This window comes from Ostrinia nubilalis, chromosome 24 (assembly GCF_963855985.1).
Source record: "Ostrinia nubilalis chromosome 24, ilOstNubi1.1, whole genome shotgun sequence".
Lineage (NCBI taxonomy): Eukaryota > Metazoa > Arthropoda > Insecta > Lepidoptera > Crambidae > Ostrinia > Ostrinia nubilalis.
In genome coordinates this window covers 9,665,258-9,726,205 of record NC_087111.1, presented here as the reverse complement: position 1 = coordinate 9,726,205, position 60,948 = coordinate 9,665,258, and the positions used below count along the sequence as shown (strand labels likewise).

Here is a 60,948-nt window from a genome sequence, read left to right as displayed (position 1 = left end):
TGTGATATATCATTGGAAAGAAGAGAAGGTAGAGATATTTTAAAGACCATTGGCAATCCATTATCACCATTAGTTTTTTTTTAAATCGAATTCGAACTTGAATTTTTTATCGTGGTTTGTACTTTTGTTGAACTTTGGCGGCTCGTAACTAGTTATTCAATCATTATCTGGATCTGAAATTAATTTTATTTGACTAAAGGTTTATTCGATATTAGTATCAAATAATCAAATCGGTTAAAATCATGCGAGAAAAAAAAATTAAGCAGTTTTTAGGTCAAATTTCGGAAAAATCTGAAAAAAGTATAAAAATTGACATATCTCCTAAACTATAAAACATTAGTCATAGAATGTAAGGTTCAATAATTAGCAAATGACCTCCTTTATACGCGTATAAGCTATGGCGGGTTCAGTTCCAGTCACCCTGTATAAGAGTGACATAATCCGCTCGACTAAAGATTTGGTCGAACCAACGTGATCAGCCTGCGTGTGCGATGGCGATGGCGATCAATGGGTTTAGTCCAATCAATTATAACCACGATAGCCGAACGGTGAAGGGGTCGGACAGGCCGACTCGTGTCGTGATCCGGGGAACGCGGGTTCGGTCCTCGCCATCGCACGACTATTGTGGTGAGCTCACTCGTGACACAAAGCATATTTAGCTTAGTACGAGGGGCTGACGGGAGTATTAGTAATTTGTGTAATAACAAATTCTAATTAATAATCTTTTAAAAAAAATCGCCTTGCAGTGAACACCAGCTGCACCCGTTGGTTTGGCCGAACCTTTAAAACTCAATGCTGGATAGCGTGATAAAGCTCTCCATGGCTAATCTTGGTATTTCTTTACGAGAACGAATCGGAAATGAGGAGATCCGTAAACGAACTAAAGTCGCTGACGTAGCCCGACGGATTAGCAAGCTGAAGTGACAATGGGCAGGGCACATAGTACGCAGAACTGACGGCCGATGAGGCAGCAAGGTTCAGGAATGGAGGCCACGTACCCTAAGTGCAGCGTGGAACGTTCATTGTGGAATGATGACATCATAAAGGTACAAACCTTTTTCGTTATGCAAATCCTTGGGAGAGGCCTTTGTCCAGCAGTGGACGTCATTTGGCTGAAACGAACGAACAACTTAGGAATGGTGTAGCTTTCTATTGATTACCTACTTAAAGAGTTTCAAAATCGTTTGAGTACTTCCAATAGTTTCCTTTAAATAAGCATTCGACTTTATTTCTTCCTATATTTATTTATTTGCGAACGTCCACCCACAAGGTGGACCGAAGACATCATAAAAGTAACAGGAAGGCGCTGGATGCAGGCCGCTACCAACCGGGCAGCATGGAAAGCATTGGGGGAGGCCTATGTTCAGCAGTGGACGTCCTATGGCTGAGATGATGATGATGATGATATTTATTTATTTATTTATCTACTAGTTAGCGGCCGCCCGCGACTTCGTACTTCGCGTGGATCCCGTTTTACCCCCTTCATCTATCTTACGCGGTTTAGATTTTTTCATACAAATGTTTTTTCCCGCTAACTCCCGTTCCCGTGGGAATTTTGCAATATCCTGTTCTAACTAAGCTTTAAGTTTACTAAGGTACCTGCATGCCAAATTTCAAGCGTCTAACTTAAGCGGTTTAGATTTTTCATACAAATGTTTCTTCCCGCTAACTCTCGTTCCCGTAGGAATTTTGCAATATCCTGTTGTAACTAAGCTTTAAGTTTACTAAGGTACCTGCATGCCAAATTTCAAGCGTCTAACTTAAGCGGTTTAGATTTTTCATACAAAAGGATTTTCCCGCTAATTCCCGTTCCCGTGGGAATTCCTAAGTATACTATAACCTGCCCAGGAGTATGAAGAATAATTGTACAAAGTTTCGTTAAAATCCGTCGAGTAGTTTTTGTTTCTATAAGGAACATACAGACAGACAGACAGACAGACAGACAAAAATTTTACTGATTGCATTTTTGGCATCAGTATCGATCACTAATCACCCCCTGATAGTTATTTTGAAATTATATTTCATGTACAGAATTGACCTCTCTACAGATTTATTATAAGTATAGATAAGTTGATTTTGACTCTTTCTTTAGTAAATTGCATCTTATTAAATAAAAAAAATACTATCTTCTTAATTAAGTTTTAAGAAAAAAATGTGTACGCTGTAACGTGAACGACTTCATAAAATTGTTTTTGCCTACAATGGACTACGTAATAGAATACTAATCAATCTATAAATTATACTAATGTCACTCACTTTGTCTAGGTAGGTATATTTATAAAGATCATCTATCTAATAAACTAATATTATAAAGCTGAAGAGTTTGTTTGTTTGGTTGAACGTGCTAATGTCAGGAGCTACTGGTCCATTTGAAAAAATATTTTTGTGTTATACCTACACTGTGAAATTTTAGTTTGTTTTCCCGCGGCAGATCGGGCGAGATATTTTTGAAAAAAAAAATGTTCTCAACTAATAAAAAAAAACCATCAACCTACATGAAAGCGTAAGAAACGATAGTTTTTTTTTACAAATTGTGACGTATTGCCTGCCTCACGAAATCAATGTTTAAAGTAAAAGAACCTCAGTAATACCATAATACCTACAGCATAAACTGAATCGCACACGCTCCGTATAGGCTAATTTTTTATTTGAAATAAAAAAAAACTTCGTACTTCGATAGTCAACGATAGATGACGATAGAACTTTTAACTTAGGTATTGCAGAATATTTTTGCGGTTCGTCCTGTATTCCATGTGTTTGGATTACACGTGTAATCCATAAAATTTGGCCTATATTTACCTACCGTTGTAATTAAAATGTAAAAATTTAAGTTATGTAAATTTTAACACGCTCACTGCGGCACGCTTTTTTAAGAATTTTCATTTTTCGGAACCTTATAACTTCTGAACGGGCAACTTTGGGCGCGCGCTGTTAGTATAAGATTATAGTCAACAAGCCATAGATCAAGGCTCAAGTAGTTTCAAAGCAAAATCTGTCAAGGCTTAGTCGAAATCGACAACTTTATGTTTCATTCCATACAACGAAAATGAAAAATATTTTTTTCCAGCCAAACTATTGGTTTTAGAGAAAAACGTTTAATAATATTTATTCATCAGAATACCATACCCTATCGATAGGTATTTTTTTTAAACAGAAATTGTGAAAAAAAAATCGCTGATTTTATTCTTTTAATTTTATTAAAATGTGTTTTTAGCAGTAATTTAAGGTTAATTTACTATTTAATTTAATTTTATTTTCGTTAAATCTTTAAAGATATTCCAAAAAAAAGTCACTTTTACTTACTTTTTTTTAATTTTTCAGAACCTCATAACTTGTGAACGGGCAACTTTGGGCGCGCGCTGATAGTGTAGGATTATAGTCAACTAGCCATAGAACAAGGCTCAAGTAGTTTCAAAGCAAGATCTGTCAAGGCTTAGTTGAAATCGACCACTTTATGTTTCATTCCATACAACGAAAATGGAAAATATTTTTTTCCAGTCAAACTATTGGTTTTAGAGAAAAACTTGTGCAGCATTTATTCATCAGAATAACGTAACCTATCGATAGGTAATTTTTTCAAATGGAAATCGGGTTTAAAGGACCTGATACGTTTTTTTACAAATATTTACCGTGTTTGACGAAAAGTCCAAATACATCCATCCCACACCAGCATTTAGCGAGCATTATTTGCGCCGCACAGAAAACTACATAGATGCACGTGAAGTCGATTCGACCCGATAACGCAGTGAACGTGTTAACTTGCATAATGCGTCATTCTGAAAATTGTATGTACATATCGAAAACCCATGTCGAAAACTATACATACATCGAATGACCTTGTTTGTGGCGAAAGTGTGGATATACGATTTTATGGTTTATACCAGTATGGCCCAGTTTAATCGTGCCTAAACAAGTCATGGTACCGAATTACACCGGTCAACAAAAAAAGATTTTTTTTTTTTGCGCGTGGATTTTACTTATTATATTCTGATTATATAAGTAAATTTATATGAAAGAAGTGCGATTACAAATTGAAAATATTTGCTTTTTAACAAGTTATAGCTATTTGAATTTTCCATCTTCATAGTAGAATGTCTAAGATGCACGTCACATTCTCATTGGGACACATTAAATTTATAAAAGCAAATTCAGAACAATTTTTTGTTGTTATTCTTATTTCTAGGTATCAAAGCAATAAAAATAAGCTATGTATAACCCGTGCGCAAAAATACTGTAAACAGTTGTTATTTATTTATTTATTGTATGTTTACAGACAAGTCCAAAACACACAAGCTATATATCCATAGAGTGACTGGTTGTCCAAGGAAAAGTCGAAGGAACCCGATCACATGGTAGGTCACCAAGCGCTGGACCGGCAAAGTGAAATCGGCAGTGGGAGACGGCGTATGTGACTGCACCAGACAGTTTGCCAACAGAGAGAGATGGCGGGAGATCGTGCGAAAAGTTGTGTCCGCCTCTACAACCGATGTGAACAACGCCTCAACGTGACCATGACTGCTCTGTCAAGAGCGAAACTAATAAGAAGAAGAAGAGAATACTATTGCGGAAAACATTAGCATCACAAAGGCTATACTGAGTCCACCATGGTCCAGTGTAGTGTCATTAAGTGCCACTTGTGGTCTAAACTGAATAAATATTTTTGATTTTGATTTTTGATTTTGTACTCGCGGCGCCTATCCGTCAGAAATGGAAGCACATCGCCAGGAGAGCTACCCTCGGAGATGACATCACCCCACCATGTAGGTACCTCGTCAGCGCAACCACTACTATCCTGACAAGTGTCCGACTAAGAAAAAAAATTGGTACTATGAGTATAAGTAAAAATACAATATAAAAATTAATTTATATTGCAACTCCTGTGTAGCCAAGATCTACTACACAATAGATTAATTAAAATTAGATTAGATACAATACAATACAATATAGACTACAAAATGCACATAATATGAGGTACCTTTAGTTTCAGCCGGTGCAGCTGGTGAAGCTCTTCTATAGCTTATCATCATCATCATCATCATCTCAGCTGTAGGACGTCCACTGCTGAACATTGGGGGAGGCCTCCCCCAATAGTGCTTTTCATGTTGCCCAGTTGGTAGCGACCTGCGTCCAGCGCCTTCCTGCTACCTTTATAATGTCGTCGGTCCACCGGTTCTACAGCTTATATTATAATCTATTCTTCTTGCTAAATTAGTCTTTAGAAAATATTTTACACTAGCTCTATTTACTTTAGTGCTTTAGCTACTGGCTGGCGAGTGCGACTTCCTACAGTTACGAATAGACCTACCGAATGGAACTTAAAAGCTCTTACAAAGCTTTAAATCACAAAAGCTCGCCGTAGCGCAGGTATGGTTGATTTGACGCACACTGGCCATAAAAAACCTTACGTCAAGCACAAGTCAAAAATGACGTTACTCGAGAAACATGCGAAATTCCTATCGTTGAACAATCGTCAATAAAATAAATAAAGTAATAAATAATTTTAATAGTAAAATATAAAAATATGTCTACTTTGGACTCGCCGATTCCGCTTTCCGATATAGAGTCGGTGCTGGCTTGGGTGGATACTTTCAAGCTGTCAAGACCGACTAAAAAGATTAACAGGGATTTTTCTGATGCTGGTAAGTGACTCTTTATTCTAAGGCCATAAACAGAAAGAAAGCTGGAAGGGGGCGTCCATTAATTACGTGAGACAATTTTGGCTATTTTTTAACCCCCCCGCCCCCCTTGGTGAGATTTCACGAGATTTTGCCAGACCCCCTCCCCCACCCCCTAATCTCACGTGAGATTTTCCAAAATGCCTATTTGCAATGTAATGAGATAATCCATGCTTCGAAAATATTAGATTTTATAAAAAAAACCCGACCTGCGAAAAAAGTTTACTTTTAGTACAATTTTTAACTATTAGTTTACATTTTTTTAATATTTAAGCTTTGGTAGCAAACTGCGGATCTAAAAACTGGGCCTGTGCTCACAAATGCAGACGGAGGATTTACTCTGTTTGTTGTGGAAAAAAAATACGTGATATATTTCTTGACACCCCCCCTCTCCCCCACATGAGATTAAGTGAGGTTTTTCTGGACCCCTCCCCCCCCCCCCCCCAAAAGTCTCACGTAATTAATGGACGCCCTCAAACTTATAAGCGCTTACCAGCGCTTGTCAGCGCTGGTCCGTTCGTTCACAAAGGAAGCAAGTTGAATGGCATTTTATGTGGCAGCGTCCAGCGCTGACCAGCGCGTGTTGAAACTTGTTGGCGCCGTTCAGTGCTTATCGGCGCGCGTTCATATTTTCCTGCGCGGGTTACCAGCGCTGACAAGCACTGGTAAGCGCTTATAAGTTTCCAGTTTTATTTCTGTAGGTAGGTATACGGCCTAATACTAGCTATGAACGCGACTTCGTACGCGTGAAAATAGTTAAAATAATATTTCCCGTATAGCATTTTTCTTTACTGCTCCGCTCATATTGGCTGTAAGGTGATGTTATATAGCCTAAAGCCTAAAGATTTTTTCAAATCAGACCAGTAGTTCCTGAGATTAGCGCGTTCAACCAAACAAACTCTTCAGCTTTATAATATTTGTATAGATGTATCTATAGATGTTGTGCCTTTAGACCAGAAGTGCCCAATCTTTTTGGATTTATAGACCACTTGCTATGTTTCTCGTGTTTGGATGGTCGCACTTAAGTTTGCTGGAAACAGGCCTCTCCCAAGGATTTCCAGGTAAGTCCCAGAGAGCCCATTCTCCAGCAGTGGGCGTCATTTGGCTGATATAACGACATAAGTTTGACAATCACTTCGAAGACTGTAAGTAAATGCGTATTATTTCAATACTCAATCATTTACCTACCGCATGATTTAAAATATGTTTCACGCATAAATAAAGCTAAATAAATAATATGCTAATAAAATCAAGGCCACTACCGAGTATTTGGGGGACATTATTTTAATTTATTTATCGCTTAAAGAAGACCACTTGGGCCTTAAAATTATTGAATGACTTTGTGCCTGTTTAAAAAAATAACCTTAGATTTTAAATAATAGAGCCCTTTAATGCAAAATAAGACGTATAACTTGCCGTGTTACACTTACGGGACTATCAGCACCTCTTACGCCCGTATTCACAAACATTACTATGAGGTCTCACAGTGCGCGTGTACGCACAGGGTGACACACGAACCAATGACAGAGCTCTCTTCAACGCTGTGCGTTCAATTTGCTGTTTCGCTTAAGCAAGCATCGTTTGTGAATGCGGGCGTTATTCCCACCATTGCAATTCTTGTATGGTCAGGATCTACAGCTTAATTACCAATGAAACCCAAAGAACTAAATAATTAAAAAACAAGAATTATAGTGTAGGCTTTTGAATTTCAAAAACAAACGCAGTCGACACCTTGGGCTGAAGGCACATGGTAATCCATGTGTTGTTTTTAGAAATAAATACAACTCATGGATGGCCATGTCTGTGTTGTTTTTCATTGGATAGGAAAAGTGAAGACCAATTAATATGGCGACTTATGCAATGGTGATAAGTGCTGTTTTCCTGCAATAATATAGTCTAATCTAATGTAATATTATGCTGTATTTTGATGGGCTAGTTTATGGTAGGCTTGCTCATCCCAAAGCGATAACATTGTAAAGCAGGTACCTACATTTTCTAGATAACAACACAAACAATGTTTTTAGAACTAGGTACAGTATAAAGAAAAGAGATAATAAAATAAAAATAAAATAAAATTAATATACTTAGACATTTTACACTGCGCTTCTAGTCCCAAACTAAGCAAAGCTTGTACTATGGGTACTAGACAACGGATATAAACATACTTAAATACTTTTTTTTGGAAATACATGTCATACTTATTATACATAGAAAACACCCAGTCCAATACAAACAAATATGTTCATGCACACAAATGTTTGTACTGTGCGGGAATCGAACCCGCTACCTCCGGAATAGTAGTCTGTTTCGAACCACTACACCAAATGGCCGACAGTTACCTTACCTTACCTAGTGAATGAAAAATAAAATAGGCACACAAAGTCATTTCAGGTGTTGCAGGCATTGGAAACATTTTTTTAAACAGGTTTTCTTAATCTGATTCGTTACTATACCTACTGAAATGCCACTTCACTTACTAGCTATACTGTGCCCGCGACTTTATACGCGTGAAAATTGTTAAAATAATATTTCCCGTTTTTGCAACGTTTTTCTTTACTGCTCCGCTCCGGGACAAACTTGACCTTTCCTGGTTGGATTTTATTGGCAATCAAGCTGTAGATCCTACACGGGAGTTACAGCGGTGGGAATGAGAGGTAGGAATAGTCCCGTATTTCTAAATTCTTCTGAGACAGACCGTAATTCAAAAAGCAGAAGATAATACAAAACTTTTGTCCACAGTTCTCCTCGCTGAAATACTGTGTGTGCATTATCCGAAACTGGTGGAGATGCACAACTATCCCCCTAGGAACAGTCATGCCCTGAAGCTGAATAACTGGATGACCCTCAACAGGAAGGTGCTGAAGAAACTAAAGCTGAATCTGTGCTGCAACACCATGGAACAACTGGCGAACTGTGCGCCGGGGGTGATAGAACGAGTGCTGCTTATGGGTAAATGGTTTTTGATATGTAAAATCTTGAGCTAAAGGGTTTTCCGGACTGGATGTCTGCGGTTTGCGGTCAAGTCACAATAAATATATCCCGCATTAAGTATGAACAACATTGTCGGCCAAGGCACCGGTCAGCGGTCCGGGCAATAAAATCTGGGCCCCGATTACGCTAAAAATTTTCATCTTCAAAATGCCCGGACGTCAGCTGTTTTGACAAATCCGTATCGCAGAATCGAAGAAATCGAAAAAGCGCGTCTGTATTGGAGACGTTAAGAATTAACGTAATCGGGGCACTGTCAGTGGTCGTAACATGCAATCTGTCAACGGCGGCGTAGTGCGAGTTTACATAAAATGTAATTCGATATCGAGTGCGTCAAAAAAAAATCTATGAAGATTTAGTTCTTGAATGTATCTGCTAGGGACGCTGTACAATCCGTCATACATTTAATGAAATTGTTTACGCACTCGATATCGAATAATTTTGATGTAAACTGGCACTACGCCTACAGATCACATCAATACAAAATGTACAGAGAATCAGAGACCGACAATGTTGTTCATAGATGATGCGGGCTGTGTTCACTTTAACCAAATCGCTGTCCGCACAAAGCATTTAGTGTAGCAAATCCTTTTATACCTCAAAACCTAGTTTGATTATAGTAGATGTAGATCTCGATGGGTGCCTGGAATAAAGCCGCAATAGCCATAGCAGCAGTTTTCCGATTAAGTGATTTTAGTAAACTGCGGGTCCCTATACACCTTTTGAATTTTTTTCAGAATTTTATCTTTGAAACTGCCTGATTTACCAAAAGCACTATGGATATTGAATCGTTATTCCCATTCATCATTTAAAATTTGTTGACCGGAATAATCGTGCCATACAATGTTAAAACTTTTATTTAAATCTTCTACAAGCAAACGGCTATTACTGTATCCTTCAGATCAGCGCCCGAGGCTGCAATACACTATTGCTGTTTGATTACTTGCACACTTTTTACCGGAATAAAACCACAATGGACTCTTACGGAACCGACATTCAATGTATGAAGCGGCAATATGTATTTCTACCTTTTTTAAAGTATATTCTAAGCATTATAACCTTATGCACATTAAATGTTACTCCAGAAAAAATAACGCATCGTTTGATATACAAACCGTTTTGATACGCCTCGTAGTTTAGAATTATTCAAAATTGACACTAAATCTCTTCTCCTGTAAAATTGTGTTTTGTCGATTGTGGCTTTACTATTCCCGGCACCCATCGATCTATTCTTGAATGTGAATCAAGGATCGTTTAATTGTAATTATTTGTTCAAAGTTCGAGACAAAATTCGTCGAGACGAAGAACTAAACAAGAGTGTGAAGGATGCCGAACAGAATGTCTCCAGTGGTGGCAGCTACTATGAAGCCTGCGGCGATGATGGTAAATATAAATCATTCTATAGCTCTTGATGATTTAAATTTTTTGGAGTAGAGCAGACTATTTTATAGAGACAACGACTATCTAGTCGCAGTTTTAGCAGTACCTCTAGCATGAACAACTTTCGTATTCGAATCGTTTGTGTATTCGATAAAATTCGATACTCAGCCTTCGAATTGAAAGATAACGTGACAATGTTGATTGTCTAAATTAGTTTCGTTCTATAATTTCTCATATTGAGTTCAATTTACGTCATTTTCAGAGGGGCTCTGTTTAAGTTTTCACCTTTTGATGGCGATTCGAATACGAAAACGATTCGAAGTCGAAAGTTTTTCGTGCTAGAGGCACAGTAATAACTGCGTATCTATGCAGTTGCTGCTGTCGTAGTTTTAGTATCTGTAGCAGAAACTGCGTATCCTATTCTAGCACGGTTACAATTTTATTTTATTTTCTAAGATCCTATTATAAACTCAAGGAAATTGACTGCTTGAAAGAAATATAAATTCAGAAGTAGCAGAAGTCACCTCGTTTCACAAAAATTGTAATAATGCGTCGTTGTATCAAGAGCATGTGAATTAATACGTTTGGAGTACGAAGGACATTACAGAATCTCCATTTCAGCCTTTTGCAATCTAGAGTCTCTCTTTCATAAAGCTATTCATGCTAAATATTTATCTTCTTCTGGCTAAACTGCTATCTATTTATACAGGGTGTGGTTTTGTAAAACAATACTCATCACAGGGTTGGTTGGTAGTACACATGAAAGTAATTACAAGAAAAATATAAACAAAATGTTAACTATTATTTTATTAGTAAAAAACCTTGTTCAAACGTCTCCTGAAACTTTCGAAATGGAGCTTGTTACCGCCCGCACTACCCCCGCGTACCCCGCTACACCACCGAGCACATGCGGCCGCCGCCCCGGGAGAGAGGGGGGATTGACCGATAGCTTGCGCGTCTAATAATACCATTAAAGGTAGGTATTATTTTGTTTTTGACATCAGTGTCGTCTATACTACCACCCATGCAGTGTTGGCAAAAAGTTAATCTGATTAATGATTAAAAATTAATGATTAAAATCATAATCATTTTTTTTTGATTATGATTAATTAATCATTAATCAAAAATTTTGATTAAGATTAATTATTAATCATAATCATTAATCGTTAATTTGATTATTTGATTAACTATCTACTATTTTCATAAGAAAAGGGTTGGGGGTGTATGAAAAGGTACCCGCGACTTATAAAATGTCTAGCAAAGGGGGGATCTGGAGTTGTACTGTAGTTTTCCCAAAAAACTGCGTCAATTTTCACTACTCAAAACACTTATCGCACTAGTTTTGTTTCTCACAATTCCTTCTATTCTTCCGGTATCCTCCAGCAAAATTGGGTCAAGAAAGAAGTTAAGCGGGCTGGCTGGCAATAGGGGAGAAGTAAAAGGTAGGGGCAAGCGTGGGCAATTCAACAGAAAGGTGGGGTTGCTAAACTAGGAGGTTTTGCGTGTTTGGAATGTGCAGGAGTGTTCGTACCAGAAGTTTCGGGGGGAGGGCCACGCGTGGGCAATTCAATAGAAGGGTGGGGTTGCTAAACTAGGAGGTTTTGCGTGTTGGGGAGGTGCTGGAGAGTTCGTACCAGAAGTTTCGGGGGGAGGGCCACGCGTGGGCAATTCAATAGAAGGGTGGGGTTGCTAAGCTAGGAGGTTTTGCGTGTTGGGGAGGTGCAGGAGAGTTCGTACCAGAAGTTCGGGGGGAGGCCCACTCGTGGGCAATTCAATAGAAGGGTGGGGTTGCTAAGCTAGGAGGTTTTGCGTGTTGGGGAGGTGCAGGAGACTTCGTACCAGAAGTTTCGGGGGAAGGGCCACGCGTGGGCAATTCAATAGAAGGGTGGGGTTGCTAAACTAGGAGGTTTTGCGTGTTGGGGAGGTGCAGGAGACTTCGTACCAGAAGTTTCAGGGGAGGCTAGGGGTGGGGGGCAGGTGGTGGGAGTGTGGGGTTGCAAGTAAGTGCTGGAACGGTAGGGGAAGTGGACTGATGTCCTCCTACGGGAGGTCGGAAGACTGCACCGGAAGTTTCAGCGAGGGAAGGGGGTGGGGGGCAGTCTAGGTTACATTATATTTGTCTAGGTATGACCTGTCATAGAATTGTAGAATAAAACCAAACATCTAATATTAGAATTCAATGTTTTAACATTGTTTTCGATAGAACATTTAAGAAGTTAATCAAGTTAATCAAATTAATGATTATTGATTAATGATTAACAAATTAATCATGATTATGATTACTTTTTTAATCATGATTATTTTAATCAGGATTAATTTAATCATGATTAAAATTAATCAAATTAATTAATTGATTAGTGCCAACACTGCACCCATGAGATGGGCGTTGTTTTACAAAACCAACCCCTGTATACCGGTCCAATGGTGTTGAGGGGATATTAACCTCATAAAGGTTCGGCCAAACCAATGCGATCACACGCGATCAACCGGCGTGCAGCGATGGCGACCAGACTTAAATGCATTGATTAAATGGTTACTTCTCGTTCTCCATCAGAAAACGTATTGGTGGTGCCGGTGAAGACGAGGGTCAACGGTGTACTGGAGACGGTTCAGCAGAAGGTGGTCAGCTACGACTCGTACCTCTCGCTGAAGGAGGAGCTGAAGGATGCCAAGGACTCCTCAGAGGTGCTGAAGCAAAAGGTACGTCCATGTTTAATGGGCATGATTATTTTAACATTCTAAGGGCTAATTTTTCAATCGTCGAATAACTTTTAACTGAAGAATAATTTTAGCACATTGAAAGTTTTAGTTTGGGAAATATTGCAAAATGAGAAGGTTAATGAGTTTGAAATTGTTATTAAAATGGCGATCGCTAAGCGGTGAGTGCTATCACTGCTAAAATATGTATGAAAAACGCCACTTTTGGAGTTTACAAATGTGTCCTCGCCGAAAACAGGCGAAAATTTTCGGCAGTTGCAATAGCAATCGCCATTTTGTTACAATTTCTATTTTCGGCCAAACAAACCCAATGCCACCCCTCCCATAGCGCTTCCATATTTTATATCTTAGACACTAATGCCCGTTTTCACAATCAATCCCTAATTTTTAAGTAACCCCTATGAAAACAAAATTTCTGTTGTGTTACCATAGGGGTCACTTAAAAATTAGGGATTGATGGTGAAAACGGGCATGATTCAGTTTTACTCATAAGTGGGTAATTGGTATTTTATTAGTTCAGTTGTTTAAATACTATTTCAGGGCCAGTTTAATTGCCATGCTTTCCAAAACTATACTATTATTCTCTATGTTGGCACAGGTGGAACATTTGGATAGCTTGTTAAAATTGAAAGATGAAAGGATAGACGAACTACAGAAGCAACTAGATAGGAAACAAGCGAGACGCAAAGAGGTCGAGGCTTTCCAGAATAGTCTTGCTGTCCCTTTCGAAACAGTACAATCACCAGTGATAGCTGATATAACACCGAACCTCAGCAGGAAATCATCGCTGAAAACCATAGAATCCAACCCAAAAATGTCTAAACCAGAAGAATCTAAGATACCAGTACCTAAAATAGAACCCGCTGTAGTCAGATCTTTTTCTAAGCCTAGCATTACTGAAGTAACTTCTACAGAGCTAATTAATAACCAAATAAATTTGGAAAGGATCAAGTCTGATGTTTTTAAAGAGGTTGAAATAGTCGACGCTGTTGAAGAAAAACGTTTAGAACCTAAAAATGACGAAGGAGATGGAGATAGTCTAGAAATTGATCAACAAATTGATCAACAGAATGAAGAGGCCTTTAAAGATATCAATGAAAAGAATCTTGATGATCCTCAAGACGTTGAGGAGTTTAAAGACAGTGAACAAGACACTATTATAACAATCGAAGAGACTATACAAAAAGAAATAACAGACATAGTTATTGCCTCAGAACCTACTTATTTTATGTAAGGTATGACGTCATTCATTGTAAAGTTTTGGAATGGTTTACAAAATTTTCTAGTCAACACAGCTTGTTTGTTAGGATTAAAACTCATCGTGTTTATGAACTATTTTTATTAGGTTTTAGTTTGTTACTTTGATTTAGAAATAAATGTTTACAAGACGACGTGGTTTCACTAACATCTGGTGTTGGCTTGGAAGATTTCACAAAGACTTGGATGCTGTTTTAGTATTCGTTTTATCTCGTATAATCTAGTCTTCTTGAAGTCTTCTTTGGGAGCCTCGTTTCTGAAAATTATTCATTTTTTATTTGCCAAAGTTTCAAAATTGTAACAAAAAAAGCGGCCAAAAAAGTACACTAAATAATTATTTTTCTACTTTTGCACATTCTATCTAACAGCGACACAGTAATTGCATATCGTTGAAGATTTTTTTTAACAGTTTAATTATAATAAAAATGGATACAAAAACTCCAACGAATAACTAAAAATAATTACTTTTTACGGAAACTTTAATTAATTTGGCTCTTTTAACTACTTTTGAGATGTAACTGAATAAGTGCCGTATGACAGCGGCACAGGAGGGTGTTTTTGTGACGTCAAACGTCAGCGAGACTTCAGACGTGCTTCATACTTGTACTTCATAGGTATGCCACCTTCTCGTGCCGCTCCTAAACCTCAGGCACTGGCTCAGTTATGTTTTAGACCTGTGCCCCGATTGCGATAAAAATTTTCAACTGCAACGCAACTGGACGACGAACGAAAATCAGCTGTATGCACAAAAATCCGTATCGCGATGTCGCTTTGACAGCTAGTTCAAATGATGCTGTAACGTAAACGGAATGCAACTGCGTATTTGTTTATAAGCTGACAGAAAGCTACTTATCTCAAATGCAATTCAAACGCTTCACGAACATTGATGTGTTTAAGTTCGGACTTTTAATGGAAAGTGCTTAAATCCGTTGTTTTGCGTTTGTTTGCGCGTGAACTTTACCGCGATACCGTATTGCGCATCAGCTGGAATGATAATGGAGCGTGACTGGAATGTGGACTAGAGATGAGACGCTAATGAATTGGAGACATTACAAATTAGCGCAATCGGGGCCCTGTAGTAATCATAAAACATACATGGTGTAGTCGCTCTCCTGGCCGATGACTTTGAACCTGTCAAACTCGATGCCACCATCGTAGAAGCAGTCTTTTCGAATCGCGTCTAAGTTCTGTTTGATTGGAATAAGGTCTTGCACTAAAAAGAAAAGTTTGGATTTAAGAGTGAAATAAAAAAACTGTAACCCGACTACGGAATCACAAGATAAAAACTACTCCTATTTAGTTAAAGTCGGTTAAAATGTCGTCTATGTGGCCCGGGCTATTAACGAATCGATTGACACCTTAATCATCAAAATCAATGAACAGTTTAGGCGCTACGGACGACGATCTGATAAAGGCAGCAGGAAGGCGCTGGATGCAGGCCGCTATCAACCAGTCATTATGGGAATCATTGGGGGAGCCTTTGTTCAGCAGTGGACGTCCTATGGCTGAGATGATGATACAAAGACTGCTGAAACCATAATCCTTCCTTTTCCGTAGTCAGTAGGTACTATGCATGTATGCAGAGAAACAAAACTGGTGAACTTTCAGCCTTTTTGCTCGTGCTATGCAAAATAATAGTTACATAATAGCAGATGCGTAAGTCAATTCGTCTCTAACAAACAAGCAACATCTTTATGACGCATTTCTTTTTCGGTGTAAGTATGGGACTACACGTGTTGAATCTACTAAGAATTTGTAAATAATTTTAACAGCTGATCAATCAATCTAGATGGTTTTAATGTTGGTCCCTTAAGAGCATTCATCATAATCATCATTTCAACCAAAGGACGTCTACTGCTGAACGTAGGCCTCCCCTAATGATTTCCAGATTTGGCGGTTGGTAGCGACCTGCATCCAGCGCCTTCCTGCTATCTTTATGAGGTCATCTGTCCAACTTGTTTCTGGACGTCTCTTCTCTTACTCCTGGGCCACACTCATCGTGATAACATTCGGGTGACAGCAGAGCGAAGTCCTTGCGACTATGCAAAAAATCACTAAATAATTCGGTCGACGTAAATATTTGGCTGGTTGGTAGCGCCCTGCATCCAGCGCCTACCTGCTAAATACCTTTATCAGGTCGTCGGTCCACCTTGTGGGTGGACGTCCTACGCTATGCTTTCCAGTACGGCCTTTGTGGAAATCATTGGAGGAGGCCTATGTTCAGCAGTGGACGTCCTATGGCTGAAATGATGATGAACACATCGCGACAGTGTGAATACTCGAGTTATCGTGATATGTGTGGCTAAGGCTATAGAAATCTTATTAATTTGTAAAGCCTGGTCCGTGAGCACGTAGAATCCCGTCCAATGACCCCAAGCTACCCATCCCTATCGATCGCGCGTAATTATGTTGCTGTCGCGACTGTGCGACGGGCGCCCGCAGTGAGTGTGCGAGCGCGACAGCAACATAATTACGCGCGAGCGATAGGGATGGGTAGCTTGGGATCATTGGACGGGATTCTACGTGCTCACGGACCAGGCTTTAGATGTGTCTTACTATCAAACATCCTTCCAGCACTGGACACAGGCGTGGGACTGGGTACGCGGCAAGTACAAGGAGGTAGCGACGCATCTGAAGTCTGCACTCCCACACCCTCCACCTCAGGGTTCCATTCAGCTAACGGACTCTCTTCCAGACCTGGATGGTCAGGCTTCTCCTTGTTCTTCTTATCTTCTATCCTCTTCTTCAGGATTTCCAGTTGCTCTGCGAGATGACTGGTTAGTAAAGCCAAGGCAGCAAAGTCAAAGTCAAAATTCCTTTATTTGCATAGAATATTAAAAATAGTGCTTATTTTATTTTATTATCGTCAAATATTAAAATTAAAATAAAAAAATAATAAAAAAACTAGAGTTTTGTTCTTAAGGAGCCTTCACTCACATGTCTCATACGACCGTATTCACAAACATTACTATGAGGTCTCACAGTGCGCGTGGACGCACAGGGTGACACACGAACCAATCAGAGAGCTCTATTCAACGCTGTGCGTTCGATTTTCTGCTTCACTTAAGCAAGCATCGTTTGTGAATACGGGCGTAATCTTTTTGCCCTACCAGCGCTTCGAGACCAACATTTGGCAAGTGCTGAGGAGAACCGCCGCAATAGAACTCAGCTCTTAGAAATGTGTAAATTGATTGACTGTAGCAACTACTTACACGAATTTGTATGCGTGAAAATAATAATATTTCCCGTTTGTGCAACATTAATAAGCGTGGGGATTATGGCAAAACCCTCCACTACAGTGGAGGAGGCTCATAGTCCAGGAATGGACTGTAAAGGGCTGTTGATGATGATGATGAACAACATTTTTCCTTACTGCTCCGCCCCTATTAGCTGGAGGTTGATGTTTTATAGCCCAAAGCCTTCCTCGATAAATGGGCTATCCGACACAAAACATTTTTTTAAATGGACATGGCGCACAATTTTTGTTGAAGATGCCAAATAAAACTACAAAAAATTAGAATGAATACTGTATTTTTACTTTTTTGATATCTTTAAAAATGACTGAAATATTCAAGCTCAAAGTGCGCTCTTCCGCTAGGAGCGATTTTCCGCGCGGATTTAGAAAATGTGACGTAGTAACATGAAAAGCTGCATGTAAGATATTATCTGTGTACAATGGTTAGAATGGTTAGTAGGGGAGCCGAAGCGGGGATTTCGGGACTTACTAAAGAGTGGCAGACTAACATACAAGGAAATACTTTGTACCTGGTAAATTACCTCTAAGTATGAATTTTTGATATAAAACGGCATTAGTTCTTATGCCTCTCACCCAAAAAATACCTCAATTAAGCCCAAATTTGAGACCGCAGCCAAACTTTGAGTGACGATGGAAACTAGCCTAGATGGAGGTCACATGAAATTGAACTTCTGCTTCTTCATTGATAAAGACTTATCATTTACCATACCTTTTCATTTTGTATTCCATTTTCAAGTCACTTTTTTTTCGCTTACTGTTTAAACGAAACGTGGGATTTTTTTAAATCTCAGGTCTTTTGAACGCACATCTGAACGATGTCTGGTTTTAATTTCTTCAGTTACTCCGTGACCATGGCGCTTGCAACAGTGCCGAAATATTGGAAACTCAAAACTAAGGTACATGGTAGCAATCCCGTCAGTAATATAATAGGAAAATGTCTTGAAAAATAAGTAAATCGTATATTACTTATGTAACTAATTTTATTATTTATCATACTTATAACTAATCACTTCATTCAGAACTAGAAAATTATTCCAAGGATTCCACTTTTCTTCAATAGATGATCAAGATAAAGAGTTATTTATTATAAATTGCTCTTCCACCATTTCAATTATTCTATCTTACATCTTACTTGATGAAATCTTTTTCAATTTTATTTACATGGTCATAACATTTTCACCATTCCTCTGCACCAATTTGTGAGGTAGACCTGAAACCTCCGATAAAGCAGCTATTATAAGAATAATATTAAAAAAAACCTCCTACTGACGCAGTTAGGTAATAACCTAAATGTATCCAATTTCACTCCAACTTACTGTCAACTCAACGACGCGCTTTAAAATCAAAGATTTACTTTGAATTATGCCTTATTTTACAATACACATTGAAAACAATATGACTTGCTTAAGCTTTTTCGACTTTTTCACAAAAATAACAAATAGGCATGAAGAGATTACAAAATTTCTGCAGCGACTGACAGTTCACTTGATTTACGTTCACAGGTGACAATAAAGCCATAGACATTTGCATATGAAAGACACACTTTTCCAATATATTTGTTTGCCATGAGATTCTGGTACACCTATACCTATCATTTAATGAAAAGATAAACTAAATTTTTTCAGCACAACGAAAATCTGCTTTGGCGCGTAGCAATGCAACGTGACAACTACAGTTCGGACTTCTTTATGCGTCCACTACACATAAAATAAAATTCGAACTATCGCACATTTTTTCTTTTTAATTCTAATTCAGTAAAAAATGATTTTAAAACCTTCATTCAAAATTCAAAAGTTATTATCATATGACAGAACTTATGACCAGACTATGTACATTGAATAAAATATTTTTCTTTTTATCATCAAGCTTAGCAGTCTAATAAGTTACTATGACACTCGAGTTAATCCACATTCAGCACCATAGCCTCCCCTTCTACAAGGCCCTCTACAAATGTCAAAACGTCACTTAACCCTTTTAGCACCAGTTCTTTTGTTTTTGAGAAGATGTGCCCAAATTTTTATATCAATTTAATTATAGTCCAGTCGTTTGATACAAATTAACGTGGTTACCTGGAAAGTGTTCCGTGAGTTTTGAAAATTGGTGATTAAAATAGATTTCGCTATGCTCTCTGTTAGTCTGTTAGTTAAGTGTGATTGCCGCGCTCGTTGCGAAATTGGAAAAATGCTGCCTTAGAAAAGATTTTTGATAGTTACATTCTTTCCTATTTCGTCGTTCCAAATGACGTTCACTGCTGGACAAAGGTGAGAGGCCTTTGGGTTTTCCATAGGTTTTTCATAATGAACAGTCCTGCGCTGCCCGCATTCAGGTTCTTCCCGTGACCTTTACCAGATCGTCGGTCCACCTAGTAGGAGGCCTGCCCACGCTACGTCTTCCAGCCCGTGGTCGCCACTCAAGAAATTTTCTGCCCCAATGGCCATCGGCTCTACGAGCTATGTGTCCCGCTCACTGCCACTTGATTTTAGCAATTCTGCGTGCTATGTCGCTCACTTTGGTTCTCCTGCGGATCTCCTCATTTCTGATTCGATCACGCAGGGAAACCCCGAGCATAGCCCGCTCCATTACCCTTTGGGTGACCTTGAGCCTTCTTATGAGGCCCATAGTTTCAGAACCTTAAACTTTCCTATTTATTTCACGACTAGCTTTTGCCTGCGGCTTCACCCGCGTGAAATTTAGTGTCACAGATCGGCATAAATTATAGCCTATATGTTATTCTGGGTTACAAACAATAATATTGTACAGTTTCAACAAAATCCGTTGAGTACTTTTTGCGTGAAAGAGTAACAAACCTGAGACACAGGAATCTTCCTAGTTCAGGTATCAACCCACCAACATTCTTACTTTTTGTTTTTCCTGATTGTTTTTTATCATAATATTATCTGTTATGTTGGTGAGAAATAAACATTATTTTACTTTATTTTAAACTTCCAGACATCCAAACTTTCGCATTTATAATAATAGTAGGATACAATTATGTAATGTAGAAACAAACAAGACAAAAAAAATGTATACTTCAGCAACGCGATTTTTTTTATACTTCCGCATATTTAGGACACCCGGCAGCGTGTCCTGCCATGATCAAAGAAAAAAGTACTCGCAATTTAGCAGGTACATTAATTTGACTGTTTCACAACTCTAAATCTATTTAACTTACATTACATGAAATTTATCGTATAGCTTGTCTATGTCCCAAAAATTATAAAATGAAAAGAGTAGTTGTCAAAAACCTTTTTAAGGCGGATTTTTTTCAATAAGGCGGGCTCGCGCGTGGCTATAAACGAGGTCACAAAATTCGGAAAGAACATGGCGAAATCTATTTATTCACCAATTTTCAAAAATTCCGAAAAACTTTCCAAGTAAAATTAACAAATAACTGGACTATTTACTCGTTATTGAGCACAGAGATACAAACTTGGTTATTTTTCCAGAAAATGTATATTTAAGTGCATAAATGTAAAAATGGCTTCATAGTGCACAAAATTGGCAATAGGTGGCATAATAATGGTTACTTTTATAGCGCCTAGTTTGAAATGTGATTGAACGATGACAACTAACAACAGTTGTCAGTTAGGTAAAATTTTATTTTAGTTGGAAAAAGACAAAAAGTGGTAAATGGGTTAACGTGCGGGGGCTGCAAAATCATGTTGTGACGTCACGCGCGAATATTGGAAATTTTTGAAAATTTTAAAAAGTCCGTAAACTTCTCGAGGCTCTATCTTCGGTAATACTGGATGGATTGAGGTGAAATAAAAACTAGTGTAATGTGTGTGATCTAAACTTTAAATTAAGTCATAATTTAACTTAATATTACAACTTATGCGTGTTGTCCATTAGACCAGTAGTTCCTGAGATTAACGCGTTTAGCTTTATAAAGCTTTAAAAGTGTCGTTTTTGTAAGTTTTTCTTGTGAATAAATAAATAAATAAATATTCTTGGACATTTTACACTGTGCTTCTAGTCCCAAACTAAGCAAAGCTTGTACTATGGGTACTACACAACGGATATAAACATACTTAAATACTTTTTTTTTGTAAATACATACATATTATACATAGAAAACATCCCGTCCAATACAAACAAATATGTTCATGCACACAAATGTTTGTACTGTGCGGGAATCGAACCCGCAACCTCCGGAATAGGAGTCCGTTTCGAACCACTACACCAAACGGCCGACTTTCTTGTGAATGCTTCAATGCAGCCTTGTTGGTGATCAAATAAATAAATCTATATCTATCTATATATATAAAAGAAAGTCGTGTTAGTTACTCCACTTATAACTCAAGAACGGCTGAACCGATTTAGCTGAAAATTGTCAGGGAGGTAGTTTAGAGCCAGGAGAAGGACATAGGATACTTTTTATCCCGTTCGAAATTAAAAAAAAAGTCTGCTTATTTATTGCCATTAAGGCGGAACAAAGTTCGCCGGGTCAGCTAGTAATCTATATATATAAAAGAAAGTCGTGTTAGTTACTCCACTTATAACTCAAGAACGGCTGAACCGATTTAGCTGAAAATTGTCAGGGAGGTAGTTTAGAGCCAGGAGAAGGACATAGGATACTTTTTATCCCGTTCGAAATTAAAAAAAAAGTCTGCTTATTTATTGCCATTAAGGCGGAACAAAGTTCGCCGGGTCAGCTAGTAAATAATATTTGTATAAATTGCCTGAAGCAGCTATCACATACTTAATAACATGCTTGTTATCCTCTATTAATTTAAATTTTCTTTTGTGATGCTAATTTTCTACTATCAAAAGAAATAGTACCTACACGAGTAATATCTCTAAAAATTTTTCTGTTTCATTTATTTCAATAAAAGACGTGTCTAACTTAACACATTTGTAAACAATATTTTGATTATAATGCTAATTTGAACTCTATACGTTTTCATAGTTCTAAAACGAATTTTGTGTAAATTTTAATTTTATTGTATTTTCTTTTATCACATCTGTGTAACATTAATTAGTAAAGCAATTAATGGTTAAGTATGTAACCTTGGTAGTTTTCTACAAGCGCCTATTCTTTTCTTAGTACATTAATAACATAAATAGTACCTAATGTAATAAATTAAATGTATACAGGGTGACTTGTAAGGGATTATAGTACCTACGTGATTAGTGCGAGTTAGAACGTCGTAGCTAGCGAGTGCGTTAAAAATTCTATGAAGATTTTAGTTCTTGAAAGTATCCGCTAGGGGCGCTGTACTATCTGTCATACATTTCATGTAATTTATTTTTCAGTCACTAGTTTGGTGTAAACTCGCACTAAGCACACTGGTCATTTGCAACTAACGCCCGTATTCACAAACATTGCTATAAGGTTTCACAATGCGCGTGAACGCACAGGGTGACATACGAACCAATCATACATCCGTATTCACAAACGATGCTTGGTTAAGTGAAGCGGAAAATTGAACGCAAAGCGTTGAATAGAGCTGTCATTGGTTCGTGTGTCACCCTGTGCGTCCACGCGCACTGTGTATTCACGGGCACGCGCCAACGAGTTTGCAACCAATTTAGTTCTGTAGGTTTATGAGATACTAGCGGCCGTTTGCGTTGATCCCGTTTTACCCCCTTAGGGGTAGAGTTTCGTAAAATCCTTTCTTAGCGGTTGCCTGCGTTATAACATCTACCTGCATGCCTTTCAGCCCGATCCGTCCAGTGGTTGGGCTGTGCGTTGATAGATCACTATGTCAGTCAGTCAGTCACCTTTGAGTTTTAAATTAGATAGATTTTGGTTTTAATTTTGTAGGTATGGAAAAACCAAGTGGATCTGAGATAGGTCGTAAACGGGCTATTATAAGGGACTGACCTTTAGTGCAAGTTTCATAGTCTTCATAGGATTGCTCGAAGTGAGTGAACGGATTGGCCCTCATGTACGGTGGGAGGGAACGAATGAATGAGTCCACCTCCATACGCTGGCACTTCTCCATTGGACAAACCTGAAAAAAAAAATAGAAATTATAGTAATCTATTTTATTTAGGCCTATACAGGGTGTCCCGTAATGTAACGTCAAGCCGGAACTGGGTGTTGAGGCAAGTTATGCTGGTTATCAGAAAAATATAAAAAAAAATCTATGTGGCATTTTGTCAAAATAATAGGCATTTTAAAAAAAACAAAAAAATCTACTCCCGGTGACGGTCTTTTTACTCGTGTTGCCACAAATCTTCACTTTTTCCAAATTTTTTTTTTGTTATGTAACCCTGAATAATGCTTTTCTAAATTGTTATCAAAATTACAAAACCAGCTGCTCCAGCTTGGATGAAAAAAATACATTATTCCCAAAAAATTTTTCAAAATAAAAATTTTGCCTAGTTTAAACTGACTGTACTGAAAAAAAATTGTACTACGCGAGTGTGGCAAGTGACGTCATAATTTGGCGCATTTAGTAAGGATTCCAAAATGGTGTAACACTTTTAAATTCTTGCTGTAATTCTCGTCAATTTTTGGTTTTTTGGAAATAATCCCGTTTTTAACTTCATGTACCTTGGTTAAAAATTATTATTCTAATGTGCCCAAAATTCAAGTTTCTGGCTTAAGTGAGGTGAAGAAGCCATTTTAAAAGGTATGAGCGGGGCGGAGAGGGCCATTTTACCAAGCAGGGATGTTATGGATATCCGTAACCGTAACCGAAACTATCTGATATCCGAAATAAAAAAATATCCATTACCGTAACCGAAACTGATTCAAAAGTTACGGATAGTTTCGGATAAAGGCGGAGTCTCAAGGGTACAATTCCAAACTGCAAAACTCTATGAAATCTGCAGTATACACGCCGCAGCTGCAATGCCGCGCTGCCGATTTCATAGAGTTTTGCAGTTTGCGGTTGCGGCACGTCTTGGAATTGTACCTTAAATCTTAATATTTGTTACCAACTTGTCTGGCATTCCCTGGCACCATCTAATATATGCCAGCCTGTTTTACCTTTATCATACATAGGTGTCGTCTTAGTTGGTACATAAAGTAGCTATGTGGGTCACGCAGCATCTTGCTATTTGAATTATACCTACATTTTTGAAATTCTAATAATTTCGTAACCGAAATTATCCGAAACTCTCGGATAATCTGAAATGATTTCATATCCGTAACCGAAACTGGTATAATATTATTCTAATATTCGTAACCGTATCCATAACCGAAACTTCATATCCTTATTATCCCTGTTACCAAGTACAAGTGCAGGCAGAGCAGGTAGTAAAGGCGCGCGCGCACGGGTGACTTTTGTCACAGTATGTCAACTACTAATTACTGTCATGATGACAAAAGTTTCTGTGACTGACTGTACGGTAGTCAGTCACAGAAACTTGAATTTTGGGCACATTAGAACAATAATTTTTAACCAAGGTAGATAATGTTAAAAACGGGATTATTTCCAAAAAACCAAAAATTGTCGACAATCACAGCAAGAATTTACCAAGTGTTATACCATTTTGGAATCCTTACTAAATGCGCCAAATTATGACGTCACTTGCCACACTCGCGTAGTACAATTTTTTTTCAGTACAGTCAGTTTAAACTAGGCAAAATTTTTATTTTGAAAAATTTTTTGGGAATAATGTATTTTTTTCATCCAAGCTGGAGCAGCTGGTTTTGTAATTTTGATAACAATTTAGAAAAGCATTATTCAGGGTTACATAACAAAAAAAAATTTGGAAAAAGTGAAGATTTGTGGCAACACGAGTAAAAAGACCGTCACCGGGAGTAGATTTTTTTGTTTTTTTTAAAATGCCTATTATTTTGACAAAATGCCACATAGATTTTTTTTTATATTTTTCTGATAACCAGCATAACTTGCCTCAACACCCAGTTCCGGCTTGACGTTACATTACGGGACACCCTGTATACCTCTAGCACGAACAACTTTCGTCTTTTAATCGTTTGCGTATTCGACAAACTTCGATAGCCAAGCTTTCGAATTCAACCATAACGTGACGACATAGAAAAAAGTGACGATCTCGATTGTCTAAATTAGTTTCGTGCTACCATTTCCCTTGCTAAGATCACTTTACGTCACGTTCACAAGGTTGGTGTTTAAGTTTTCATACTAAATCTTTTGATGGCGATTCGAATACGCAAACGATTCCAAGTCGAAAGTTTTTCGTGCTAGAGGTAATGTTGATAAAATAAAATTCGATTATATCATACATATATTCTGCTGGCTTTGGAAAATGTGACTACCTAATTTTGCCAACACCATTAGTTTTATTTTTTTATACAAAATAACTCCAAGAACAGCAACTTACAGTTAGGCTGCGTTTCCACCAGAGATTTGCGAGGATGCATAGCGAGGGATGTGTTTGTAAAGAAAAAAGTTTGTAAGCAGTCCTTTACAAACACACTCCGCATCCTCGCACATCTATCTCTGGTGAAAACGCAGCCTTACGTAGAAAAGTAATTTAATTTTCAGGTTCAGGATAAAGTAATTTTAATGGTGTCAACAGCCCAATCAATCAATCAACATTGGAGCAATAAAGAATTTGAATTTGAATCAAAGTTACTGCATAAACCATCCTAGAATGGGGTCCGCCATTTTTAGGGTTCCGTAGCCAAATGGCAAAAAACGGAACCCTTTTAAGCCCTTAAGATTTTGATGCAAAAATAAAAAAATAATAATAAATATTGGGGGCTTACTTAGAACTGAAACTCAAAATATTTTTTTTTTCATCAAATACATACGTGTGGGGTGTCTATGGATAGGTCTTTAAAAATGATATCAAGGTCTCTAAAATACTTTTTTTCTAAACCGAATAGTTTGCGTGACAGACGCTTCCAAAGTGGAAAAAAGTTGGTCCCCCCCCCCCCCCCTCTAACTTCTAAAATAAGAAAACGAAAAATCTAAAAAAAACATATGATGTACATTACTATAAAAACTACTAACGAAAATTGTTTTAAAAACTACCAACGAAAATTGTTTTGAACGAGATCTAGTAAGTAGTTTTTTTTTAATACCTCGTAAATCGTAAACCGCTTATTACCGCGTAATCTTTCATACAAATAACTTTAAGTAAAAAAATTAATTTCATAAATCAATGGTACGGAACCCTTTGTGAGTCCGACACGCACTTGGCCGGTTTTTTTTTAGTCTCCCACGCCGATTCCTCCACGGCAAAGCCCACAAAAAAAGTCTAGCAACCTTGTCTATGTTGTCTATGTTTTCTCTCACTCACTTTCTCGTAATGAATCTTGTGGTCTTTCTCTGGCACGTGCGACGGTATCACGTGCAGGCTGTCATTGTGGATGCTCCTGTCAAAAAAATGGCAGGTAATAATTTTTGTTAGGGTAATTGTTTGTAAGAGTCATGAGCAGGCGTAGGGTCTTTAGAAAAGTTGTTTTGCATTACACGAGTCTTCTATGAGCTAAAAGCTACATGGATTAAACCTACCTAACAGTTTTTTATTAATTGATCATCATTCATCATCATAAAATTTGTTCAGGTAGCGTAGGTAGATAGGTACTTGTTTTTTTCACAGCGGGAGTTTTTATTTATCATGGAAGAAAGACTATACGCGCGCGTGTCCCTTTCAAAAACCGAGATAAAAACTGTCCTGTTTTTCCCTGGGACTCAAACTATCACTATAAATACATATTTTTACTCGTGTAATACCTATTTTCTTTGTCGAGTGATAGTGTTTACAACGGAATTGAATGTTTACAAAAAATCTTATCTATTAGCTGTTGAATATGCACTAACTTGTATATTTTTACTTGTACATTTAAATAACCGATCGGAAAAAAACCGATGATTCGTTGCTTGAACAATACCAAAACATGAAAAACAATTACAACTGTAGGTACCTATCTATATAAAAAAAACTACAAGCAAGTCTCTCTATAAGTTTGGCAACGTAGCAAAGTAACAAAACAATTGCAATTTTGCTTGGACACAGGAAAATTCCTATGCTCATTTTGAGCCTCCATCAGTCCATCATAAACTACCTGGCAACGTCGCTTATTGCTATGCGCAGTTGCCAAACCACACTGGGTTTGCTGGCTGCAAGAAACAATAGAATGGTCGGAGCCTCGGAGGCAACTTATTTATAGTTCCTTCCAAAGTTCCAAACATCGTTTTCCAAGGCAAGATAAGTGGCACAGGCAAATGCTAAATATCAACCTATATAATTTACCAGACATAATTAGAAAAGAAGACAGCAAAAAGCTGAAGAATTTAACCAAACTTAAGGAACTAACAAATTACAACCATCATAATTATTTTATTCACAAACTAAATCACTGCACTGCAATTGGAGTACTCCACTAGCTTCCATTCCATGTGTATCTCAATAACACTCACTAACAAAAACAAAAAAAAATCATTTTAGGTTTTTAAAACATCTCCAGGAGCAAACATGAGATGATCCAGAACATTTGTGCCTAAGCCTGATGGACATATCCATTAGGTATTTTGATTTTACGTACCTAGACAGAAGAATTAACAGAAAACTTACCCAAGCAATGATAAGGACTCATCTTCTTCCTCGTCATCGAGATCTTTCCTGTAATTTGATAGAGTTAATAGGAATTAAACGTTTTCTTCGCTTGGAAGTGAAAGAAAGGGACTTAATAAACTAATCAGTGGGTATTAATTATTATTTATTTCCCTTGTCTGAAAAATGTTAGTAATCTCATGATTGCTAACAGGAATTCTGTACCTACTCAGAGTTACACGATATACTATTTATAAATGTATAGTACCTAAGAGAGCTACGGCCTACGCTCTATGATGTTCTCGAATAATTCATACGGTTAAATTACATACAACTGGGTTACACCATCTTACTTATACTATAACAAACGTCAAAATTCTAATACTTCATACAAAAATCATCGGTTATGGTTTGGTTAAAGTAAAGTGATGGAACTCGGCCTAGCACTGGCAGTGAGACAGCTAAAACTCACTGTTCCTTCTTCTGCTGGGAGGTCCCAACTTCGTCACTAGTGTCTTCCAAGTCTTGCTTGAACATTGACGTCTGTTGGAAAACAACCTTATTATCAACTCCGTAAGGTTTAGATCTTATACCTAGAGATACTGCTAACATTCCTGACCTAATTCCAGACTGCTTTTCCCAAAATGCCTGTTTAAAGGAATACTAGCTTTCCACCCGCGGCTTCGCCCGAGTAAAATTTTGTCTGTCACAGAAAAACTGTATCGCGCGCGTCCCTGTTTCAAAAATCGCGATAAAAACTACCCTGTGTCCTTTCTCGGTACTCAAACTACAAACATATCTATTCCAAATTTCATCAAAAATGGTTCAATGGTTTAGGCGCGAAAGCGACACAGACATACAGAGTTACTTTCGCATATAACATTAATAAGGATTCCGACAATCCTACTTCCTACTAATGTTACAACAATTTCTCAGATTTTTTCAGATATTGCTAGCTCTTGTCCTTATAGTCGACGGTTTATTCAGTAGGAGCGTAGATACAAATCTACTCGAAACTTAACTTCTGCTATCTTTAAAATACCAGGCAATGTATTTAACATTTCAACTCAAGTAAACAACATTTTGCTAAAAAAATAACCCTTTCCCAAGGTCTATTTAAACAAATTCGCGTTAAGTGCCAAGGGTAGGCTTTTATGACGTAGCAACTACGTCACAATGGACAGGATACTCAGGATAGGGGCTGCTTAAGCTGTTCGTCATAAAAATTTGACCTTTAAGTAGAACAATAGGTCTTTTTATCCTCATTGTTAACAAACTCCTGGCAATATTGCCAGGGAAAGATAGCGGTGGACTTCAAAGAAATGTTGCAGTTTTTGGGTGTTTTTGACGTTTATTAGGATACTTTATTTATGGCATGTTTTAAATTATCACGAAGCGTTTTTTTTTTTAACTTTTGCTTTTGAATGCTTTGTAAGACTGCAGATTTGGAATATTTTGGTTTAACGGTATGCGAGTCACGTAGTTACATATTAGTAGTTTTAACAGCCTGATAAATATACATGCGTGTGAGTGCTTATCAAGTAAGCATGTTTCATGAAACTTCATAAAACGTCACATGCATGCTAGCTTCAGGCCGTTCTGATTGTGTCAGTCGCTTGCCGTTTTTTTTTTCAACATGGTCTATGGTAGACAAATTGGGCACTAACGTAATTATGGTTTAAACCTTACGCTGCCGCGCTGGCACTTCCCCCCAGAAGTCAAAAGTGGACATTATTAGCTGGGTTATAAGACCCATGCCATAGATGTAAAAGTTAGTACATGGGAAAAGATATCATACCCGTCTGCTGCCGACGTTGATCACGACTCTAGCAGGGTCGGTATGCTTGTGGTGGTGCTTGTCTCTCTGCAAATAAATAGGCATTTCAGTAGATACACTGTATCTTTCCAGCAACCTCCTATGTTCTTCTGATTAATTTCGTTGCGGGTCCAATGACAGTTTAACTTTCCCCCGGGACAAACTTGACCTTCACTGGTTGGGTTTTTATGGCGGTCAAGCTGTAGATCCTGGCTACACAGGAGTTGCAGTGGTGGGAAAGAGAGGTGGGAACAGTCCCGTTTTCGTATCTTTCCAACAGAGTAGAATTAGACCTATTCTTCCCGTTGATTTCATAAAAGTCCACTATGGGACAATAATAATAGAGACAGATAAAGGTAGCAGGAAGGCGCTGGATGCAGGCCGCTACCAACCGTGCGATCTGGAAGTCATTGGGGGAGGCCTATGTTCAGCAGTGGACGTCCTGTGGCTGAAATGTTGATGATGATGATAGGGCAAATATGCGGACATCTTAGAGAGCTTCGCGCCCCTGCAATGGGGGCTTAAAATTATTTGATGGTGATCATGAATTTGTATTTAGTGCTTACTTTCTATGTAATTTCAGAAGGCATTAGCTTATTCTTAAAAGTAAATCTGTGCGTCTTTGTCTTACCAGTTTAGTAGTGGAAGCTATCTCCATAGAATCCCTAGCCGCCAGTATATTGGGTTTGTTTGGAGCCTCAGGTGCTATGTTTGATGTACTGAAAACGGTGATTAATCTAAATGAAATTGTCATATTTACTTAGCTTAATATTACAAGCAATGACCTACTTCAATCTATGTCATAATTTACCTACTTCTACAAAAAACATTGCTTTCTGTCTATTTACAAATTGGCTATTTTATTTTTTACTACCTGTACGGGCGGGAGGCAGTGGTTGTAAGGCACCACTCCCGTGCCCGGGATATGCGGTCAGGAAGGGAACTAACTCCCTAGTGAGCCTAGAGTCCCTATTTCCTAAGAGTATTTCATAAGTTAGTGTGCCGTCGGTGTAGAGTGCCGACGGTGCACGCTGAGGGTTCATGGGTCGCCCGGCGGTCGATGCTGACGGTGCAGCAGGATGTACGATCGTGCTCGTACACTACCTTCTTTTCATACATTACGTACGTATGATAAATTTCAGATGTATGTGTATGTGTCAGAAGAACTTACATAATTTTCAGTATAGAGCCCATGTTGCCACGAACATCCATACTAGTAGTGGTCACTCGGCGGCTCGATATTGACTGCAAACATAAATCAAATCATAACTTTCTATCAGGTGAGAATGTAAGCCACCATTCTGACGTCATATAGGTACCTACTACGTAAGAATGTACTCCCCAAAGAAGTGTATTCAAGTACGAACGAATCGAGAAGTCTCATGTGACCACTTAGGCCCAGTTTTTTGATTCTTAGTTAAAATAACAAATTGTTAAATTTTGCTACTAATGGTTAAATATTAACAAAATGTTAACTGATAGTTAAAAAATGTACTAAAAGTCAAGCTAACCATTGTTCGAAAAACATTTTTTTCTGATATTTAACCACTTGTCATTTGACATCTGTCAAATTTGACTATTGGTTATTTTAACTACGAATCAAAAAACCGGGCCTAAGGCGATTATCACACTGCGCCGCGCTCCGCCGCGGTACGCGGGACGACAGATTTAATCATTGTATGCAAGTACCTCAGTTTGTATAGAAAACACGCGCGGCACAACACACTGACAAGGCGTCTGCGCGCGGGATTTTTTATATGAAATCACGCGGACCGCGGCGGAGCGCGGAGCAGTGTGGATAATCGCCTAACTCAGCCTTAGGGTTCCACGAGCTAGAAGTTGTAGAAGACTAACCATTTTCGAAAACTGCCTGTCTGTCTGGACGGCCTGGCACTCCCACTTGCCCGGGGGAGGCACCCTGTTGGGGTACTCGTCCTTGATGACGTCAGCGTTGGAACAGTCCGCCCTTAGGAACATCTCGTTGAACACTGGGAACAAATGAAATCAAGTCTATGAATATTAATATATTCTGGAGTTTATTCTGTATTAAGAATCAAGGTTCTAAAGTCGATGTCCAGATCGGACACGGAAAACTTATATGTAGGTACCTATAAAACTTTAAGCTTGTAAGTATAGGTAGGTTTCAACTTAAGTATCTGATATCCAAAAATAAAATGTGCATCGAAAACAACTTTGTGGGACCCATTGAGTTATGGCCTCACCTATTATAAAACGTAACACTTGTTTGTATAAAACCTTAGACTAAAGTGGCTTAGGTTGGTTTTTAAAATCTAACACTAGAGTAAAAGTAATTCAGGATTTAGAATTACTCAGCTTCGTGAAGTGATTTGGAGTTACTTTGCTTCGTGAAGCGATTTCGAAATTAAAGCTGTGACGTTGTAATTCCTTGTCTAGGGGCTGTATTATCATATCTCTGGTGATGTCTAAATACCACCTACCATACTCCTTCCACTGCCTGGGCGCGGTGGCGGCCGCCTTGACAGCCTTCAGCACCTCCATGCGCTGGGGCGGGCGGAACTCCGCCATGTCCCCGAACATGATGAAGGGCTTGCACTCGCCCTCGATCAGCTCCCACCACGGCTTCTCCGCATTTAGGTGGGATGACCTTTGATCCTCGCTTAGCAGTTTTCCAACTATATGCCATGCAAATTATCGTGCGTGATGACGTCATGACGTTCTCGTAGGCAATATTGATGAGCCTAGCAGTTGTCAAGTTGGTTGACCCTATTGCGTCATGTTAAACACATGAGTCATATCTTAAAATCTGACGCTAGAATGTTTTGTTCCTTTAGACAAGTGGCAAAATGTGATAGTTGTAATTCCGAAATCGCTTCGTTACGGCGTTTTACTATTTATCTACTTGCTTTGCTTCGTGAAGCAATTTGGAGTAACTCAGCTTCATGAAGCAATTTGGAGTTACTGCCCTTCGTGACGCAATTTGGAGTTACTACGCTTCGTGAAGCAATTTGGAGTAACTCAGCTTCGTGAAGCAATTTGGAGTTACTGCCCTTCGTATAGCATTTTAGAGTTACTGCGCTTCGTGTATCAATTTGGAATTACTGCCCTTCGTGAAGCAATTTGGAGTTATTGCCCTTCGTGAAGCAATTTAGAGTTACTGCGCTTCGTGAATCAATTTGGAGTTACTGCGCTTCGTGAATCAATTTGGAGTTACTGCGCTTCGTGAAGCAATTTGGAGTTACTGCCCTTCGTGAAGCAATTTGGAGTTACTGCTTCGTGAAGCAATTTGGAGTTACTGCCCTTCGTGAAGCAATTTGGAGTTACTGCCCTTCGTGAAGCAATTTGGAGTTACTGCTTCGTGAAGCAATTTGGAGTTACTGCTTCGTGAAGCAATTTGGAGTTACTGCCCTTCGTGAAGCAATTTGGAGTTACTGCCCTTCGTGAAGCAATTTGGAGTTACTGCCCTTCGTGAAGCAATTTGGAGTTACTGCCCTTCGTGAAGCAATTTGGAGTTACTGCCCTTCGTGAAGCAATTTGGAGTTACTGCCCTTCGTGAAGCAATTTGGAGTTACTGCCCTTCGTGAAGCAATTTGGAGTTACTGCTTCGTGAAGCAATTTGGAGTTACTGCTTCGTGAAGCAATTTGGAGTTACTGCTTCGTGAAGCAATTTGGAGTTACTGCCCTTCGTGAAGCAATTTGGAGTTATTGCCCTTCGTGAAGCAATTTAGAGTTACTGCGCTTCGTGAATCAATTTGGAGTTACTGCGCTTCGTGAAGCAATTTGGAGTTACTGCCCTTCGTGAAGCAATTTGGAGTTACTGCTTCGTGAAGCAATTTGGAGTTACTGCTTCGTGAAGCAATTTGGAGTTACTGCTTCGTGAAGCAATTTGGAGTTACTGCCCTTCGTGAAGCAATTTGGAGTTATTGCCCTTCGTGAAGCAATTTAGAGTTACTGCGCTTCGTGAATCAATTTGGAGTTACTGCGCTTCGTGAAGCAATTTGGAGTTACTGCCCTTCGTGAAGCAATTTGGAGTTACTGCTTCGTGAAGCAATTTGGAGTTACTGCCCTTCGTGAAGCAATTTGGAGTTACTGCCCTTCGTGAAGCAATTTGGAGTTACTGCTTCGTGAAGCAATTTGGAGTTACTGCCCTTCGTGAAGCAATTTGGAGTTACTGCCCTTCGTGAAGCAATTTGGAGTTACTGCCCTTCGTGAAGCAATTTGGAGTTACTGCCCTTCGTGAAGCAATTTGGAGTTACTGCTTCGTGAAGCAATTTGGAGTTACTGCTTCGTGAAGCAATTTGGAGTTACTGCCCTTCGTGAAGCAATTTGGAGTTATTGCCCTTCGTGAAGCAATTTAGAGTTACTGCGCTTCGTGAATCAATTTGGAGTTACTGCGCTTCGTGAAGCAATTTGGAGTTACTGCCCTTCGTGAAGCAATTTGGAGTTACTGCTTCGTGAAGCAATTTGGAGTTACTGCCCTTCGTGAAGCAATTTGGAGTTACTGCTTCGTGAAGCAATTTGGAGTTACTGCCCTTCGTGAAGCAATTTGGAGTTACTGCCCTTCGTGAAGCAATTTGGAGTTACTGCCCTTCGTGAAGCAATTTGGAGTTACTGCCCTTCGTGAAGCAATTTGGAGTTACTGCTTCGTGAAGCAATTTGGAGTTACTGCTTCGTGAAGCAATTTGGAGTTACTGCCCTTCGTGAAGCAATTTGGAGTTATTGCCCTTCGTGAAGCAATTTAGAGTTACTGCGCTTCGTGAATCAATTTGGAGTTACTGCGCTTCGTGAAGCAATTTGGAGTTACTGCCCTTCGTGAAGCAATTTGGAGTTACTGCTTCGTGAAGCAATTTGGAGTTACTGCCCTTCGTGAAGCAATTTGGAGTTACTGCTTCGTGAAGCAATTTGGAGTTACTGCCCTTCGTGAAGCAATTTGGAGTTACTGCCCTTCGTGAAGCAATTTGGAGTTACTGCCCTTCGTGAAGCAATTTGGAGTTACTGCCCTTCGTGAAGCAATTTGGAGTTACTGCTTCGTGAAGCAATTTGGAGTTACTGCCCTTCGTGAAGCAATTTGGAGTTACTGCCCTTCGTGAAGCAATTTGGAGTTACTGCCCTTCGTGAAGCAATTTGGAGTTACTGCCCTTCGTGAAGCAATTTGGAGTTACTGCTTCGTGAAGCAATTTGGAGTTACTGCCCTTCGTGAAGCAATTTGGAGTTACTGCCCTTCGTGAAGCAATTTGGAGTTACTGCCCTTCGTGAAGCAATTTGGAGTTACTGCCCTTCGTGAAGCAATTTGGAGTTACTGCTTCGTGAAGCAATTTGGAGTTACTGCTTCGTGAAGCAATTTGGAGTTACTGCCCTTCGTGAAGCAATTTGGAGTTACTGCTTCGTGAAGCAATTTGGAGTTACTGCCCTTCGTGAAGCAATTTGGAGTTACTGCCCTTCGTGAAGCAATTTGGAGTTACTGCCCTTCGTGAAGCAATTTGGAGTTACTGCCCTTCGTGAAGCAATTTGGAGTTACTGCCCTTCGTGAAGCAATTTGGAGTTACTGCCCTTCGTGAAGCAATTTGGAGTTACTGCCCTTCGTGAAGCAATTTGGAGTTACTGCCCTTCGTGAAGCAATTTGGAGTTACTGCCCTTCGTGAAGCAATTTGGAGTTACTGCCCTTCGTGAAGCAATTTGGAGTTACTGCCCTTCGTGAAGCAATTTGGAGTTACTGCCCTTCGTGAAGCAATTTGGAGTTACTGCCCTTCGTGAAGCAATTTGGAGTTACTGCTTCGTGAAGCAATTTGGAGTTACTGCCCTTCGTGAAGCAATTTGGAGTTACTGCCCTTCGTGAAGCAATTTGGAGTTACTGCCCTTCGTGAAGCAATTTGGAGTTACTGCCCTTCGTGAAGCAATTTGGAGTTACTGCCCTTCGTGAAGCAATTTGGAGTTACTGCCCTTCGTGAAGCAATTTGGAGTTACTGCCCTTCGTGAAGCAATTTGGAGTTACTGCCCTTCGTGAAGCAATTTGGAGTTACTGCCCTTCGTGAAGCAATTTGGAGTTACTGCCCTTCGTGAAGCAATTTGGAGTTACTGCCCTTCGTGAAGCAATTTGGAGTTACTGCCCTTCGTGAAGCAATTTGGAGTTACTGCCCTTCGTGAAGCAATTTGGAGTTACTGCCCTTCGTGAAGCAATTTGGAGTTACTGCCCTTCGTGAAGCAATTTGGAGTTACTGCCCTTCGTGAAGCAATTTGGAGTTACTGCCCTTCGTGAAGCAATTTGGAGTTACTGCCCTTCGTGAAGCAATTTGGAGTTACTGCCCTTCGTGAAGCAATTTGGAGTTACTGCCCTTCGTGAAGCAATTTGGAGTTACTGCCCTTCGTGAAGCAATTTGGAGTTACTGCTTCGTGAAGCAATTTGGAGTTACTGCCCTTCGTGAAGCAATTTGGAGTTACTGCCCTTCGTGAAGCAATTTGGAGTTATTGCGCTTTATGAAGCGATTTCGAAATGAAAGCTGTGACGTTTTGTAACTGGTCTAGGGGGGCTGTATTACGATCTAAGCTCTGTGGTAATGTCCAGCTATGACCTACCATACTCCTTCCACTGCCTGGGCGCGGTGGCAGCCGCCTTGACAGCCTTCAGCACCTCCCTGCGCTGGGGCGGGCGGAACTCCGCCATGTCCCCGAACATGATGAAGGGCTTGCACTCGCCCTCGATCAGCTCCCACCACGGCTTCTCCGCGTTGGGGTCTGTTTCGTGAATGATTTAAGTTGAAAAAAATAATTATTTAGTTAGCCTACTATAAACGAATTAATCCAATACTGTCAGTGGTAGGGCCCAAAAGATAAGGAGACATGCAAAGTGCCCCATTCTTTTTTTACTGTTTTTTGACGTTCGTGCCACTAGTGGTCAAAATTGAATAAAATATTTTTGAATTGATTTGATTTAAGTGTATCGAGACTATTTGCACTTGTCTTTTCCACTTCTACTACTCTATCTTGTGCAATCAGTAAAAAGTAAAAACTTTAACCACTGAAGACCAAAGTCCCGGGGGTGAATTAAACTGTCAAACCCGCAGTGATATTAATCTGATTCTGAACATAACAGTTAAATAAAGATCGGCTTCCTGTCTGGTAGGTAATTGATAATGTTAGCACTTTCATTAAGTAATTTACCTATGCGTTTTATTTTCCTGTAATACTTGAAATACATTATACCTATTCATAATGACTGCAATTCCTAACTCTATTTATTTATTTATTTTTATTTATTTCCTACCCTCAGCCTCCTCCTCCTCCCCCTCATGGTCGGGCTCCTCAATGGGGTCCTCTTTGGGGTCGTCGTAGACCGATGCCTCCGTCTTCAGCAGGGCAGGCAGATCGAACAGGTACTGGTTGGATTCAGGAGTACCACCGCTGAAGTGGTACACGTAGGCTTGGAACTGAGACAAAAAACATAAAGCTCCTTCTGATGCAGTCGGGTAATAATTTAAACTTTCTTTTTTTAAATTGTTTTGCTAATCAACCCGGCTATAAATAAATCGGAACCATTGAGCATCTTATTAGTCTCATACTTAAGTAAGTACCCAATTTCTTAAAATTGATTCATCGTTTCAGCCAAATGACGTCCACTGCTGGACAAAGGCCTGCCCCAAGGCTTTCCATAATGAACGGTCCTGCGTTGCCCGCGTCCAGATTCTTCCCGCGACCTTTACCAGATTGTCGGTCCAGCTAGTAGGAGGCCTGCCCACGCTATTTTTTGGCCGTTTAGGTTAAAGATTTTCATTATAAATTAATGTCATACTTACGAGTATAACTTATAAGCATTGTGCAAAGCATTAGAATCTTATTGACGACTACAAACGATTTCAAAGTCGAATCTGCGGTACCTCCACAATCGCCTTGTTCTATTGGTTACAGGTCTCTCGAAGTGAAGCCAATATTAATATCGTCTCTTTGATGATCACATTCTTCCCTTTGCGCTTTTTACAATCTAAATATATAAAAATCAAAGGTAACTGACTGACTGATTGACTGACTGACTGACATAGTGATCATCAACGCACAGCCCAAACCACTGGACGGATCAGGTTTAAATTTGGCATGCAGGTAGATGTTATGACGTAGGCATCCGCTAAGAAAGGATTTTACGAAACTCCACCCCTAAGTGGGTAAAACGGGATCCACGCGTACAAAGTCGAGGGCGGCCGCTAGTAGGTAACTAGGTACTCGTACCCACATAAAGAGTAGAACATAAAGCCTATCCTGTAAATAATGATGATTATCACCTCCTTAATGACCATCTTCATCTTCTCCCGCCACTCGTGGTCGACTCTAGCGGCTGTTTTGTACCCTCGAGACAGTCTCAGGATCAGTTCCTGACCGTCAGCCAGGATGGTCTGCAGGGCTCGGATGTAGTTGGTGTACTCTGAAAATGTCCAGACTTTAATTAAAAAAGCTTATAAACATTTTGTCACAGCGCGAAAACGCGTGTAACTTATCACTACATACTTAGTAAGTATAAAACAAAGTCGCTTTCCGCTGTCTGTCCCTATATATTATGTACTAGCGGCCGCCCGCGACTTCGTACGCGTGGATCCCGTTTTACCCCCTTCATCTATCTTACGCGGTTTAGATTTTTTCATACAAATGTTTTTTCCCGCTAACTCCCGTTCCCGTAGGAATTTTGCAATATCCTGTTGTAACTAAGCTTCAAATTTACTAAGGTACCTGCATGCCAAATTTCAAGCGTCTAACTTAAGCGGTTTAGATTTTTCATACAAATGATTTTTCCCGCTAATTCCCGTTCCCGTGGGAATTCCTATGTATACTATAACCTGCCCAGAAGTATGAAGAATAATTGTACCAAGTTTCGTTATAATCCGTCTAGTAGTTTTTGTTTCTATAAGGAACATACAGACAGACAGACAGACAAAAATTTTACTGATTGCATTTTTGGCATCAGTATCGATCACTAATCACCCCCTGATAGTTATTTTGAAAACTACAGATTTATTATAAGTATAGATTAGATACCTAGCTACCTATAGATAAATCTTTAGAACTACGCAACGGATTTTGATGCGTTTTTTAGGGTTCCGTACCTCAAAAGGAAAAAACGGAACCCTTATAGGATCACTTTTTTAATAGATAGAGTGACTTAAGAGGAAGGTTAGGTATAAAACATGTATTAAAGAAGAGAAAAGCCGGGAAATTCCATTGCAACCGTGCGAAGCCGGGGCGGGCCGCTAGTTGAAATTATTTATTTTCTGTTTCTGTTTACTCAAATTCCAAAAACGGTAATGTAAGAACTATTTGTGAAAACTCTTTTGGCAAGTGTGTAGTTTAATTAGAAATTCTTAGGCTGAGTTGCACCACCTAATTTTGACCATAACTATAACGATAACCGGTGCTTTTTGTATGGAGTTTGACAGATTTTTGACGTTTATCAATGTTAAAGTAAGATGTTGCGCCTTAGAGTAATGTGTGTTATAAAATGCTGTTTGTTTTAAAAACTTCAAAACTTCGAATCACGTGAAATGTTTTTGATGATATTGGTACCTACTAAAGTTTACCTCGGTAGTTTGTACACAAAAACTCTCACAGATCCCTTGAATTTTGACAATTTCAGATTAAAATTTTTAGCAGCAATCCCGGGTTCAATTCCCGCCGGGGGCTAATCTGAGCTAAACAATTTTACTAACCACGGACCATAAACGATTTATTTGTCCCAGACCTACTTAGTAGGTAGATTATAATTGTGGTTGACTGGCAGAGAATGCCATCTAGCATTAAGTCCGCCACTGCACAGTATAATGTGCAAAAGTATAAATAAATTAATTAAAATTTATATCGAAATGTGTAGGTACAATAAAATTATATTTTTTACTTTTACTTAAAATAAATTAACAAACATACAATTAATTACAATGACACCTAAGCGATTATTCTTAGCAAACTCACATCACTGAAAATACTGAAATACCTAAACTACCTTTCAGACTTAAATGTAAAAACAACATCGTTCTTAAATGAACATAAATACCACATACCTACCTACTTACGAGAAACATGACTTACTTTTAGGCAGTTGGTTAAAAGCTTTGATTAATCACCACACAGTGATAAGTTAACGGGTAAAAATACCAGGCGATTACTAAGTAGCAGATAATGTATTTTGGGAAAACTCATTCAATTTAAACATAATCTATTGTTGTACTTCTAAGCACTTGCTCATTTAACAATAGAAATTGTGAAAGAACAAAATAAAAGGTTTGTTTCTTTTGTTTAACTGAAGCAGACTTTTTAGAGGAAAAGTAGTTAGGTAGGTTATAATAATAGAAAGATAAGTTTATTAACACGTATGAAAAGTAGCCTTTATGATAAAAAATGTATGGGAAAAAATCCCACGCGAAGAATTTTGAAGAAATAAAAGTACCTAAGTACATAATTTATGATTTTACCTGCATTTTGGTTGAAAATGAAATTTAAATATTATGGTCTAATTTTTTATCTTTATAATGTACCTACATTATTATATTCAATTTGAAAAAGTCGAACTGTCTAAGATGGGAATCGAACCCACGATTTAGTTTGAGTAGAGACTCTAATTGCCAAGAAATTTTAATAAACTATGTTTTTATCATTTTATAAGATTTAGAAAGTAACATAAAATAAATAGGGCACGGTAGGTCTAAATGGGCTAAATACACTGGTCATCACAAAAATCGACCCTTCCGCGACAAGCACTTTCAAACGTATGCATCCCCACTTCCCACCAATATTGGCACCATTTAAAAGCCTAGTTCAAAGCTTCATTTCATTAAAGGAAAGGTTTTTACTCCGAAAATGTGCCTGTAGAAGAATCCAGAGCCACTTCTTGAAAACATAGGTAGTTACGCTTTGAGCCAACTTTTATGGCTATAAAACTGTTAAGTTGGGATTAATCGCTATCCATCTGTTAAAGAGGACACGTGAGATCATTATTTGGTTTTATAATCATAAAAATTGGTCTAATTGATCCCAGAGGTGAGCTCAAAGTGAGGTCTTTTTTCAAGTCACATTAAAATTTATTGTATATTATAGCGTTTATGTTAATCGTTTAATAAGAAATTAAATGTGTTTTTCTTTAAGGATATTTATTGGGCTTTCAAATAACACCAATATTGTTGGGGCACCGTGATTGTGTCAGTAGAAACGAGTTTTCCTGTAAAACGTAGGTGGGCCGATTTTTGTGATTACCAGTAGGTTACTTATTATCTACTTTTCTAAGGAATTTCATTAATTAATTAGTGTTTGCGAAAATTCTACTCATTTAGTTAAGTGTATAAATTTGCTAATTACTCACTTAAGTAATAAGTGCTTTTGGTTAGAAAGTTTAGTATTACCTATACTTAGGTAAGTACCTACCTACGTAATTGTCTAAGGTGATTATTAAGCGTACTACTCAAATGATTACATTAACTTATTTACTATTTCTTAACTTCTAAAAGAAAATAAAAAAAATGAATTTAATAAATCATCAACATTGGGATTCGAACCCGCGATCTAAAATTTCAATCAAGTCTAATCGTCAACTCTCCGCGCCATGCGAAATGTCAAAACCGTTCAATGTTGCCATTTTATAAATAACCACAGATGATAAAATTAATACCTTGTATGAGCCTCAGTCGCTCCAGTTTGCTCTTCCTTCTTTCTGTACACATCACATACATGACTCCAGCTAAATTCTTGCATTCAAGTTGAGTTTGTAAGGCGCCAATTTTTTCTTGGCGTTCTCTGTGCGCCTCGCGAAGCATAAACGATGTTCTCACTTGCTCATTTCTGATAAAATAGCATTAATAAAATTACACACCTAATACTATTACAAATTCTAACTACGGTAAAATAGTTTTAAAACCTTGAACTGTATTCAGAAACTAGCTTAAAACTCGTTTCAAAGTCTGTGTTTAGCTGAATTTCAAAAGTTTTGGACAAATCTCAGGCTGATTCTACTAAAACTTTAACTGAATTACGTATTTGCTACAAAACATACTGTAAAATATAGTCAAATTTGTCCTTCAGGTCATTCGTTTCTCCTTCCAGCTTCTGGAGAAATTCACGCCGCAAAACTGCTTCTCTTTCTAACATCATCCTTTCAATTTCTTCAGGATTCTTTGAATCCTTCATTTTTTCAAGGTCATTTAAACATGTGCAATCAACGCATGCTTTCGGTGCTTCAGCAACAGTTTTGGATACGGCGTCCATGTTTACCGAGGATACTGCAGGAGAACATTGTTCTTCTCTTATGACCTCAAGGACTTCTGTGTTTTCTAACGCACGTTCGTGACTTGAATGTCGAGACATCTGTATGATTAAGAAATTAATAATATTATCCAGATAGAGTTAGGAACTTAATCATTGAAATAACACATTGCGTTGAGGGGTTTTACTCATCATTTTACGTCAAGTAATCTGTTTAATCATATGTAAATAGCCTTATTCGAGGCATAATAGGTACCTATTCATCTTATAGGTTACCTATGATGATATTAAACTTATTTGATTAATAAAATAATGATTGGCTATGTTAGAACTGAAACATACCTACATAATCAACAAAATTTAGTTAACTCTATTTAGTTTTACTTTTGTTTCATATTTTTGATGCTGTTATGTGTCGCTGAAAATATTTCATATTCATTCGTTTCATTTTCAAAATTAATACCACGACGCGACGTCATACTTTCAAAAACATTCATATTTTAGCAGCAACGGATTTTTGAATGAAACTTTATCAACATTTGGGTCTACATATTATTTGTAAAATATTACCACATCCTTCTTTAAAAACGCTGCCTCTGAGATAAGCTCATCTATTCAAAACAAAGTGAATTCAAAGAAATGACTGTATTGTTCTAGGTCTTTTGTAATTACCAGGTAGATGGGTGAGACGGGCGAGCGAGAACAATACTTTCACCTACAGGAGCGAGCGAAAGGGATTATTTTGGAGGCGTTATTTCCCCCTCCACTTTATTTTTACTTTGGCAAAGGACCGCTCGACAGGACAGTTTTTGAATCAGTTAAGTTTGTGACTCCATCGGAGTAACATCGTCTTATTTCTGCTAATATTTCAAAGTGTTAACTTTTGAAAGTCCTAGCGTATCGGAACTTTTCATACGTCAACGATTTTGACGTAAGAAATTTCATATAGGGCAACATCGTAAATCGGAATTTTGCTGTCGTGAAGTTCGTAACATGTGATGTTTCGTAAAGTGTTAATTTTTTACGAAAAACAATTTTAAATGAACTGTGCTGTGTTAAAATGTGCCGAAAAACTTATATGTGAGAGTGGTTTGTGTAGTGAATAGTGCTAAATTGTTAAAAGTTCGTGAATAAAAATTACATGGATAAAGCCGTCACTTGAGGTTGTAAAGGTTAGTGCTTTTTTCGTCTGTTGTTTGTCTTAAAATAGATTTCTGTGCGGGTCGCAATGATATTTCAGTTTTGTTTGTGTAACGCCTTCATGTGACTTTTCAGTTTTTCATGAGACCTTGAACTAGAAATCTGTAAGAACCTTTTTTCCGCGACCAAGGTTAGGTTAGCGCGGGCGATTTATGTCATCGCACTATTGTTTGTTTTGACCGTATTTGGCTATAAATTAACATAAAATCGCGTAAAATATACCTTCTTAGTGAATGGAATATAGAAATGTGTATTTACAAGCATAAATTCGGGTGAGAGTGCATTGAACGTGAACCTAACCTATAACGTGCACGATATTTTGTGCACTTTTTTGCGGGGAAAAGTGAGCGAATAGTGAAACCGTTATCTCGGCTGCGTGAGGCGTGCAATAGTCGCCGTGCGGAGCGGTCAGCACGCTGTTAAAATGTTATTTATTGTAAATCACGTGACGGCTCTTGTTTTCCCAATTTGACAGATGGGGGTATGACAAGATGGTATTTTGGCTCTTATCACCCGAAGTGACAGTATCAGTATCGCAGATTGGTGCAGTACCACTGATAATGAAGTGATTACATTAAACTTGACCAATTGACCATCAATGTGTGCAAAATGTAGAAATGTAGGTTAAAGTTTATGTTATTGTGTAGTTATCAAAAAGCTTATCAAGCAGGTGCCAAGTAGTGTTACAGTGACCTTTTAGTTGATTATATACAAATTATGTAAAGCAAATCTTAAAACAAGCCATCAAATCACTTTTAGTCTAGAACAAAACATAACCAACAAGGAAGCATGGCATGTGGGGCCATACTAACAGATCTTTATGGTTGAAACCTGTTGCTTTCTTACTTACTGAAAACCTTTATCAGCTACTACTAAGAAACATACTAAAAATGTTAGATATTATTAAAAACAACTTAAACATTTGTTATAAATAAACAAATAGAAAAACATTGAAGTGCCAAAACTCAAAGAGCTTTTGAAAATTGTGTAATTATTTTGAAATTAAGACAAAATATAAAGTTTTCTTTAGCTTAGATAAGCATAAGCAAATAAGTAATAAATAAGACTACCATTCATATTTAACTACAAAAACTGTTAAGTTTTCCATTATATGATATCTTTCTCCATATTTTTAAAGAATTTAAAAAAACAAATAGCAAAATTAAATATTTTATGCCATACTTTTTACAATTTTAACAAATTACATTTTCATGAAACTTAAATACAAGAATTGATTAAACTTAAACTGTAGATGATAATATTAACAGTTATTAAACAGTTACTTTTTTAATTTATAAGCTTTTTCTTGAAGCAAACTTCTTTACTTTAAAATTCTCTAACACAAACCTATGAATTTTCATAGGAAAATGTAAGGGATGATTGGGTCTAAGATTAAAATCTATATAAAAAGAAAGTCGTGTTAGTTACTCCACTTATAACTCAAGAACGGCTGAACCGATTTAGCTGAAAATTGTCAGGGAGGTAGTTTAGAGCCAGGAGAAGGAGATAGGATACTTTTTATCCCGTTCGAAATTAAAAAAAAAGTCTGCTTATTTATTGCCATTAAGGCGGAACAAAGTTCGCCGGGTCAGCTAGTACTTAATAAATAAATATCTATTTAGGTGCTATTTTAAGTAAATCACAATATACCCAGTTAATAGGAGTTCAGAAACTATCTTGTATCACATGGGATATGGAAGACTTCTAAAATTTTAAGATAAATCAGATATTCTAAACAATTCTTAGGTTCTTTAGGTAATTTAATAGTTTAAATATAAATAAAATACAATTTATCACCATACCTTGGCATAATTAATATCTTCACACAAATACTTGATAACTACTAACACTAAAAATAGGTTTTAATTTTTTATAATAATAAACTAAATTAATTTTTAAACTTTTACTATTTTTATAAATTTTTAGGCTTTGTTTATGTTTTGAATTTATGAAGTTTTGTGTTTTAGACGGTTGTCAGTGTGACAATGTAATTTAATTTTAAATTCAATTTGCATTTCCAATTTTGTGCCAGGATTATTTTACTCTATTAATATCAGTAAAGAGGATTTCAAATAATTTTATTATTTTAAAAACTTTTTCAGGCTTGTAAAGCCAGATCATAAGATCTCTCTTAAAAAGTTTGTTGCGGATGGGCTCTAAACTAAACAAAAAGTTTGCTGTAACAAATAAACTCAGTGTGGTCTGTAGAGTTATATTACTCAAAAATAGTGAGGATACAATATAAATCCAATTCCATCATTTATTTGCATGGGAATAAAACAATTAATTCCTGGACATTTTGCAACTTGGACCTTCTGCACCTAAATGATGTATCATATTCCTATTGAATATTGCACCTTATTTGCTTAGAGCTTAGGTCAATATTTAGATCTGTGCAGCTGACTTTGCAGTTGATAAATTAAGCTCATCATATGGGTGAACTTTCACTAATAAATGTAACGTAAATTAATTCTCGATCAATGAAAGTTTTGTCCTGGTTATAAATTGGACAGTGTCCTTTAAAAGTTTAACCCCTTAATATGCTTACTCAAAGGAATCACCTTACCTCACTCAAATCCTTACTTAATTTCCAAAAATAATATACATATAGCAAATAAAAAAACTTTTCCACTTTTTTTTAACAAAATAAACTCTCATCTCAGATTTCTAAACTCAGTAGTTTTGGTTTTGTCTTGTTAACCCATTATTTTATTATGTTACAAAACAGGACAATATTCAAACAATACAATACATTAGCATGTCAAAAACAATGAATGAAAGCTTATGCTAAGATTTACTTTGGTATAACGTTAAGAAATATTGTATTATTTTAGCCAATCATGGCCCTAAAATAATTGAACAGTATCTAATCTAGTATACTAGCCAAAGTGTAAACTAAAAACACATCCCAAAAAAGTCCTCAATTTTAATACCCAATTTTATCATTGTTACAGCCATGGAATCTCACATTATGAATGTGCCCTACCACCAAAGCAGATACAGGCCCATAGGGCACAAGATCATGAGAGCCACAAGCGAGTCCTCAGAGGATCAAAATAGTCCAGAATATGTCCGGCCACAGCCCCGGTATGAGCCGAGGCATTACGAGGAGGAATGTGAAGAGCCAGATTGGAGCATAAACAACCAACAAGCTGTAAGTTATTTTGATTTAAAGTTTTTATGTAGTTGTGATAAGGGCTATTTTCCAATAAAATGTAAAGCTTGATGTGCTGTCCTACGTACTGACAATTTTCCTGAAATTAACCTTAAAATAAGGATATTAAAGTATAAAATACATTGCAGAATTTCGTCATTTAATGGTAGGTTGATGTAACTGATCAATTTGCATGTCAAAAGACTCAAAAATGTACTTTTCACCAAAGTTTGTGAATTACTTTTACAGGTGGTTGTTGACCCAACAAGGCAAGACTCAAGCTCCGAAGATGAGAATGAGGAACAACTTGAAATCGAGGAAGTTCAAGTTGACATGAACAGATCAGACCCAGGTATTCTTCAACTGGCGGTGTCCAATAATTCACTAGTAGAAGGACGAGACTATGAAATCATCCAAGTATACGCAGTACATCCAGATTTAGATCTTGATTCAGACGAGGATGAACAAAGCAACTACGGCATACAGGACAAATCCTCAGATGTAGAATATGTCAATATTGACGATGTTCAAGGAGAGGAGAACACAGAAAACTACCAAGATGGAATTAGTATCGATATTGACGGTCCAGTAGTTTCAAACGTAGATGAATATTTTATCAAAAATAACGATAACATACTGGAGGTAAAAGATGAACCAGTGGTTCAAGATGTTGATGAGTATTTCATCAAAGAAGAAAAAGCGCCACCCACAATTCCATATGTTGACGACTTTTTTATAAAGCACAAAGTTCCAGAAGAAGATAGCACGGTCTTCCGCATTGAGAAACAAACTCTGAAAACAGAAGAACTTTTCCCGACAGTCACTAAAAAAGAGGAACCAGTGCAAGAGGAACAAATGGATCACGATCCGATTAACGAATCGGATTTAGAAGTGTTGCCAAACATTGAAGAATTGAAAAACTTTCTGTTTGACATGAATTACTCCAAACTGAAAAATGGGCAAAGGTCACTGTCTGTTCCACATTCACCTATGAATATTTGTATGGATGTAGATGATGCCAAAACGTGCTTGAGCTTCGAAGATCTGAACCTCGATCTTTCTGATCTTGCCTTTGACGATAAAGATAAATCTGACGTCAGCGCTGGCAAAAGTGACGATATTCCGCGCACACTGACCGAAGAAGATATCAACAGCTTTTTAATAACAAGCAAACCTGAAAAATCGGGTGCCAATGCTGTCATTAAGAACGAGGATGATCTCAGCCCAGTTGATATGGATATGGACAGGCCAGTTGAGTCCTCAATACCCACTACAAAACCGCCAGTTGTTAAGAAGTTTACAAACTACCGTCCAAAACGCTCGTCGACACCTATATCTGAACCTAACGTCCTTGACTATTGCGTGGAAAAGTCGGTGAAGAAAGAAATCCCTGACATCAAGACTGAGTGTGACGATTTCGTCGATGTAGAGTCCTGCAATGATACAGTCATCCCCGTTTTAGAAGCGAACAATTTGAACTCGCTCCTAGAGCAGTTCGAAGCCACTGAAAAGCTCAACACAAAATCAAAAAAGTCTTCCTCAAAACCTGATGATAAAATCAAGGGTTCCAGCAAAAGCCTCACGAACGGGATGCGACAGCAAGATGCAGGGGTCCAGTTGAACAAGACGAAGATGCGACAAATACTGGTAAGTACATAATCCACATTTTGATGTGTTCAATTTCAACAAACGAACACATTGAAACCAAATAAATTCTTTCAGATGCCGACGACTGTTAAAACTGCGGTCAAACGGTCGCCAAGTCCTGTTCAATCTGATCACGACTACTGCACATCGAAGAAACGGCACAGCCTTCCCAACCTGAAGGGAGGACAAAGCTTGCTAAAACCTGAAGTGCTTTCCAGCAACAATAGGATCCTTAGTTCTAGGCATAGGTCGTGTAAAAACAAAAAGATAGACTATAACCTAAGCAGTGACGAAGAAAGTGATAAGTGTTCAAAGAACAAAAAAGTGAATAAAGACGATAGTGACGTTAAATCAAAAAAGTGTGTTAAACAACCAGTGAAACCGCTAGCACAGTCAACGTGCCGGAAAAAACTTTCGCCTCCGCACAGTGCGACAAACGACACTAATAAAGGAATTTCTGTGATTAAAAGTGCTTGTAAAGCAGAAAGTGATAAATCAAGTCAAAATTCTAATGGTAGCATTAAATTAACTATTATTAATAAATCAGCAGTCATACTGAATTCCTGTGATGTTAAAGACTCTCAGAAAAATAACAAAGTAGGTGATAAGCAAAAGAATGTTACGAGTGATAAACACAGTAGTGTTAAATCTAAGTCGGTTAAAGAAGTCAAAGACAAAGATGTAGATAGCAATAAATCCAAGAGTGTAAATATTAAACAAAGTCCTCCTGTTGTAGTTAAAGAAGAGCCCCGTCCAAAAGAGGACAACTTTTATACAGCTCTCTTTCCAAACAAACATGACGTCCAAATACCACATGCTATGGTGAAGAAGGAAGAAAAAAGGCCTTTTGATGAAGAATTGCAACGAATATCAGAGATAACGTGCAAAAAAGAATCCGAACAGCCAGTTAGAAAGAGGAAACTTAATCTTCAGGAATATAAGCTGAGGAGAGGAGTCAGCTCCAACGCAAGTTCCACCACTGTTAGTCCAGAAGCCATATTCCCGGATATGCCACACTTAGACAAGAACTTGAAAGCTTTGGTTCCGTCTAAACCACGCGTTGTAGAACCAGAGGCTCCAAAGGTTATATTTGACCCAATCCGCGAAGCTTCTAGAAAGATATTGATGAACACCAAAAAACAGAAAGCCGAGGCAATGAGGAAACGTGACGAAGATATCGTGATGAGCAAAATTCCGAAAGTAGAGAATTTGCAACTACAGCCGCTAATCAGCGATGCTGAGATGATGAAGATTGTAGGCATGGCGCCCGCGGAATGTTTGCCACTGCCTATCCCAGAGAAGCCCCAGGCACTCGCGGATTACGAGGAAATCATACTTGTCAGTGTAGGAATAAACACAGATGAACAAGTATTTAAAGACTTACTCCCTCCTTCACCACCTCCAGTTAAAAGAAAATCGAAGTCGCCTCCATGTGACGCCAAAATTAACTTTAAAATAAAAAAATCTGACCACATCCTAAAACAAAACGTTTTCGATAGCGTAAAACATGAGAAACGTAGCCCAACGGATGACAAAAAGCACGGCACTAGAATCGATAAAGAACGATACAAAGACATAACGGCTGCCTTGAAAAGTGTCGAGAAACAAGTGGACACGAAAATTTCCAGCAATTCACTTTTCGCTAGCATTCAAGATGTTGTTATGAAAAAGGCGCCAGAAGAAAGTGAGTCTAAACAGCTGAAATTGGCGTCTCCAACAGAAAAACGTGTTCCGTTAAAATATAATAAGACTACCATTGTACGTGATTATGACCCACAAGCAGAGCACGGCGAAGACAAAGTGATTCTACATTTGGGCAAAGGCCGAAGTAAACCTACGTCATGCAGCATAGTAACTCAGACAGAAGTCACAGCATGCACAGAATTAACAGCGCTGACAGCTAACATGAGCATTTCCCAGGAAATACCAAAACAAAGGAGGACTAGAAAACGCAATGATAGCGACATGTCGATGTCCAGCGAAGGTAGTCCAGTTAGGCCGTGCAAAGTAGCTAAAGCTGAGGAAAAAGTAGTGGTCAAACAGAAAGAAACGCGCACAGAGAAGCGTTCACAGTCGAAGGAAAAGCGCTCGAGGTCGAAAGATCGCTATGAATCTAAATACAGGAGGCGTTCGCGGTCTCACAGTCGTAGGAGACGACGATCGCACAGCCGAAGCAGGTCTCGCTCGCGCGGTCGCTACAGGCGGTATAGGCGTTCCGACTCGCCTTACAAGAGGAAAAGGCGGTCGCGATCGCCGTACCGCAGGCGCTCGCCGTCGCCGCGTCGCTCGTCGTCGTCGCGTCGGTCCCCATCGAGTCGTCGGTCCCCATCGAGTCGTCGGTCCCCATCGAGTCGTCGGTCCGCTAACGATCGCCGGTCACCAGTTCGCCGATCGCCTACTCCTCGTCGCTCGCCGTCCGTGCGACGCGAACACCGCCGCTCCCGATCTCGCTCAAGACAAACGGATCCGAAAAGATCAAAAAGCCCCGTAGTTAAAAAAACAAAACTCAGCCCGCAGATCTCGTTGGATAAAACCAACGGGAACGATAGGAAGGCGCCTAAATCCATGACCCCGCCTTTGAGGAAGCCGACTGTCTCGGAAAGCTCCGATTCGTCCACAAGGTAATTTTAGGCTCGTGTTATGAAACGACGCTCAAAACTCGATTCAAACTCAAGCATGGATTCAGGCCTCTGATTGGCCCATTCATAAACCAATCATTGACTCCAATCCATTCCTGAGTCCAAATTGAAACTTGGGCGTCGATTCAGAATGTAGGCCTCTTATGAAGCATGTTAGTTTTCGTAATTTTAAATGATGTAGGAACTAAAAAAGGTCGGATGGTCATGTGATGGGATGTGTGAACTATGTAGGAATCGCAAGTGCGGATAAAACCAAATAGAGGGAAAAAATGTGCGAATATTACGTTTGTGGTGTACAGTGTTCGGTTATACGAGGGCGTTCGATTACCCTGAAATGTGTTGCAAAGTGCGTGTGTTCTCAATTTATTGTGAAAACTCAGTCCTGTTTGTTTTAATAACCAAACTACTTTCGTATTACTTCCAAGAAATAATTTACAAAACTATCAGTAAATGTTTTATCTTAATAAACTAAAACTAAAACTAAAGGTAAAACTAAAGGTCTCCTGCAGGGTACTAATCTAAGTCCGTTGTTATTCCAGCTCTTCTTCATCGTCGTCGTCATCTTCGTCATCCAGTTCGGAGGACTCGATGGATTCAGGGCGCTCGTGCAGCCCTTACAAGCGGGATGATTACAGGACAAAGTACCGCAGCTTCAGCTCTGAAGACAGGTCAGTGTTTTACACAGTTATCATTTGAAGAAGTACCCTATATTTTAAGGTATAAGATATCTTTACTAAAACTAGTCAAGGCTCAAGGTCACCCAAAGAGCGAGGGAGCGGGCTATGCTCGGAGTTTCCCTGCGTGATCGAATCAGAAATGAGGAAATCCGCAGGAGAACCAAAGTAACCGACATAGCTCGCAGAATTGCTAAAATCAAGTGGCAGTGGGCGGGGCACATAGCTCGTAGAGACGATGGCCGTTGGGGCAGGAAAGTTCTCGAGTGGCGACCACGGGCTGGAAGACGTAGCGTGGGCAGGCCTCCTACTAGGTGGACCGACGATCTGGTAAAGGTCACGGGAAGAGCCTGGATGCGGGCAGCGCAGGACCGTTCATTGTGGAAAACCTTAGGGGAGGCCTTTGTCCAGCAGTGGACGTCATTTGGCTGAAATGAACGAACGAATGAACTGAAACTAGTACCATTTATTGACCAATTGGTCGCAAAATTATGAAAATCATTCAGCCTTCATTCTAAAGTTTCTAAACCTTCCTTTTCAATAAAATATTATTAGCCTAAATTGAATGAGTAGTTTATTTGGATCAATATTAAAAGACACTTAGTAATTAACATTTATTATTTCGCAACCCTTGATTTAATAAAAATGTGATGTTAACCCTATCTCTTTCTTGCAGAGAGAGCAACACGCCCGTGGAAGAGAGACGGATAGTGTTCGTGGGCAAACTTGAGAAGGATATAACAAAGGTGGCGCTGCGGTCGCTTTTCTCTAAGTTCGGGCACGTTATGGAAGTGCGCCTTCATAGCAAGGAGGATGGGTAAGTTGTTTAACATTAGCTTTCCGCCCGCGGCTTCGCCCGCGTGGAATTTTGTCTGTCACAGAAAAACTTTATCGCGCGCGTCCCTGTTTCAAAAACCGGGATAAAAACTATCCTATGTCCTGTCCCGGGACTGAAACTATCTCTATGCCAAATTTCATCAAAATCGGCTCAGTGGTTTAGGCGTGAAAGCGAGACAGACAGACAGACGACAGTTACTTTCGCATTTATAATATTAGTATAGATTTTTTTTAGATCTTATGTACTTGTAAAAGGGACCACTTTGCAACAAATATAGTCTGAGGGCTGAGTGTGAGTTTACATCAAACGTCCTCCCTCACTAGTGAGCGCGTAAAAAAAAATGAAAATATTAGTTTTTTATTGTTTCCGCTAGGGGCGCTGTACAATCCGTCATACTTAACCCTTTACCTACGGGCCCTTGGAAACCCAAAGTCGCCTCTCAATACGGGGTATTTTAACCTATAAAATTGTTTGCTCCACTTTACATCAAGATATTTCAAAAAGTATGAGACTTACGGTATTGAAATTTGGAATATTATATTGTGCAACTAATGTAGTTTCATAATTATAAGCGCATTTTACACTTAATTTGCAATTTTATTGTTATTTTGTCGTAAACCGTGATTTACTATCACGGTTTACGACAAAAAAAACAATAAAATTGGATACATAGGCTTTGCCAAAATAACAATAGATGCCACCCGTATTGAGAAGTGACTTTTGACTTGGCAACTATAGGTGCCTCCCGTAGGTAAGAGGTTAATGTCATTTTATTACGCGCTCACTAGTGAGCACGTTGATCTAAACTCACAATAAGCCCTCTAATGTCATTTGTCAATGTCACATATTTTCCTATTGTTACTAACATTTTCTGCCTCATGTTACTTCGAAAAGTTAGACTTTTGCTCTAAAAATACAAGTGTTTTTTCCTATTGCTTTTTAGTAGTTTTCTGTATAATCCAGTTCACCACCATCACTTATAGTAAGTTTGTATACGCACGACTTGTTAATTAACACTCGGTACACGTTCGAATACATAGCGATTTACGTCCCTATTACCTGCGTATTAGAATACAAAATACTCCTGACTTATGTCTCATCTGACAGATACTATCTATCAATTTAGACCTCAACCAGGCCTGTTCATCTCCGCGAGTTTACATCGAAAACAAAACACGCACGATGGCCCTACAGGATACTATTCGACAAGGCCTCACATACATAAATAAATAAATAAATACGAGCGAACATTGACTCACGCACGCGTATTCATGTGTATGATGGAAGAAAATAAAGAAAATGGTGTACTAAATACTGTGTAGTATTTAACTGCCTAAATAATAATAAAAACACAGAATGTACTTTTTTAAGTTGCCTCAAGACACTGAGAGGTAAATCATAATCATAATCATAAATAAATAATTAAATAAGTAGTTAATAATATTATACATGATAATTCATGCTAAATCATGTATTTCCTCCGCCATTTTCACAGTTTGACACCTCACGTCACATCATTTTTCCGAAGTCAGCCCTATAGCTTCGGCGCAGTGTCGATCACTGACGTTTGTCAACAAAATGGTGCTTGACTCTTGAGACAGACTAAATTACACCATATTGTTAATGACATTGAGCATACATTTTTTTAAATACCTTCGCGAAGTAAAACTTCTGTACGTAGTACTTATTATTATTCTGTGCCTCAACGTAATCCACCTTTCTATTATACCCAACATTAAACTCATTTTCCTTTACCACAGCACCCGCTATGGCTTCGTGACGTACCAATCAAAGTTATAAAGTCCCTATTACCTGAGTATTAGAACACAAAATAACACCTATCTTCCATGCTATTGAATAATGAAGCATTTTGTACCTTCATCTACCAATTTAAACCTTAAAATACACTTCATTAAACTCATTTTCCTCCACACAGTACCCGCTACGGCTTTGTGACGTACCAGCGCGCTCACGAATTAATTCATCGACATTAGATACATGCTCGAATTGAAAGTTATGAAGTCCCTATTACTTACGCATTAGAGTACAAAATACACCTGACTTCTGACTCATCTGACAGATACCTTTATAATTATGTTGCGTAATTATGTTGCTGTCGCGCTCGCACACTCACTGCGGGCGCCCGTCGCACAGTCGCGACAGCAACATAATTACGCGCGAGCGATAGGGATGGGTAGCTTGGGGTCATTGGACGGGATTCTACGTGCTCACGGACCAGGCTTTACCAATTTAAACCCTAAAGTACACGTCATTAAACTTGTTTTCCTGTACCACAGTACCCGCTACGGATTCGTGACGTATCAACGCGCCCGCGACGCGTGGTCGGCAGTGGAGGCGGCTAGCACGTTCCCGCAGTATGACGTCGGCTTTGGAGGCAGGAGGGCTTTCTGCAGGCAGAGCTATGCGGATCTTGGTGAGTTTTGTGCCTTATGATGTTTGTTTTAGGGTTCAGAATGACTGGTAGAGACTTCTACCGCAGAAGGGCTTACGGCTTTCTGCAGGTGGTTCCTTGGTGATTTTGTGCCTTATGCCGTTGGTTATAGGGTTCGAAATAGATTGATTATGGTGCTGTACCATTTCGTCGGACTGAACTTCTTGTTTTGACCGGAACGTTTATTGCTGGACAAAGGCCTTCCTCAAGGAATTCCATCCCCACTAGATCGCTGGTCCACAGAGTAGGCCTTGCTTCGTTTTCTGGCCCGTGGTCGCCACTCGAGAACTTTTTTGCCCTAACTGATGGCAATTCTACAAGATATGAGCCTCACCTACTGCCATTTAAGTTTGGCAATTTAGCGGGATATTTTGGTCCTCTTTTGTATCTTATTAACTTCTTAGCAAAACTTTGAAACGTTGAGATAACGATTAGAAGTGGTTCAGCTATGAAAAGTGCCAGAAACCTACCACAGTAAACCAGCCAATGTGTTCTAGCAGAACAGTTACTATAGAATACTAACTTATCTTCTTGTCCCTTAGAAAAAGCGATACCATCCGAACATTGTTCTAATATAAGTTTCATCTTCAACAGACGGCTTAGAAGCTAAATACACCGAAAGCGCCTTCCACGGGCAGGCGGCGTTGCCAGCTCGCCGCACCGACGACATGTCGTTCGAGCAAATGCTGCTCGAAATGAAGAAGAAACTCAGCCAACGCAAGGGCGAGAAGAAACGGGACGACAAACCTTGACGGTGGCTGTGCCCCGCCATCCTAAACTTCGCCGTCCATTGCCTACGGCTGACGCTCGGGTGAGTGCAATGACACTGACAGCTGTCAAAGTGACAGCCGTCAAACTGACAGCTGCTAAACTGACAGATGTCAATGCGTACGCCGACCTCGAGAATTTTGCTCACACAGTGTACCTTCTTTTTTATTCCTTTAGAATAATTTTTAGTACATTCTCCTTTCCTTTTAGTTTAGTCGGATTACCTCAATGTAAATAATATTATTAGTTTGTACAATTTTGTGTAGATTTTTTTTGTGCGTTGTTATGTATAACTATTAACACTACCTCTTATGATTTTCGACAGTAGTTGTGAATTGACCGAACGGCGGTCGGCACTGCCATCGTTTTCGTATCAACAAAACGGAACAAAACTTGATATTTGTTCCAACGATTTATCATTAAGGAGAATCCTATAACTTTACACGTTTGGAAGATTATTGAAGAGGCTTTACTGTAATTTTAGTAGCTGTAAATTTAGTGCGAGGAAAAGTAACGACCAGAGAAATTATGGTGCTTGAAAGACTTAAAAGGTATTAAAATCGTAAATTAGAATCATGTAGGACCATTGATCTATTTTATTTGATTAAAAACCTTCTTGAGTTTTATATTTTATGGCTCTGGTCTCCGTTTCTTTTTTTAGTCGACTTCAGACTGCTGTGTTACCATGCTTAAATATTTCGTTGTATAATATTATTGCAATATGTAAATATTTTGTATGTAAGGAAATTTAAATAAGTAAACAAAAATTAGTGGTAACTGGTGTTTAACGTTAAGTTTTAGTAGCCATTTTGTTTTCTGCTACGGATGTGACGACAGAGATATTTTTTAAATAAATCCTTCATCACTTAGTTGATCAATTAATAAAAACTGGCTGATTTCGTTTTAACTATCGCTTACATTTAAATTAAAACGCAAAAAAAAGAAAATATTTTTTACGCAATTTAAAGAAATCATTGTTACAATCGTACAAATGATTCAAAAAAAAGTTATATAGATTTAGATATATTATTATGCTAAAATCATGCACAATTTGTTGACTGCAAAATTGGTTATGTAATTTTTTATAATTTTATAAAAAAAAACTTCAAAATCTTATAGATCAAGTGCTGAGGGTCATAAATAGTTTATTAAAAATAACTCAAAATAAAAACAATGTATAACTAAAACTAATAATTGTTACACTAAAACAAAACGTGTCAATTATAAAGGTTTGTAAGAAATTAAAATATATTTATGCAAAATATATTATTTAGAATTGACCTCGAGTACTAATCTCCAAGTTTTTAAGAAAGTAAATACTTTTTATTCTCTAACTCAACATCAAATTGCTAACCATAACTTTGTCCTTTTCTAACTTTAGAAGTACGAAAAGGACAGCAAAGTCCAGGGTTGTCCAAAGCAAAATTAGAGAATATAAAAAAATCGTCAAAAAATCTTCCATGAGATTAAAAATTACGTGCCAAATCAGTTTCACTCTGTTCCTAGTGTGTTTCTAACGCACATAGTTATAAATAATTAGGTCAACTGGGAATTCTAAGTCCGTCCTTGTCATTCTTATGAGGATGCTGGTATGTGTGAAAGAGATGGAATGAGTTGACCGTTGAATTGAGCAGGTGCCCACTTTTAAAAAGCAGTATGGTATTCTTAGTTAGGTATAACTATTCAAAGATCTACACTTACTTGTTATATGTTTTATGTAATAACTGTTAGTTTTTTAAAGACAATAAATATTTCTAAGCCCTAAGTTCAATGCTGCATTCACTTCCCACTGTACTGTCGATAGAAGAACGATCGGCGAAGTGATTTCAACTTTATACCTGTTGTATAAGGTCTAAAGTCAATTGGTTGTGGCAGGTTATGTGCTGACAACGAAAAATCCGCAATGGATTTTGAGTGTTATATCTTGTATAAGATTCAAAATAAAAATTGTAGTAAAATTATGTTGAGAGCTATACATCAGTTGACATTTAATACAAGACCTTATTGTCTTTACAATATGGTTCAAAATCAAATGCAGTAGTACTAAAACCCGCCACTCATATACACGGGTGAACTAAGAATGTATGTTAAATGTAAATAATAAATGAAAACTGTTTTTTAATTGTAACTGCTCATTAATATTAGTCTAGTATGTAACATTAAGTCAATAAATGTACTTATTAATGTAAGAATTCTGTTTTATTACCATTCAAATGAACTGATTTCAGATTGTAGTTCACCATTCCAAATACATTTTTTATTTGAAATCTTTTCTTTTATTCCATTATTACAATAGTTTAATTAAATCATACAAACCGGTTGAGTTAACTGCGTACCAGGCGCCGTGACGTCACATCGACGCACTGGTACGGATAGGGCGAATGCGAAGTAGAGTCGCATTCCAGCGAGATGCGCTGTTAGCTTGATCGGGTTATAGTCATATCATGTTTTTATGACACACTTATGATCTGTCAAAAGATAAGTCTCCATAAAGGCTTCGGCAGACCAAACGCGGGGCAGTAGCAGCGCAGTTTGAATGCGGGCCCGCGCAAGTTGTAATACAAGAAACTCTTTGAAATGTGTGGCACTGCAACTGCCGAACGACAAACCAGGCGGCGCGGGAGCGGGACAGAAGCGGCGCGAGCGCGGGTCCGCGCTGTTGTATTACTATGGCGGCCATATTAGCATGACTTACCGGAGGCAGGGCAGCAGCGCGTTGAAAGCGGTTTACGAATATTGTTTTTTTCTTCTCAACCGCCTGCGTTGCAACTGCGCTGCCTTCAGCGTGTCTCAGCCGCGCTGCAACTGACCCGCACTGCTTCTGACCCGCGTTTGGTCTGTGGAAGCCTTAATTGTATGGGAATACAAGTATGTGACGTCACCATTGTAACTAACCGACCGAATTATAATACATAATATTTTTACGCAGAAAGTAAAGCTTTTTTGCAGGTAGATTATGTTGACGAATTTCCTCAATACATTTTGAACTTGGTGACATAAACATAAGGCTCAAAATTATTTGAAGGAATTTGACAGTTTGTAGAAGATTGATAATTTAGTGACGTATAAAACATTGTTTTTTATATTATATTGTCTTCCTAAAAGACTTCTCTACTAGTAAAATAAATAAGTACACAATTAAAATTTCCAGTTGACCTACAAGTAGGCTAATACAGAAATATAAACTCTAATATGTTCAGTTTTAAGTTCATAATTGAATACCTAGTCAACGTTACTAGATATTGTGTTTTTTCTTTGTGATGATATTTATTTTTGCGTAAACTAAGCATATTTAAATGATTTTAAGTTTGTGAAATTTTAACAGCCTGGTTTTTTATGATCCGATATTTTAGATAAGCAGTCCACCAAAGGATTTGACCGTTACATAATTTTAAAAATGGAATCTGTGTCGATATAGGGATGTCCTTTTCTAACCTTTGTATTATGAAAAGGACAGCGATATAGGTTGTAATTTCAGGGAATACTGTAAAAAAATCACAACTTTCTTTTTCTTTTCAATATGGCTTCGTGCATTGCACAATTTAATCAAATGGTCTACTAATTTTTATTTTTTAAACTAGCAGCTTACCACAGACAATATTATAACGTAAAATTAAAAAAGAAAAAAAAACATGGCTACCTAAAAATTAGACAATATTAAGTAAAACAACGATTGACGAGCTCTTTAATGCATAAAATCACGTAAAGTAGTTGTGAAACAATATTGTTATAGTTGTAAAACAATATTGCCATAAAGTCCGGTCGCCGAGCACGTAGAATTTCGTCTAATGACCCTAAGCGAATTACGCGCGAGCGATAAGGATAGGTAGCTTGGGGTCATTGGACGAAATTCTACGTGCTCGGCGACCGGACTAAAGTCGTAAATCAATATTGCATTATATTGTTTTTGGTATAGTGAAAATTATACGAATTTGCATTTTACATTAGGTATACAATAGTTATTGGTTTTCGATGTGATATTTACATTGTATGAGCTTGTCAGTTATATCAAGTTTAGGGCAGCTTTGTCGATGGTACATTCAGTAAGAAGCACAAAAATGCAGACTAATTTATAATGTTTCCTAGTAACGAACCACTGTTGTATATTTGTACATACATTATATTTATCGAACTGACTGTACCTCATGACAAATTACCATTACAGTACAGTCGACAGCACATTAATACATTTTTTTTGCAAAATAGAACTTTATTACGACTACATAAGCTACAGCCTTTGACTCAATGTGCCGTCGTCCGTACATACGATTATCAAAAATACTCGCTATGATAACGAAAATATTAAAAAAACAATTCACAGATATATTAGTTAAGAATTTCAGTCATATACGTGTTAGTTGTTAATAGTGATAAAGTAATATAGTGAATTTTATTTCTCTTATTTTTGCATTGATTTATATTATTTTTGGTTTCATTTTGTCGTTTGTAGATGTCATTTCTTACACATTGGAATCAGCACCCTATATTATTGTGCTAAAGAATCACAATCGTCTAGCCACTAGCCATCCTTTTTACACATCAGGGTACGTTGAAGGATAGCATGTATTATAGTGTAAGTACTTACTAAAGGGTGGTCTTTATTGAACAAAGTGATGCATGTATAATATAAATCAATGATTATTCGATTTGGATGGATATATTCGATGATATATGCATACAGGGTGTCGGTATAATTATTGGATTAACATCTGTAATCTTCTACTGAAAAATATGAACATAATTTTAGTGACACCCTGTATTTAAAAGAAGACATTCTCACTTGAAATGTGGTAATATTAAGGTGATAATAAATTATGACTTTGGTTGTTTTCGTCAATGTTCTTAGATTTTAAGGTGAAATTGTGCAAAAAATTGTTGATTGAATATCAGAATCGTTGTTAGAAAGTTTTTAAACAAAATTCAAATTAAACCATGGACTTATGTATCACTTTTGTATGTATCATAGGCCTAATAAGTATATTAAAAGTATATACGAACGAACGAATTTATATTTTGCTTGTACGGTTGCTTCAATGAAATTGAAAATTGGGAACAGACGTTTAAAATACCGCTGTCTTTTAATTTGACTTTTGCAATTATGTTCCCACAAATATAACTACAATGCCGATTGTAAAATTCCAAAAATACTTCAAGCAAAGTTTTGATTGTCTGTGCGTTTAGATATTTCAACTTTCTCTATAGACTTAGATTCTATACAAAGCATACATCTTATAATTTTTCTGCGACTTGAGGACTTAGCGAAGCAATTTCTACCTCGATTCTATTTGTCCATCTTGTTTTATAGTTGATACATTTATTCCTGTTCTTATTCATAAGAAAACCTGAAAATAACCACCAGTCGTCTTTTACGCTAACCAAAACTATGTTACCACTTACCTCAAATGCTGGTTGTTTGAGAGACTTAATTAGTACGTAGCGAATCGCGTCCAATATAGTGTATAATCCTCAAAGAATAACACACATGACCAAGAGGGATTTCTGTAAATAACATATTTTAAACGTTAATCCCTTCATTTAGAGTTAAAAAATATAGTTGCTAAGTACACCATTGCGTAATCAATAGATGACAATTAATTAATTTGTTTTATTTTGGAATATTTTCTATCAACCATTAGTTTCATAAAGTGTAATTCTAAAACTAGATGTTATTGAGTTGCTTTTTGATGGGCATGTGTATTATTCTGACAGGTACAATATTATAACCTCTATATCATAAGCAGTTAAGTCTAAATTGAGGGCACGCACTGGCACACAGCCCTCTTAGCGTTTACATTCTAGTACATACAACGTGAGAATGTTTTTACATAAAATTGTTGAAAAT

General features: G+C 38.1%; 3 protein-coding genes and 1 long non-coding RNA gene across 5 annotated transcripts; 3 read left to right on the top strand and 1 right to left on the bottom strand.

Moving 5' to 3' along the window:
* The first annotated feature begins 5,424 nt into the window (after positions 1 to 5,424).
* LOC135083952 (sperm flagellar protein 1-like) lies at positions 5,425 to 14,149 on the top strand. Its single transcript, XM_063978716.1, has 5 exons — positions 5,425 to 5,639; positions 8,415 to 8,624; positions 9,942 to 10,046; positions 12,598 to 12,743; positions 13,360 to 14,149. The coding sequence occupies exons 1-5, from the start codon at positions 5,522 to 5,524 to the stop codon at positions 13,993 to 13,995; spliced, it is 1,215 nt and encodes a 404-aa protein (XP_063834786.1). The 5' UTR covers positions 5,425 to 5,521; the 3' UTR covers positions 13,996 to 14,149.
* An 8-nt stretch (positions 14,150 to 14,157) lies between these two features.
* On the bottom strand, positions 14,158 to 44,893 carry LOC135083664 (uncharacterized). The gene is made up of 18 exons (XM_063978372.1): positions 44,737 to 44,893; positions 41,526 to 41,836; positions 41,145 to 41,314; positions 37,780 to 37,919; positions 36,771 to 36,933; positions 36,083 to 36,241; positions 31,990 to 32,184; positions 31,385 to 31,518; positions 30,702 to 30,775; positions 30,162 to 30,249; positions 29,513 to 29,578; positions 28,187 to 28,257; positions 27,736 to 27,783; positions 26,458 to 26,533; positions 23,102 to 23,231; positions 16,575 to 16,781; positions 15,114 to 15,231; positions 14,158 to 14,274 (listed from the first exon to the last, which is right to left on the bottom strand). Exons 2-18 carry the CDS (start codon positions 41,834 to 41,836, stop codon positions 14,163 to 14,165), a joined length of 2,262 nt encoding a protein of 753 aa, XP_063834442.1. The 5' UTR covers positions 44,737 to 44,893; the 3' UTR covers positions 14,158 to 14,162.
* LOC135083965 (uncharacterized) lies at positions 17,991 to 19,004 on the top strand. The gene is made up of 2 exons (XR_010259737.1): positions 17,991 to 18,170; positions 18,900 to 19,004. It is a non-coding gene; the product is annotated as an uncharacterized LOC135083965 (long non-coding RNA).
* Positions 42,713 to 56,909, top strand: LOC135083819 (E3 ubiquitin-protein ligase RBBP6). Of its 2 annotated transcripts, none has more exons than XM_063978563.1 (8): positions 42,713 to 42,906; positions 45,889 to 46,088; positions 46,338 to 47,735; positions 47,811 to 50,356; positions 50,914 to 51,042; positions 51,725 to 51,865; positions 54,184 to 54,320; positions 54,933 to 56,909. In XM_063978563.1, the coding sequence occupies exons 2-8, from the start codon at positions 45,891 to 45,893 to the stop codon at positions 55,088 to 55,090; spliced, it is 4,707 nt and encodes a 1,568-aa protein (XP_063834633.1). In that variant the 5' UTR covers positions 42,713 to 42,906; positions 45,889 to 45,890; the 3' UTR covers positions 55,091 to 56,909. The 2 variants fall into 2 exon arrangements, with proteins under 2 accessions (XP_063834633.1, XP_063834634.1); XM_063978564.1 differs by lacking the exon at positions 42,713 to 42,906 and adding an exon at positions 43,447 to 43,553.
* Positions 56,910 to 60,948: the final 4,039 nt, after the last annotated feature.

Excerpts from the sequence above, each read along its gene's own strand:
- LOC135083952 (XM_063978716.1), top strand. The coding sequence starts at position 5,522 with ATGTCTACTTTGGACTCGCCGATTCCGCTTTCCGATATAGAGTCGGTG. Across the intron at positions 5,640-8,414 it reads CAGGGATTTTTCTGATGCTG|TTCTCCTCGCTGAAATACTG; the intron begins GTAAGTGACTCT and ends TTTTGTCCACAG. Across the intron at positions 10,047-12,597 it reads TGAAGCCTGCGGCGATGATG|AAAACGTATTGGTGGTGCCG; the intron begins GTAAATATAAAT and ends GTTCTCCATCAG.
- LOC135083664 (XM_063978372.1), bottom strand. The coding sequence starts at position 41,836 with ATGTCTCGACATTCAAGTCACGAACGTGCGTTAGAAAACACAGAAGTC. Across the intron at positions 37,920-41,144 it reads GCGACTGAGGCTCATACAAG|AGTACACCAACTACATCCGA; the intron begins GTATTAATTTTA and ends GGACATTTTCAG. Across the intron at positions 16,782-23,101 it reads CTATGAAACTTGCACTAAAG|AGCAACTGGAAATCCTGAAG; the intron begins GTCAGTCCCTTA and ends GTCATCTCGCAG.
- LOC135083819 (XM_063978563.1), top strand. The coding sequence starts at position 45,891 with ATGGAATCTCACATTATGAATGTGCCCTACCACCAAAGCAGATACAGG. Across the intron at positions 46,089-46,337 it reads GCATAAACAACCAACAAGCT|GTGGTTGTTGACCCAACAAG; the intron begins GTAAGTTATTTT and ends TTACTTTTACAG. Across the intron at positions 54,321-54,932 it reads GCAGAGCTATGCGGATCTTG|ACGGCTTAGAAGCTAAATAC; the intron begins GTGAGTTTTGTG and ends CATCTTCAACAG.